General features: G+C 50.0%; 2 protein-coding genes and 1 non-coding gene across 11 annotated transcripts in view; 2 read left to right on the forward strand and 1 right to left on the reverse strand.

Moving 5' to 3' along the window:
* The window catches only part of Map2k5 (mitogen-activated protein kinase kinase 5), a 221215-nt gene extending 218319 nt beyond the window's left edge, over positions 1 to 2896 (forward strand). For 8 of the 9 annotated variants that reach the window (XM_052188077.1, XM_052188076.1, XM_052188080.1 and 5 more), the window contains one exon: positions 2480 to 2896. In XM_052188077.1, coding sequence (XP_052044037.1) covers positions 2480 to 2584 — 105 coding nt within the window. In that variant the 3' untranslated portion in view covers positions 2585 to 2896. The remainder of the gene's footprint in view (positions 1 to 2479) is intronic. The other variant, XR_007978789.1, reaches the window with a different exon arrangement.
* An 18575-nt stretch (positions 2897 to 21471) lies between these two features.
* Skor1 (SKI family transcriptional corepressor 1) lies at positions 21472 to 29838 on the forward strand. The gene is made up of 8 exons (XM_052189437.1): positions 21472 to 23775; positions 24756 to 24852; positions 25794 to 25904; positions 26338 to 26409; positions 27626 to 27700; positions 27925 to 27999; positions 28501 to 28566; positions 29092 to 29838. The coding sequence occupies exons 1-8, from the start codon at positions 21589 to 21591 to the stop codon at positions 29184 to 29186; spliced, it is 2778 nt and encodes a 925-aa protein (XP_052045397.1). The 5' UTR covers positions 21472 to 21588; the 3' UTR covers positions 29187 to 29838.
* Positions 29839 to 34610: 4772 nt separating this feature from the next.
* Positions 34611 to 34717, reverse strand: LOC127690443 (U6 spliceosomal RNA). The gene has a single exon (XR_007979131.1). It is a non-coding gene; the product is annotated as a U6 spliceosomal RNA (small nuclear RNA).
* Between the last annotated feature and the right edge of the window lie 36741 nt (positions 34718 to 71458).

Raw genomic sequence — 71458 nt, forward strand, 5'->3', positions numbered from 1 at the left:
ATGGCTTCGGCCCGAGCTCTGCAGCAGGGCTGCCGGCACGCTCTGCGCATGTCTCCTGCAGTTACCCCCTTGTCTGCCTCAGATACCTGCCTGAAAGCAGGCAGCAGAGACTGGGGACAAAACCTCTTTTCAGTCTCTTTCTTGTATGGTGATCTAAGCTCCAAGCAGTGGCACACAAGAGATGGAGTCAGCCCCCAGGCAAGGGTCAGGAAAGGGAAGGTGACCCAGGAGGTCAACAACCTGGTGATCCCTCTCCTTCCCAGCTATCCCAGGCGCCAGGCACTGCTGCCCCTCAGCCGCCATCAGCCCTTCCTGGACTGAGGAGAGATGCCTCCACTCCCCTCCCCAGTTCCACTCTGCCTGTTCTCAGACAGATGATAACCGTGATGGAGCATACGGCCCCAAAGTCACCCAGCAGTCTGTGAAAGTGACACTGCGTTACTCTGGGCTTGGGGGAGGGGCCATCCTCCTGAGCACAGCTTATGTCTTTGTTCTTCAGAAGGGCACAAGGTCACCTCTCCCAAGTCCGGCAAAAACATGCACAGGAATTCATGAAGAGGATTTTCTATCTAGGCAGCCATGTGAAAGCAGGCAGAGGCTGGGCAGGTACAAGCAGGAAAACATATGGAAGCCAAAATGGAGTGCCTCTTGTCTCAGCTCCCACCCGGGTCTGTCCTCACACAGCCGCCCAGCAGCCTGGCTTCCATAGCCCTTTGTTGGGGTCCTGCACTCATGTCTGGAACCCCAACAGATTGCCATGAGGAACAATAGGTACCCAGCTGGCTTTAGGTGTAGCCCTGGGCCCTCAACTGAGCACAAGCTCCATAATCAGCCAGGCTGGAGAGCCTGGGTAGTGTTCCTCCCTTCCCACCCTCAAGCTCCATCTGCTAAGTGCTGGGGTCAGGAGGGTGGCTCCACATCCCTCTTAGCCATGGGCATGTGGTGAGGCTATTGCTGGGCACTGGGGTGTTTAGAACACATTCCCAGAGCCTGGCTCTACGGGGAAAGTAGCTCAAAGCCCTGTGATCCAGCAGGGACAGAGAGTCTGAGAGAGGCTCAGAAAAGCAGGAGTGGGGAACAGGAAAGAAGGCAGATGGACAGGAGGAGAAGCAGGAGCCTGGTTTTCATGGAGGCTACAGAGTTTCTGCTGAAAGTCTTTGGTGGAGGGTGCTGCCTGGTGAATGGTCTCGTTCCCTGCTGTGGCTCTCACAGCCCCGTGCTTGTCCTCCCCTGGAAGCCCCAGACACCCTGAGATTGGAAATGCTGATCTTGGTGCTTCAGAGCAGAGGGGAGGCTGCTGTGGCCTTACTAGGTTAGAGCTGGAGATGGATCGTGTGGAACAGAACTGGCCCCTCTGAAGTCCGGCCCTCTGCCCTGAACTGCCTCACCCCTCAGCCCTCCTCTTGACAGCTACCTCCTCCCTCCCGGAGTCCCTGTCAGGAGTGTCTGTCCTTCATTTGCAGACGGACTTACTTACAGGGGAGCAGGAGACAAAGGAGGAAGCTAACAGGGATTGACAAGGCCTCTGACAAGACGATCCTTTGCTCGCTGGGCAGCAACTGAGCCGGAACCTGGCCACCCAGGGGCCAGGCCTTGGCCTTGTAGCTATGGCTTGAAAGTGAGCAGAGAGCCTCAGCTACCTAGGCTGGAAAATGGAGCTGAGCCTGCCTTTCTTTTAGCACAAGTTTGTGTGTGGTGGTGGTATGGGGGGAGGGGTGGTATGTTATGTGTGGTGTGGTATATGTTTGTGTGCCAGTGCATGTGGGATGTGTGTGTAGATCAGAGGACAACTTTCCAGAGTCAGTTCTCTACTAATAGCACGGGTGTCCCAGAGATCAGATGCAGATCCTCCAGCCTGTCTTCAAGCACTGTTACCTGCTGAAGCATGGCAAAGACCTTTGCCTGCCTTCTTACCATGTAGGGCTACTAAAAAAAAGAAATCAGGTCCCGGCTAGAACACATATTAGAATACAAACATATTAGAGACAAAGGAGCTGCCTAGCTGTCGTTTTGTTTGTTTGTCTGTTGTTAGGTTTTTTTTATCGGTTTTGTTTTGTTGGGTTGGATTTTATTTGTTTGCTTGTTGGTTTAGTTTGGTTTGGTTTTTGTTTTTTTGAGACAGGTTTCTCTTGTGTGTATCCCTGGCTGCCCTGGCTGTCCTCGAACTCACAGAGATCTGCCTACCTCTGCCTCTCGGATTAAAGGCATTCTCTACCACCACCTGGCGTCTGTCTGTCCATGTCTGTCTCTCGCTTCATGACAAGATCTTAAGTCACTTAGGCTGGCTATGTGTGATCTCGAACTTCTGGTCCTGCGACCTCTGCCTCTTAGGCTCTGGGCTCACAGCCATGGCCAGCACACCTGGCTTAGCTGGCGCTGAGGAACAAGCCCAGGGCTCTGATAGGCTAGGCAAGCGCTCTGCCTGCTAAGCTCCACCCTCAGCCTGAGGACCATGTCATACTGACTGCTTCTCCCACAGGGTCACCCATTCATCGTGCAGTTCAATGACGGAAACGCCACTGTGGTGTCCATGTGGGTGTGCCGAGCTCTAGAGGAGAGGCGGAGCCAGCAGGGGCCCCCGTGACACCCCAGTAGAACACTGACCACCAAGGACCAGTTATCAGGACACAACAAGCCACGACCCCCGTCTGCTGTACTGGCCCAGCCTCTGCTCTCACCTCGTGCCCTATCTAGGGAGCCCTCAAGAGGGCCAGCCTCTGCTAAGTGGGGGAGGGGACACTGACTATGGCAGGTGGAGATGGTGCAGGGTGGGGGTGGTGAGGTTATAAAAATATGGAACCTCCCTGGCCCCAGCCCCTTATCTTTGCCTACTGTTCATTGTCAAGGGTCAGACCCTACCCACAGCACTGATGCAAATAAAAGTATTATTGCTTTGGATTGTGTCTGTTTCAACAAGGCTGTAGTGCACATCACATCCACTTAGCAGGGACACTGGCAAGATCCTGTCATTTCCTGTAGCTCAGTGCTAAGGCCCGCGCCACAGCTCAGGTGTCAAGAGAAACAGGGCTCAAGGAAGGTGCCCATACTTCCATGGCTAGGTGTACTGAGGCCAGGTCCAGACCTCCAAACGTCAGGTCATGGTATAGTTCTCTCCTGGTCTGGAGCTGGCTACATACAGGCCCAGCATCAAAACAGCACTAACCTTGGCTGTGGCCTTGGGGGGCTGAGGAGGAAGCTAACTACCGAGAGTAACAAGCAAGAATTCAGAGGCCGACAGACCCTTCCCTCCATCCAGGCTCCAGCTCCTCTGCCACAAGCTGCCTCTCACTGCCCGTGACCACTCCTCTCTTGACTTAGGCCATTCCTGGCCACCTGAGGTAATCCTGCAGCTCCCTGGAGGAAGTGTTCCCCTCCCTCTTTTGCTGAGGATGGAGGAGAGCACTGAAAGTCCACTTTCCACCTGGTGGAAGAGACACCTCAACCTGCCCACATGCCAGCCTCCGCCGCCAGGTGAACAGGCCCTGTCCACACCACCATTTCACTGGTAGTCCTTCCCAGTGCCGACAGACAGATGGGAGGCTGCTGAGGGACCTTAGCTCGCCTGTCCCCTCCGCCTCTCTCCTCCTTTCCTTTTCCTCTACTTTCGGTAGTACCAGGAATAGAAACCAGAATAAAAAAGAAAGGCAGGTTGTGACAGCCTGTATTCCCAGACCTCAGGAGACAGGGTCCCCTGAGAAAGCTGCCTAGCTAGACTTGCCTAATGGGTAGAGTCCAGGATCAAGAGATCCTGCCTTGGAAAATCAAGAGAAGTCCTATCAGAAAGGATACCTGACGTCAGCCTGACCTCCAACTGCATGTGCACACGCATGCAGGTACCCCCACATGCGTGCAAACAAGCATACATATGTGCACACCACAGGTAATGCACAAGAATAAGGGAACATGGGAGGAAGACAAGCCATAGACCCACCAAGGCCTGTGTAACCGTGTGAGATTACCATGACTCCAATTCTGTTGCCTCCAGTTGTTTCTCCTGCAGCCACTCAGGGCCAAAGCAAGGAGCCACCAAGTGTTCACACCCCCCTCCCCCATTATATGGAGCTGGAGCTGGGAGGGTGCTACTTGTCCAGAGACTACATTTCCCAGAAGCCCCCAGTTGAATGGGGGCCATGGGATTAGGTCTCCTCATCAAAGTAAAGATGGCCAGGAAACTTCAGATCAAGATCCTACCCATCTCTATCCTCCTGATACCTCAGATTCTCCGTATGGGGGTACGCCTGCACTGAGTCGTTAAATGAGCTGGGACTAGAGATCTGTTTGGGCTTTCATGTTACTAGCAGTGTGGCGCCAGTTCCTGTCGACCTCTCCCCATTGTCTACATGACCCATTGCTCCTCACAGAGCTTCAGTCACATGGCTTCTCAGAAGACCCTACCGCCCACACCACAGACACATGCAGCCTCTCATTCCTGCTCCCAGGATGATGCAGGAAGAGATCCTGCCTTGGTAATAAAGTGGAGAGGGATCAAAGGATGGCACCCGCTGTCAACCTCTGTCCTCCATGTGCACATGTACGTGCTCCCAGGACCAAGGTTCCCCTAGCCTGTTCCAGTTCCCGCCATCTCATTTGTGACTGTGACAAACCCATTATTTATACCTTTCCCATCTTCCATCAGAAGGGAAGCATCACCACTACCACCACCACCCCCTGCTTTTCACAGACCAAGAAAAAAACCTTGGCTGAGGAGGCTCGTGATAAACATCCGTTAGCCAAAAGGCCACCATGGTGAAACCATCACTCACAACCGGTGCTCTGTCCAGTGCCTCATGGAAGGGACCTCTGTGAGACTGCATTGTCCCTCAGGGAGAAGCTGTATGGTTTAGTGACAGTGCCGGCCTGCAGCTGGCCCAGGCCTCAGCAGCATTTATCTCCTTGAGATGCCCTATTGCCTAGGGTCTGATACAGCCACGGAATTTTTGAGACCCAAGTCTTACGGACCATACACCCTAGACCAGTGCTCAGAGCAAGACCTGTGAGCAGGGCATGAGGCAGGCCTCCCTGACAAAGGGAACTTTTAACAAGGGCACCCTGACCCCAAAACCAGAGTTAGATACCAACCACCAACCGGAATAAAGCTCATCCTCGTTCTTTGAAGATGCATCAGCAACCATTTGACCCCCCAATCCCAGTTCAGCAGAGGTGTGGGGGAGGGGTGCCATCGATAACTAAAGATGACTTTGAACTTCTGGCACACCCACCTCCACACTGGGAATCCATCCAGAAGGTTGAGGATTATAAGGATGGACTGCCACACCCATTTTTCTATCGTGCTGGGAATCAAACCCAGGGCCCCAGGCATACCAGGCATGCAAACACTCTTGCAAAATGAACAGTCTTCCAACTCAGAAGGAGGGGAAAGGGTTGTCTACTAAGCCAGGTTGTTTTTTGTTTTTTTTTTTTTTTTAACTTACTATCAATTTGCTTAATTGCCTCCACAACTCCTAAGATAGATGCTGTTCTTCTGCCCATCTCACAGATGGAGAAGCAGAATCATGGAGGCAGAAAGACTTGCCCAAGGTCACCCAATAAGTAAGTAGAAAATTACTGTTTGGAACTGAGAGCCCCACTCTTAGCCCAAGTTCAAACCAAACTGCAGCACATGCACTCTGTACTCCAGCATAAAGCCCCCCGAACTCATGCAAAGACAGTGTACTCTTGGGGGTGGAGCCTCAGATCTACTCTTTGGCCACCTCACTAAGAACACTGTAGAGAGCCTTCCATTGCTTTGGGTAGAGCCCCTCCCCAGACCTGGAGACTAGCTGGAGACAGCTGGCTGTCCTGGGCCTCAGTTTCCTCCTGCTGTGAAGTGACTGGGCTTTTGAGTCTTGGCAGTCCTCTCAGGCCTCCTGAACAGCTTCTTGTGGCCTGAACCCTGGTCCCCTGTGAGCATTCCCAGCCATAGCAAGCACCTACCTACACCCACCAAGCCACAGGTACACATACCTGCACGCACCACACACACATATACACACACCTGCACATCCAAACATATGTACACATACCTTCATGCACCCCATACACACATACGCACACAGCTGCACATCCAAGCATATGTACACATGCCTGCATTCACCCCTATACATACACATATAGACACATACACATACACCTATACATCCATACATATGCACACATACCTACATGCACCCCATATGTACACACATACACACACCTGCACATCCATACATATGCACACATACCTACATGCACCCCATATGTACACACATACACACACTTGCACATCCATTCATATGCACACATACCTGCATGCACCCCATATGTACACACATACACACACCTGCATATCCATTCATATGCACATATACCTGCATGTACCCCATATGTACACACATACACACACCTGCACATCTATTCATATGTACACATACCTACATGCACCCCATATGTACACACATACACACACCTGCACATCCATTCATATGCACACATACCTGCATGCACCCCATATGTACACACATACACACACCTGCACATCCATACATATGCACACATACCTGCATGCACCTCATATGTACACACATACACACACCTGCACATCCATTCATATGTACACATACCTGCATGCACCCCATATGTACACACATACACACACCTGCACATCCATTCATATGCACACATACCTACATGTACCCCATATGTACACACATACATAAACCTGCACATCCATACATATGCACACATGCCTGCATGCACCCCATATGTACACACATACACACACCTGCACATCCATTCATATGCACACATACCTACATGCACCCCATATGTACACACATACACACACCTGCACATCCATTCATATGCACACATACCTACATGCACCATATGTACACACATACACACACCTGCACATCCATACATATGCACACATACCTACATGCACCCCATATGTACACACATACACACACCTGCACATCCATACATATGCACACATACCTACATGCACCCCATATGTACACACATACACACACCTGCACATCCATACATATGCACACATACCTGCATGCACCCCATATGTACACACATACACACACCTGCACATCCATACATATGCACACATACCTACATGCACCCCATATGTACACACATACACACACCTGTACATCCATTCATATGCACACATACCTGCATGCACCCCATATGTACACACATACACACACCTGCACATCCATTCATATGCACACATACCTACATGCACCCCATATGTACACACATACACACACCTGCACATCCATACATATGCACACATACCTACATGCACTCCATATGTACACACATACACACACCTGCACATCCATACATATGCACACATACCTACATGCACCATATGTACACACATACACACACCTGCACATCCATTCATATGCACACATACCTACATGCACCCCATATGTACACACATACACACACCTGCACATCCATACATATGCACACATAACTACATGCACCCCATATGTACACACATACACACACCTGCACATCCATTCATATGCACACACACCTGCATGTACCTCATATGTACACACATACACACACCTGCACATCCATACATATGCACACATACCTACATGCACCCCATATGTACACACATACATAAACCTGCACATCCATTCATATGCACACATACCTGCATGCACCCCATATGTACACACATACACACACCTGCACATCCATTCATATGCACACATACCTACATGCACCATATGTACACACATACACACACCTGCACATCCATACATATGCACACATACCTACATGCACCCCATATGTACACACATACACACACCTGCACATCCATACATATGCACACATACCTACATGCACCCCATATGTACACACATACACACACCTGCACATCCATACATATGCACACATACCTACATGCACCCCATATGTACACACATACACATACCTGCACATCCATACATATGCACACATACCTACATGCACCATATGTACACACATACACACACCTGCACATCCATTCATATGCACACATACCTACATGCACCCCATATGTACACACATACACACACCTGCACATCCATACATATGCACACATAACTACATGCACCCCATATGTACACACATACACACACCTGCACATCCATTCATATGCACACACACCTGCATGTACCTCATATGTACACACATACACACACCTGCACATCCATACATATGCACACATACCTACATGCACCCCATATGTACACACATACATAAACCTGCACATCCATTCATATGCACACATACCTGCATGCACCCCATATGTACACACATACACACACCTGCACATCCATACATATGCACACATACCTACATGCACCCCATATGTACACACATACACACACCTGCACATTCATACATATGCACACATACCTACATGCACCCCATATGTACACACATACACACACCTGCACATCCATTCATATGCACACATACCTACATGCACCCCATATGTACACACATACACACACCTGCACATCCATTCATATGCACACATACCTACATGCACCCCATATGTACACACATACACACACCTGCACATCCATTCATATGCACACATACCTGCATGCACCCCATATGTACACACATACACACACCTGCACATCCATACATATGCACACATACCTACATGCACCCCATATGTACACACATACACACACCTGCACATCCATTCATATGCACACATACCTACATGCACCCCATATGTACACACATACACACACCTGCACATCCATTCATATGCACACATACCTGCATGCACCCCATATGTACACACATACACACACCTGCACATCCATACATATGCACACATACCTACATGCACCCCATATGTACACACATACACACACCTGCACATCCATTCATATGCACACATACCTACATGCACCCCATATGTACACACATACACACACCTGCACATCCATTCATATGCACACATACCTGCATGCACCCATCCACTGTTTGGCACTGCATGCAGTTCAGCTCATGGTTTTACGGCTCCCAAGGCCTGGAGCCCAGAGTCCACGACCCTCTGCTTGGTGCAGCCACTATTATACAAGTTGGAGTGAGGAAGAAGGTCAGAGAAGGAGGCTGTGGAGAGGGAGAACAGAGGCCCTGTCCCAAGGTCCCAATAATGGGAACAGGAGCACTGTGAGCTCACAGCAGCTTACACGGGGTCCTGGTTTCATTCTTGGGGTCAAGTGGACCCCTGAGACTGGTCCTGGACCAAGTTCACATTGAGGGAATCAAAGGTTTTCATTTCATGCAGCTGGAAAGTTCCATCCAAGGTGAGGAGGGGGACCTGCCAGAGGGAGACAGAAGGCAGGGTCAGGGCTAGGTCCTGTGGCAACAGATGAAAGCTATGAGGATAGGAAAGGAGCCCTGAGAGGAAGGCGGCAGCACAGAGGCCTGGCAGGTAGAAACAGCCAACGTCTTAGGATGCAGGCACTAAGTGTGGTCCTTGTGGGTGGGGCCTGGTTACTAAAGTGTGGGATATGGGGCAGGCCAGTGAGCCTCCATGGCAACTGGCTTTATCAGCCTCTGCCTTGACAGATATTACATCTTTGCTACACTAGAGAAGCTTGCAAACTAGCAGGCTGGCAGGAAAAGGTGGGTACCGGCAGGGGATGAGGCCATTTGGGGAGGCCAGCCGAGGTCCCACAGATAACCTGGGTTATCACAAGAGGGCGTTGATAACGTGGGACGGAGAAACCAGCAGAGCCAAGCCTCATAATGACAAATTTTCTGCTGAACCACCACAAATATTCTCTGTGACTTTGGACACAGTCTGGAAAAGACTTTGTTTCCTCCCTTGGCGGGATCATTTGTCTTGTTTTGAAGGCCCGAGATTGCAAGGGGGAACTTACAGACTAAAGTTTGTCTTAATTGCAGCGGTGTCACCACCTCTCTGGCAGATAACAGCACAATGAACGAGTCGATGGGGCTGAGCCCTCCAGGTCCTTCTTCTAAAGTGAGACAAATGTCCCTGCTTTGAGCCCAACAGTCCATTGGCAGTCCTGTCATTTATTTATCTCCCTAACAGCTTGCATTAACTTTCAGGGGATAAAAAGTCTCCCGCCCTCCCGCACGCAGACTTAGTTAAAGGTAACCAGTCTCACCGTGCTGCTAGGCCCTCCTAGGAACCCATTCTTTCTCTCTTCCCCCCTCCCCGACTTTGTGGGACCTGGGGGATAATGGGAGCAATGGCCCACAAGTGGAAAAGAGAGGCGGGTGGCAGGTGAGAACGTTCTAAGAAAGAGGGGTGGGGGAGAGGCGCAGAGCAGAGGAGCATGCGCAGTAGAGGAGCATGAGCTGGAGCACGAGGGCCCGAGCTAGGATCCCAGCACCATACAAGTGTGGCTGTCGGCCTGCCAGCCCGCCCGCCCGCCCGCCCACACCATGGAGACATGAGGCAGACACGTGACCCTTACAACTGGCTGCTCAGCTAGAAAATGGCAAATCCTGGGTTCAGTGAGAAATCTACCTCCAGGGAATAAGGATATTCAATGTCCTCTGGTCTCTACATACACGCAAAGGAACATGTCACCTCTGTAGACCCATGCACACGCAAGCATTCCCAACACGTACGCTATACACACAAAGAAAAGTTCTGAGAAAGGACAGATCCCATCCAGTGTGGGTGGAGCATGGCAAACCCCCTCCACCCTGGTCTAATTTGGTCCTTTTGGCTCCCCTGAAAGGGCCTGGGACAGGACATACCCCTCCCACCCCACCCCCTCCACCCCACCCTCACCCCCACCCCTGCCTCCATGTTTCTACCACAAGACTAAGGCAATGTTCCCTGACTGTGCCAAGCCTTTGCTGCCTCGAGCTCCCTCAGCTAGCTACAACTTCCCTGACTTCCTCTTCTGATCCCCTCCCCCCCTCGGCTGTGGAGCAGTTCCTCTGGAGAGGCCTTAGCCACTGGCCTGGCCCAGCCCACCTCTGGGTAGAGGAGCCCTGCCCGGTTCCACTGAGCTGTGTGCCACCCTCTTCCCAGTGTTTGTGGGCAGAGGGCAGGCAGGTTGGAGCTCCCCGATAGCCAAATGGAGTCCTCTTCTGTCTCAAGGCCTCCTTGTTGGGAGTGACGGAACCGAGCTCTGAAGGGAATGGACTTGGAGTCCTACAGCCTTGGTTCCAATCCTGCTTCTCCATCAACTCCCTGTGTGGTCCTAGGCAGAATGCTTAACCTCTCTGAGCCTCAATTTCCCTGTTGAAAACATGAAGTCCTGATAGTCTTTGGAGATTGGAGATGCCATTGTCAAACCATCTCTGTCACACATTATGACATGCACAAACAGACTTCTAGAGAGCTAGTTTCCACACCTTCCTCCTTCCAGGTGACCCTGAGCATACAGACCCACACAACTCATCCATATGACAGCCCCTCATATTTCTCTTCTTCCCTAGAAAAGGGGAGGCAGCCCCAAATAGGCCTGCTTCCCTAGCAGATGCTCAGGAGCTGAGGTTGTCTGAACTTCTTTCTACTCTTTCCCTCACACCCAAACCTACTCTCCTCCCCCGTGCTGTGCTGTCTGCAGTGTGGCCTCTGTCTGCAGCCCAGCTCTCTGTTGCCATGCTATGTTAGTGTGACTGAGGAGAACACAAGCAGAGGCCTGAGGATGGTGACTTTCATTCTAGTCAAGGGGACTGGGCACGTCAGTCACCTCCTGTCTGAAGCCCATGCCCAGCTAGGGCTGCCCAGTTGCTCAACAGAAATCCCAGCAAGGCTGGTCTGTCTCTCTTGGGAAGGGAAAGTAGTCCTTTTCCAGGCCAGAAAAACCGGCAGGGCACCATGACAACCGAGAAAATAATCTTCTGTCCACAAGAATGAAAACGAATCTGGACCCCTGCCTCACATCACACACAAGAGCTAACTCAAGAGGAGTGGAAGGGAGACCTGGACAAAGGAAACTGAAGCTGAAAACCTCTTATCAGAAAATAGGAGATGGCTGGGCAGTGGTGGCGCACACCTGTAATCCCAGCACTCTGGGAATCAGAGGCAGGCGGATTTCTGAGTTTGAGGCCAGCCTGGTCTACAGAGTGAGTTCCAGGACAGCCAGGGATACACAGAGAAACCCTGTCTCGAAAAAACCAAAAAGAAAGAAAGAAAGAAAGAAAGAAAGAAAGAAAGAAAGAAAGAAAGAAAGAAAGAAAGAAAGAAAGAAAGAAAGAAAAGAAAAGAAAGAAAAGAAAAGAAAAGAAAAGAAAAGAAAAGAAAAGAAAAGAAAAGAAAAGAAAATAGGAGATGGATGCTGGGTGTGGGGGTGTGCACCTGTGAGCCTAGCTCTGAGAGGCCAAGGCAGGGGGAATCTCTGAGTTTGAGGCCAGCCTGGTCTACAAAGAGAGTTCCCATACAGTTGGAGCTAAGTCTTTTTTAAGATTTATTTTATTTTTAGGGGTGTGTGTGTGTGTGTGTGTGTGTGTGGTTTTGGATGCCCCGTGACCTGGAGTTACACATGGTCGTGAGCCGCATGTGGGTACTGGGATCTGAACTCAGATCTCTTCTCCACTGAGCCATCTCTCCAGCCCAGAGAGCCTCCTTCTATATGATGTCAAAAGTAAAAATAAAAACAATAAATTAAATTTGAACGAAATGTAAAATGCTTGTATTTCAAGGGATGACATTAGAAAAATACTGATGAGTCTCTAGTACCAAAAGGGAAAAGTCAGAAAAGGAACAAACTGTGTGGGAAACCCAATTTATAGTGAGAAGTGACTGCCACAGCTGACAAAGGACTGTGCTCCCACACCAAAACAGCCAAGGCAGGGGATGGAGCTCAGCAGGTAACAGTGCCTGCTGCCTAACCTGACAACTCAAGTTCAATAACCCAGAACCCAGAAGGTGAAGAGAGATGTAATCCCAAGATATCCTCTGACCATCATAGTACACTATAGTACACATACACACAGAGAGATAAACACAGACACAAGCACACACAGAGACACGTGCACACATACATACACACACACATAAGCACACACACACAGACACATGCACACATACATACACACACAGACACATGCACACATACACACACAAACAGACACATGCACGCATATATACATACATACACACACACAAGCACGTGCACACACACACACACACACACACATACACACACGTGCACATACCTTAAATAAATAGATGTAAAAGGCCTGCAATGTCACCTCCATGGAGAGATGGCTCTGCTCTGCCTGGGAATGCCTCAGGCAGGAACACTCACAGGATGACATCAGCAGCTCTCTCCAGGTCATTTCTACAGGATGTTGGACGCTGTTTTGCCACGTACTGGCTAGTTACTGTTTGTTCTTTTGCTTACTGCATACTTAATAAGCTTGCTAATTCAAAACCAAAAGTATGGCTGTCGTAGATCATTCTTCTGATCGAACAGACCCTGTCTAAAAATACAGAGAACCTTTTAAAGCTTCTTAAAAGACAATCCATAGAGTCACAAGACCCAGCAATTCCACACCTGGATATATGCTCAGGAGAAATAAAACACGAGCTACACACAAACGTGCACACTAGTGTCCATAGAAAGCCCCCAAATAAAAACAATCCCAATAACCACCAAAGTAAACAAAATGTGGTATCCATACAGTGGACTATTGTTTGGAAATAAAAAGGAATGGAGAGCCAATGAGTTATCTCAGTGAGTACGTGTGCTTGCCAGATCACATGGTCTGAGTTCAGTCCTGACTCTCAGGATGGAAAGAGAAAACTATCTCACAAGTTGTCCTCAGATTTCCATATGTGAACCATGGCGGACACAGATGCATGTAAACATAGACAGACAGACAGCTGGTTGACAGATAGGTAGACAGAGTAAAACAAGAATATAAAGACATAAAGGAATAGAATTCTGATACATACTATAATGTAGATAAACTTGAAACCACCATGCTAAGCAAAAGAAGCCAGTCATGGAAGGGCTCCACACTGTCTGATTCAATCTGCATGAAATGCCCACCTTAAACACATCTACAGATACAGGAAGAAGACTGGAGATTGTCTGGGTCTGAAGAGGGGCAGTCAAAGCCATCAGACTTCTCATTGTGGTGATGGAGATATCCCACCATGAGTGGCGGAGACAGTCACATGGCCCTGTGAACATGTGGAACCTTGGTGAACTATCATCATTTGATCATATATGGATGATATATGCTTTGCTTCCCTGAGGTCAGCAAACCCATGCCGAGCCAATGGCCAGACCGTCCTCCAACACGTGTGACATCTGGTGATCTGCCCAGCACCCCAAAAGATGGGCATAGAGTCCCTTGATGTGTTCCAGACAGGCAAACTGGACTCCAATATCCAGGCAGCCCTTCCAAAGTAAGCCTCAGGAAAGGGACTCAAATATGCTGACAAGCCACTTTTGAGGTATGCTTTTAAGGGTGAGGACTAGGAAAGGACACTAAATGTAGGAAGTACTTCCTAAATTTTGCATTCTAGGCACTTCCTTGGAGGCCCCATACCTGGCTATGTGTCACACATCCAGCGATTTACTTAGTTCTTGTGACCCTCCTGCAAGGCTTCATATCAGTACTCTACAGATTCAGAACTGAACAGTGCCTCACACCATGGCCAAGGCAGCTTATGGGAAGGCAGCTTATGGGATTGTAGGTATCAGCTACCACTCCCAGCCCAGAGTAGGCCTTGCTGACCCCAAAGTCTGTTCTTCCAGCAGCTTTGTAGGGAGAATAAATGGAGCTGCCCCTGGGAAGTATGTCCTCTGCAACCACCGGAAGCTCTGCAAGCCTTACTCCAGATGCCTTGTCTGAATCCACATGGAAGATGAGAATCCCAAGACTCCTAAACAGTACCTGGGAGGGCAGAACCGCAGTGTCCCATTGGCCATTACACCTAAGCCCTCACCATTAAATATTGTTCATTCATTCATTCATTTATTCATTCAACAAACATGTTGAGTACCTACTATGTTCCAGACCTGTTCCATAAGACCTGGTTACACATGGAATGATGCACTCCCCATGTGAGGAACAGAAAACACAGATACGTGGCCAAGAAATATTAGCCCACTCGAGGGCTGAAGATGAGAATCGAACAGCTAGCAGCAGCAGTCAGGATTACAGGAGCCCCTGCCAGTGGGAAGGGAGCCCCTGCCAGTGGGAAGCACGGAAAGACAATCACAGGGACAGGGGTGAAGAAGTCAAAGCTGCCTGTTTTCTGGGCCCCGTACTAACTTTTTCTGGTGTGCTGAGTGAACTTCTAAGTACAAAGAACGTAGCCTCCCAGCTCAGACAATCAGAGGAAAATTGGAGGAAGCTGGCGCAGCCCAGATGGGAATGCTCCCAGGGCGCCAGCTGGACTATGGGCCGGAACCCAACCCAGGGTCCTGAGAAAAGAGAGAGCCCCTTGGGGGAAAGCTCAGGCCGGCAGGCTGCTCCCCCACTCCTGCCCCAACACCAAGCCTCACAGCTTGCTGTCTGCTGGGTCAAAGGAGGCTCCAGGTTCCCTCCCTTGTCCCCCTAGTGTAAGTTGCATCTCTAAGTGCAAAGGGAACCTCAGGACCCTAAACCTCCAGACCCGAGCCTCCTGGCTCTGCCCCTCCCACCCCAAGCTTAAGCTCCCTATGACTTGAAAGCAGGTCACCTGTCCCCAGCCCCAGCTCAGCGCTCCACTGGAAAGTGCTCACAGAGGGTTGTCCGAGGTGAGGACCCAGAGCCTGAGAAGAGATGGGAGCTGCCCAGTGGCCTCAATGACACCAAGAATGAGGTGACTTCCTCCTTTGCCCAGACTCTACTCTCTGGTAGGGGCCCAGTAGGCCCTGCCCAGCTGCCTTCTCTCTCAGGGGCCAAGACTGCCGAAGCTAGGCTAGGCTCTATCCGGCCATTGGACTAATATCCAGATATTAAGTAAACAATAAATTAGCAAAACTACAAGAAAATTCTACAGCCCTTTGCATTTGGCAATCATTGAGTGTTAATTAGAAATTCATTACAATTAAAACCCTGCCTAAACAGGGCCTGCGCGCCTTAATTACATCTGATTTTTAATTCAGAATACGTGTTTACACAGAAAGCGCTACGTACCCCATGATTATCCCCAATCCTCTTTATACTGTACTAATTATGTAAATTAAACCTAATTAACTGACGAAAACTGCCGTTAATTCAACTGGTAAAAGATATGTGCTTGAGAAGGAGGCGCGTCAGCCCAGCCCGGCCCAAGCCAGAATCGGAATGGGCGCTAGAGGCCGGTCCGTGTGGACCCGGCGCCCGGAAATAGGGGGCAGCGCAGGACTGATGAGGGCTGCAGAGAGAACAACCTGGAGCGGACTAAGAAGACAAAACCCTAATATAAGGACTGGAGAGAGAGAGAGGCCGCGGGCACAGCTTCCACCCCCTACTCTCTGGGCAGGGCGGCAGGACCCAGGGCCACCACCGAGTAATAGGGGTAGCGTCCAGCACATCTGAACCTGGATTCCAGTGCCAGCTCTGCCCACCCATCGGCCTCCTGAACTTGAGGAGGCGAACTGGTCTCATTAGGCACCTTTCCTCCACACCCAGCTTGAAGCTGCACCTTCCTTCCTGTCCCTTCATCTAGCCAGACCCCCTCTGTAGAGCGCCACACAGGGTCGATCTAGCTCTGCCTGCCCATCTTACTGACTGAGAAACCTGGGTGTGTGAGCTTTCAGTGCCTGACTCTTTCCTTCCTGGGAAATGGGAATATGTGCCCGTATTGCGGCTGCCGTAAGAACAGGGTGGCAGATCCTAAAATGGGGTTGGCTGTAGTGTTCCTGTGGAACTCAGCCCGAGCTCGGAGACCCAGACAAGTGCCCCCAGAAACCAGCCCCCAGCCGCAGCGATCCCCTAGCCTCTCCAAGGGCTGGAACTGTCAGCATGAAGACTGGACCGGGCCGGGGAGCTGTCCCTATCTTGGTGCTGAACAGGGAGCAGAGGCGACAGTGGCTGTCCGCTGGTGCAGTTGCCTGTCTAGGACCTTTTTATACAAGAGGTCCCCAGGGACTCTGCCTCCAGGCTGCCGGACTGACTAGATGCCTGTCTTGGAGGTGTTATTAACCCTGAAAGTACAATAGAGGCAAACCAGGGAGGTCCCTTCGGGGGGGAGGGAGACTTTTCCTCCTCCCACCACCCTGGGGGCGCCGGGCTACTCAATCGTTGTCACCACCATACCGAATTCTGAGGTTGCTTTTTAAAAAAATCATTAGGATTCTAGGAATAATTACCGAGTGGGATTGTAATTATGGGGTGGGGGAGCCTGGGCCGAGGGAGGGGAGGGGAGCGGGGGTGGGGTGAGCGTGGGCATGCTGGGGATAGCCTCTTGAACTGGGACCAAAAGGAGCTGCTTTTCCTCAAAAAGAAGGGGAGAGGATGAGAGCGCAGAGTTGGACTGGGACAGGGGTAGCACTTAGGAGAGATGCCGGAAGAGAGGGTCTGAGGAGGCTCCAGGCTGAAGAGAGGAAGAGGCGAATTGGGAGAGAGCAAGAGACAGTGACAGAGAGAGACAGAGGGGAGAGGCAAGACACCCCCATCTAGAAGAAACGGAGCCTTCAAACTTGCTTGGGAGACGTTGCCAGGGTTTCGGGGAACAGGTTGGGAACCTGCCTAGGCCTGGTACCGCCTTTCTCCGAGGGAAAAGCCCGAGCCACCTAATTGTACTCCAGGGTCCTTCCGTGAGGTCTCCTCGAGCCAGAGAGAAAAGAACAGGAGAGGATCGTGAGAGAAGCAGAGTTAACCCACAGGAGTTGAAACACAGGAGAGAAAAGGGCCCATAACCCAGAGCCCGAAGGAAAACAAGAGGGCGGGGGGGGCGGGGGGCGACCCCGAGCCGCTACCCGCAGAAGATTTATGGCGCCACTCAGGTTCCAAGGACAGGCTGCACTCGCCTCTGCTGCCGTCGCCAGTAGCCGCTGTGGCCGCTGCGCCCCCTGCCCGGGCGGCCCACCGCGCCCCGGGCCATCCCTGCCACTATTAACTTCTGTTTGATTAGGGTAATTGTTCAAACTTGGGTTGGACAGTATGATTAATTACAGTTTAATTAACGTGTCCATTAAGGACACTTTAATGCCACGGGGGCAGGAAGAGGGGGTGGAAATGGCCAGGGGCGCCCGAAAACGGGCGAGGCGAGGGGTGTGCTACTAGTAACACATGGATTAAGATGAAAGGACCTGACGGAAAGGAGAGAGAGAGAGAGAGAGAGAGAGAATATGCTTTAGAGTAAAAAGAAAGTACCAAGGGATGGTGTCCATGACATCCAAAAACACTGGAGAACAGAGACATCGACCAAGTAGTTGACCCCACACATCCTCTAATTATGACTTGGCTTTTGATGATACGAGACACTGGGGCTGGAGCACAAACCCAGGTCCCCAGCAGTCCCTTGCCCAGTGAAGAAAGCTGGAGGGGGACTTTCGCAATAATGCATTCCAGCCTGCTCCCCGAGTCTGGAGCGGCGGGGAGCAGCGCCTGCCCCTTCCGGGTTGCGCTCCCCAGCACTCAGTACTCCAGCCCAGTCCCGACGGCCCGCTTGGGTCTCCAGGGCAAACTCTTAGTTCCACTGTCCCTGCAGCGGGAGCGCGGTGTGACCCTTTCTCCCTTCTCCCCGTTTTGAGTTACCCTCAACTCCATCGCCCAGCCCGGCCTCGGGGCCCTCAGTGGCAGTGGCTAGCTTTGGACCCTAGCGCTTGGTCCTCGGGGGTGGGGGGACTTTCTGATCCCCCCATCCCTTCCGCCCACTCGGCCTGCCCGGCTCGCGCGGGGCCGCAGGTGCGAGCCGCGGGCCGCAGGTGGGCGGCCGCTTACCTGGGGCGCACAGGCCCTGGGGCTGCGGAGAGGCGGCGGGCGCGGCGCGTGGCCCGCGGGCGGGCGCACCCGGGGAGGGCGCGAGGGACATCGAGGGGTGGTGGGTGTGGCGCCCCGGCTCGCAGCTGTCGGGCGCTCCCGCCCAGCGCCGGCCTCGCCACTCCCGCCTGTGACCGCGGCCGTGCCCGCCGCCGCGCCATGAGCTCTAGGCTTCGGCATCTTCTTCGGGCCAGTCCCCGGCCTCGGGGGCATCGGTGCCGGACACCCGGCTCCGTTCCGGGGACCCTGGCGCCCCGCGCCTGTTGAGAGCGGGAGGGGGCGCGGGTGGCAGCGCGGGGAGCGGGGTTGCGCGGCTGTGCGCGCGCGCGGGGAGGGGCCGCGCCGTCACCCGGAGAGCCCGGCGGATCCCCGACTCCCGCCCGCCGCTCCGCCCGCCGCGCACCTCCGCTCGCCGCTTGCCCGGCTCCAGTCGCCGCACGGTGAGTACCCGCGATCGCCAGCCCGAAGCCCCCGCGCCGGCCGCCGCGGCGCTTCTTTCGTTGACTTCTCCTTTAGACTCTGTGGCTGTTGTTTTCTATCCTAATAAACGACTCCACAGCCTCGTTGCCACTGCTGCCCGCCTCCCGCCTCCTTACCCTCGCTAGGCTCGCCCCTCGAGCCCCAGGAGCCGACCAGGGGTCCCCATGCCTCCCTGACCGCTGCTCCTTGTTGCTGAGTGCGGCCCTTCGTTGGTGCTTTCTTGTTTGGCCCTCGAAATGCTGTTTCCTTCCTAGGGTTCCCCACTTCTCCGGGCTCCAAGGCCAGAAGCCCTTTGGGAAAACCCCTTGGGGACTCAGAACCCCCAGCTTCAGGTGGACGCTCCTGGCTCAGGGTGTCCTCTTCACTGTATGCGGGCCCGGTACATTTGCCCAGAAACCCCAGAAGCCATCGTCATTTCCCACAGCTGCGCGCCCCCTTAGCCGCCTCCGCAGCCTGTCTGAGAGCCGTCCCTAGGACGCCTGGCTCGCCTTGTTGACCCCCAGCCAGGGAGTTAGGACAGTGGTTTGCTTGCCTCCTAAAATGTTACCGGGGACTTCAGTGTCAAGGGAAGACCAACTTGCTTCAGTTTGACCGGAAGAGATGAAACAGATAATAAATAGGTTGATTCTTGAACAAGATACAAGATAGATGGGAGAAAGAGCGGTGAGCTGGCAGCGGCCGACAGCTCAGGGACAGATAAGATCGACAAATAAGCTTCTAAGCAAGCAGAGGGAGGGAAAGTGACCTGCAGACCAAAGACGCCAGGTTCTTAGCTGAAGGCTTTGGAATTCGGACCCGCTGTTAGATTGAAGCTACCCCCTCTGAAATGGATTTGCCTTTCCAGCCAAGTTCGGGGGAGGGAATCGTAGGCACTGGGTTGGGCGGCAAGAGCACCTGCCTCCCTGCACTGGGTTGGAGCCCAGGGTGTCTGAAGACACGTGGGGTGACTGGGCGACCTAGAAGGCCCTAAACATCAATTCCTGGGTCCCCCACTAGGCGAGACTGTGGACACAGCTCTGCCTTCTCCAGAGATCAAAGCGAGGGACCAGCAGCAACTTTTTATACCTGGAGTTTTACAGTGGCTTCCAAGAGCGGCCAAGATTCCTTCTAACCCATATGAGCTGATATTGGGGCATGAAAGACACTCAAAGAGGAGTCACCCCCCCCAAAAGGAGCACCCCAGAGCAACGGGGAGCCTGTGCTGTGGCCTGAGTAAGAAAAGCGTGTGTGAAAGGGGAAAGAAAGCTCGGGAACATGTTTTCAAAGCTAAGAAGAAACGTCTGTGAGAACCTCTCTGTCCCAAGCGCTGACCCAGAGGGGAGCCAGCTTTAGTCTGGAATGCAGCTAAAAATGCAGAAAACGTGGTTAGAAACTGCGTGATCCCGGCCTAACTGGTGGCTGGCAAGAAAGCGGTTTGTAAACCGAGCTGGACACTTTCTGCTCAAGGAACACCGGGTGCAAGGCGTCAGAAGAGAAGTACAGGTTTGTGCAAACCGGCACTGTTGTCCCTGGAAGCCGGTTATCACGAAGATAGGTGCAGTGGGGGCCACCCGAGGTTGTGGTGCACCGGACAAGCTTTGGAAAGGGTAGGGTTCAGCACCGCGAACAGCGGCGGCCCCCTCCTCCTCCTCCCCCTCCCCTTCAACCTCCATCCCTCCCCCTTCCCTCTACCTCCACCCCTACATCCTGCAGTTTGGTGATGGGCAGTGAGTGCCCCTCCTTCGCCTCCCCACCTCTCCCTTCACTGCCCCCGCCCGCATGCGTGCATGCGCGACTGAGCAGAGGGGCCGCTGGTCCCTGAAGTCCGGGCTTCAGGACCCTGGCGGGCAGGGCGAGCTGTGTGGTAGCTGAAGGCACGCAAACCTGAGTGCAGACTGGAAAGCCTGGATTTGGCTATGGCATTGCTGTGTGGCCTTGGGCAAGTCACTCTCCGTCTCTGGGTCCCACTTCCTTTCCAATCTGAAAACAGGATTGGCTTCCTGGCAGCCGGGGCTTTCCTGAGGTTTCGATTTTCCCTTTTCCTCCCTTAGCCCCCCGGGTGCTTTTGTTTCAGCTCAGAAGCCGGTCTGAATAACAAAAGGGGCCAGTCCAGGGGACGAATGAGCTTGAGCTCCCACTGCCAAGTGTCCCCCTCGCACCCCACACGCGCGCTCGCTGGGCGGGCCTGAACCTAGGTAGCGGCGCTAAAAATGGCTCATCTGCTCTCTGCTCTCTCTGTTTCGCAGGAGCGGCGGCATGGAGGCTCTCACCACTCAGCTGGGGCCGGGACGCGAGGGCAGCTCCTCTCCTAACTCCAAGCAAGAGTTGCAGCCCTACTCGGGATCCAGCGCCCTTAAACCCAACCAGGTGGGCGAGACGTCGCTGTACGGGGTGCCCATCGTGTCGCTGGTCATTGACGGCCAGGAGCGCCTGTGCCTAGCCCAGATCTCCAACACCCTGCTTAAAAACTACAGCTACAATGAGATCCACAACCGCCGCGTGGCCCTGGGCATCACGTGCGTGCAGTGCACGCCGGTGCAGCTGGAGATCCTGCGTCGGGCCGGGGCCATGCCCATCTCCTCTCGCCGTTGCGGTATGATCACAAAACGAGAGGCCGAACGCCTGTGCAAGTCATTCCTGGGCGAGCACAAGCCACCCAAACTGCCCGAGAACTTCGCCTTTGACGTGGTGCACGAGTGTGCGTGGGGCTCTCGGGGCAGCTTCATTCCTGCCCGATACAACAGCTCTCGCGCCAAGTGCATCAAGTGCGGCTACTGCAGTATGTATTTCTCACCCAACAAGTTCATCTTCCATTCGCACCGCACACCCGACGCCAAGTACACTCAGCCCGACGCTGCCAACTTTAACTCGTGGCGTCGGCACCTCAAACTTAGTGACAAGTCGGCCACCGACGAACTGAGCCACGCTTGGGAGGACGTCAAGGCTATGTTTAATGGCGGAACCCGCAAGAGGACCTTCTCCCTGCAAGGGGGCGGCGGAGGCGGCGCTAATAGCGGATCTGGTGGTGCAGGGAAGGGCGGCGCTGGTGGCGGTGGCGGTCCGGGCTGCGGTTCAGAGATGGCTCCAGGGCCACCGCCTCACAAAAGTCTGCGCTGCGGTGAAGACGAGGCGGCTGGGCCTCCCGGGCCACCTCCACCGCACCCGCAGCGCGCACTTGGCCTGGCAGCGGCAGCTAGTGGCCCTGCAGGACCTGGAGGGCCTGGGGGCAGCGCGGGGGTTCGCAGCTACCCAGTGATTCCAGTGCCCAGCAAAGGTTTTGGCCTCTTGCAAAAGCTGCCCCCGCCTCTTTTCCCGCATCCTTACGGTTTCCCCACAGCCTTCGGCCTATGTCCCAAAAAGGACGACCCAGTGTTGGTCGCCGGAGAACCCAAGGGAGGCCCAGGCACCGGGAGCGGTGGGGGCGCTGGCACCGCCGCGGGTGCTGGTGGCCCAGGAGCTGGCCACTTGCCCCCAGGAGCAGGGCCGGGCCCTGGTGGCGGCGCGATGTTCTGGGGACATCAACCTTCCGGCGCAGCCAAGGACGCAGCGGCGGTAGCTGCGGCGGCTGCCGCCGCCACTGTGTACCCGACGTTTCCCATGTTCTGGCCAGCAGCCGGGAGCCTCCCGGTGCCTCCTTACCCGGCCGCGCAGAGCCAAGCCAAGGCCGTAGCGGCCGCGGTGGCTGCGGCAGCGGCGGCGGCGGCGGCGGCGGCTGGCGGGGGCGGTCCGGAGTCTTTGGACGGTGCGGAGCCAGCTAAGGAGGGCAGCCTGGGTACGGAGGAGCGCTGCCCCAGCGCTCTGTCCCGTGGGCCCCTGGACGAGGATGGTGCGGACGAGGCTCTGCCACCGTCCCTGGCTCCCCTGCCCCCTCCGCCACCGCCACCTGCACGAAAAAGCTCCTACGTGTCAGCCTTCCGACCCGTAGTCAAGGACGCGGAGAGCATCGCTAAGCTCTACGGCAGCGCGCGCGAGGCCTATGGCTCCGGACCTGGTCGTGGGCCAGTGCCGGGCACCGGGGCCGGAGGGGGCTACGTGAGCCCGGACTTTCTGAGCGAGGGCAGCTCCAGCTATCATTCTGCCTCGCCCGACGTGGACACCGCGGACGAACCGGAGGTGGACGTAGAGTCCAACCGCTTCCCCGACGAGGAGGGAGCCCAGGACGACACCGAGCCCAGCGCACCTAGCACGGGAGGTGGTCCAGACGGTGACCAGCCTGCTGGGCCCCCATCTGTCACATCCTCGGGCGCAGACGGGCCCACAGACTCTGTGGATGGCGATAGCCCTCGCCCTCGCCGCCGCCTTGGGCCACCGCCCGCTATCAGATCCGCATTCGGGGACCTGGTGGCGGATGACGTGGTGCGGAGAACTGAGCGGAGCCCACCAAGCGGCGGCTATGAACTGCGAGAGCCTTGCGGGCCCTTGGGAGGCCCCGCGGCGGCCAAGGTGAGCCCGGTGCACCTCGCCGGTGACGCCTCCTCCCTGACTCCATTCTGCTCTGTACACAGCCGCTCCGGGCCAGGTGCGGGAACTGGGATTCGGTTCTGATCTGGCAGAGGGGCAGCAGGTCTCAGCTGCTCTTTGCAGCCCCAACCGGGGCGCTCTGTGGCACTGGGCTCACTGGGACCCAGGGCTAAGGGATTCGGAAAATCCGGGGGACAGGCCTGAGAAACAGCGAGTGCGTTTTTTTTTTTTTTTTTTTTTTGATTTGTTGATGGGAAGTGAGGAGAGTTGCAGAGACCATTAGGCACCCAGAAAGAGAGACAAAGGGTCTGAAGGAAGAAAGAGGTAGAAAGAAAGGGACTTCAGAACCAAAGAAAGACGCCCTGGAAGCCAGGCCCAACGTGTGCCTGCACGCCTAAGAATGACACCCAAGGAACACTATAGGAGGGAGAGAAGAGGGCAGTCTCTTGCCAAGAAGAATCCCTAGACTTTCCTACTAGCAGTTTTCTGAGTCTTTTCCAACTCTGGCCTCAGGAACTACTTAGTTCTGGGCTGGAAAACCTAAGCTTTCGGGCTCTCTGGTTGTCACTGAAGCGGCTGGAGGGCGAGTTTGTAGCTAGACCGAAAGGTTGGGCTGTTTTTGAAAGTAGATGCGCATACTTTACTCTAGCTTTATTAAAACAGAAACCATTGAGCGCGCAAGAAAGGCATCCTTTATGCTGGCAACGGCACAGGGAGGGAAGGTAGCTCAGAGCACAGAGCTCAGGGGTGGCTTGGGACAGCCGCTGGCCCGAGAGTGGCTTTGTGTTTTAAGCAATTTGTTTCAGAGTACCAAAGATTATCCCAAATCCACTATGGTACGTCATCGCTGCGTTCATGTCTCCAGGGCCCACCAACCCCTGCCACACTCTGGGCCTTCCTGTTGGCCGCTGGGCAAAGCTGCCCCCCCTCCCCTAATCGCCTGTCATTTTCGGCCGTCGCAGGTGTACGCGCCTGACAGGGACGAACACGGGAAGAGTGCGGCGGCAGCGGCGGCGCTGGGGCCCGCGGCTTCGTACCTCTGCGCCCCAGAGACCCACGGTAATGCCTCCCGAGGCCTCTGGCCCTTTTAATGCAGGGAGCGCAGACAGAACCCAGGGCCAAGGCAGGCCTTTTGAGGAAGGGAGGGAAGGAGAGAGGCAGAAAGAAAAGGAGTGCGAGAGAAGGGGAAAGAAAAACAATAGAAGAAAAAGGAAACTAAGTGTAAACTCCCCAAATCTCAGCGTTTGGCTACTTAAAAATCATCACAACCCATCCCTTCACCCACATAGCACACACTCCAGTATACCTCATCAGAGATCTAAACCTTTCCAAAAAATGCCTGCCTGGTATCTCTTTCCCATCATTTCGTTTATCCATTAGCCTTAGGCTGGTGGCCTTAGGTGGTGGCCCGGCCTGATCTGGGCCCAGGGTGAAGGCTGCAAGGTACCCCAGGAACTGGGCGCAAAGGTACCCCAGGAACTGGGGCCCCAATCAAGAATCAGCCCTGCATTTGCATTTGGGATCCTGTTATTAGCTGGGAAAGAGCGGAGGTGAAGGGTGGGCAACAGAAGTCTAAGCAGACCTGTACAGCGGGGTGTGGAACTGTGCCCTACAACACCAATGCTCGGAAGGTTGGCACTTGGGTAGCGATCTCCGCTGGAGTGGTGCGGACAAACCCGGCGGCCACGCGCTCTCCCGGTGCCCCAGTATCTGCGCATGCAATGTAGGTCGCTTGTCCCTGGTGGGCTCAGCTGCTTGTCTTGATCTTTTCCTGGGGGCCAGAGGCTGGGGCGGGGGCGTGTAGCCCGGAATAGAGCAGACTTTGTGCAGGGGAGGGGTACCCGGCCCAAAGCCTCGGGGCGCGCGCCTGGGCGCACAGCCGGGAACCAGAGGCGGCCACGATGTTTTTAATTAGGGCTTGGGTGCCCCAACCGAGGCCGCTCTGCAGTATCCGGGTCACGGTTTCTTTGCCTCTCCTTGAAACTCAGTCTGCCTTTTAGAGCCAGATAAGGAAGACAATCACTCGACGACAGCCGAGGACTTGGAAACCAGAAAATCCTTTTCAGACCAAAGGAGTGTCTCCCAGCCAAGCCCTGCAAATACAGATCGAGGTGAGCCCCGGCAGTCCTGGCTCTCACCGGTGGCCTTGAGCTGAGATCCAGCTCATCCGGGTCACCACAGGCTCGGAGGAAGGTTTTTATCGTGAGCAAACGATGCCAAAGAGCAGATAGTTAACGTTGTGGGGGAGGGGCAGGCCGGGTTTGAGGACTTGTTTCCTCTTTGACTTTGAGGGCCTTCTGAGTACGGGAGGTGGGTACTAAAAGGAAAGGGGAGGGGAGGAACCACCTCATTTACCTAGAATAGATCGAAGGCGCTTCCTGAACTCACCTGCCTTCTCCCAAAATTCCTGGCTTGGAAAGTGGAGAAGCCTCAGGGCGGGCAGAAGTCCTTCATTTGGCAGAATTCCCGGGAGCTCACCTTCCCCTCCCCTCTGAAGGCTCTCCCGAGGACAGAATCCCCCTCTTACCTGCCCTTGTGTCCTAGGTGAGGATGGACTCACTTTGGATGTCACAGGAACTCAACTAGTGGAAAAAGACATCGAAAACCTGGCCAGAGGTGAGGTTAAATACAAAAAATGGAGCCCTGAGGTTCCTGAAGTAAAGACGATCTTAAGAGAGGGGCTGCAGTCTGGTAGTGGCTCTCTTCACCCAGTGGGGGGGGGGGATCACCCTCTGGACGCCTGGCACAGGGCTGCCTGTGAGAGCACCCAGTGAGTTTATTGCAAGTTTGGGTTCCCAACACCTGAGTCTGTCTTGAAGGAGCCAGTGAGAAAGAATTGGTCTTGATTCTCAGGACTTGTAACCGGCAATTTGGGTCTCTTAAAACTAAGGGAAAATAGGACTTTGTCTGAAGAACAAGATGGCAGACAGTCACTTGTTTCAGGAAGCGTCAATGCCGACTTTTCCCTAGGGATTGGACTGTTCACACAATAACGTAGTAAGGCTGGAGCTCCCTTGCAGGCTAGGACACCCTCTTCTGTTGCTGCTCAGTCTGTGGGGGTGTAGGGTAGCTTAAGGGTACAGTGGTTTTGAACCCCTCTCTGGCTCACCACCTTGCATTCCTGTGTTGCCTTTTTCCTGGAAGGACCTAGACACTGCTGAGCTCCTATGGGGGGGGGGCGCTTGTCCTTCCTTTCCCCACAAAACAGGTTTCTAGGGGCACTGAACTTAGCTTCCCCACCCCGCAGCAGCCAACGGGAGGTCTTAGAACCAGGGAGGCTGGGGTAGGAGCAGTCATCTCTGCTCTTCCTGGTCTCAGACCCAGTCACAAGCTGATGCCACAACTTCAGAACTTCAGTGCTTGAGGGTCTCAGTGCTTCCTGAAATTGTAGACAAACTTTCTCTGTGTGTCTTTTGTCTTTTTTATTTTTTATTTTTTCTGGAAAGGCAGTTCATGGTTTTATCAGATTCTCCCTGAATTGCCTTTAGAGTAGAGATTAGAAGTCTCCTTTGTAATGGGGAATGGCAGTTGAGGGCCATCCTCTGAGGCTGAGGAGTTACTAGCAACTTAAAACCCGATGTCAGGCCCCAGTTATTCCAGGGAGCCAGGGGTCCAGAATAGTTTCCACCTTCTTGAATGCTGAATAACCTGGCGCCACTCCCTAGACCCCCATCTTCCATCCAAATCTTGGAGCTCAAATGAGAAAGAAGAGCCAGAGCAGGGGAGGCCTCTGCTCAGCTGTCAGGACTGTTGGCCAGGTCAGAACCTTGGCCCCATGGGTACCCTGGATTGCCTCAGTCTCCCCCTTTACCTCTCTCCCAAACCTTCACAGAAGAATTGCAGAAATTGCTTCTGGAGCAAATGGAGCTTCGGAAGAAGCTAGAGCGGGAATTCCAGAGTCTCAAAGGTACTTCCTTCCCCGCCCCTCAACAGCTTCCCAACCCTGCTCCAGGAACTGGGTGCGGGGCGGGCAGCAACCGCGGGGGGGGGGGGGAACTCCAGGTCCCTGCGTTTCCAGCTAGGTGAAGGGCTGGCTGGGGGTGGGAGCAGGGGTGAGGATGGGAGGGGGCGGAAAGTGGAGCCGGGAGAAGAGGCTGTGCTTAACAGCTCTCACTTAATCAATTTGCACAGATAATTTTCAGGATCAAATGAAGAGGGAATTGGCTTATCGGGAAGAAATGGTGCAACAGCTGCAAATTGTCAGAGGTAAGACGGGAGGCAGGTGAGCGCATGCACGGCCGTAACTGCCTCTCGTCTGGCAGGAGCCGCAATGTTGGCTCAGTCATTTGGATTTAAATTGAAGGTAATTTAACAATTATTTTTTTTTATTTAATATCCTTTGTATAGTCTGATTAGCCTCAGAATGGCAAGCGAGCCCAGCAAACGGCTTGCAGGCATCATTACGTGGAGTGATTGAACTTCTTAGCGCTGCAATTTCCACGGTTTCTAAATTAAAAATCGAGGCGTAAAATTACCTGGGAAGTAATGCCCAAGTTCGCTTTAATTTTGGTTGGATCCGGCTGCCTTTAAGCGCCGTCCCGGGCCATCCCTCCCCCCAGCCCCCCAGCCCGCAGTTTGAAGTGTAGGCGTCCCCTCCTCAGCTTCCGAGGTGGTTTCTGTAGGCGAGAGGCCGTGCCCAGGCTGTGACCTCAGCCATCTGGCTAGAGGGTGGTCTGCGTTTCCTCACAGAGCTTCCGTGTCTTCCAGATACCTTGTGTAACGAACTAGACCAGGAGAGGAAGGCCCGCTATGCCATCCAGCAGAAATTAAAAGGTGTGAACCCAGAAACAGGAGAGAGAGAGAGAGAGAGAGAGAGAGAGAGAGAGAGAGAGAGAGAGAGAGAGAGAGAGAGAGAATGATTGTACTATTGGGCGGGTGGATGGATGAGTGGGTAGGTGGGTGGATGGATGGAGATGTTTGGAAGAGAGGCAGCCTAGGCCCACGTGAATCAGAAGGGAACTGGGGTGAACTGGGGTGAAATTTTACAACAGCGATGTAGGAAGAAATAACCCATTGAGCTCCGAGCATCCGAAAATTTGCTTTCTAGCCTAACCCTGGCTTGGAACAATTAGACCTCTTTGTGCCTCGGTTTCCCCGTCTGTAAAATGGGGCTAATCGAGCTAAGAAATAGTTCTGACTGGCCAGAGTCTCACTCTTGCCCTCCTACCTCCCTTCTGCTCTATTGAGAATTACTGTGCCCAAAGGGCTGAATGGGACCTGGGCGGGCAGGGGGGAGGGACTGGTGGAGCTCAAGGGACAGGGAGGCGGCCAACATGGTGGGTGTGACTCTCTCTCCAGAAGCTCACGACGCCCTGCACCACTTCTCCTGCAAGATGCTGACACCCAGACACTGCACAGGCAACTGCTCCTTCAAGCCTCCGCTGTTGCCCTAGCGCCGGCTTGGCCGCGCCCACGCGCCCTCAAGCCATGCTGCTCCTTTCTGTAAATACCCGCTGCAGTGGCGGCCCCGAGCGAGGAACAAGCCATTAGGACCCGACCGTTGTAAATACAGCCGCCCGCCCGCCGGTCCCCAGCCGGGCTCCGCTGGGTTTCCCACTGTAAATACTGCCTCGCCCTTCCTTTGAACTCTAGGGCATCAGACCTCAAGGGGTAAACTGGACCCACCGGGGAAAGAAAGGGGAGAGGGGAGACCTCTTCCACGACCCTTCCCAATCGGCCCGAGTAGGGCCTGGGACCCGGAATGTGAATATAATGTAGCGTCTTCCCTGGCTACTTCGCCGCGCGCTCCCCGTCCTGTCCACTTCTGAAACTCTTGTTCCTAACGACAACGTGGCTATGTGCAATGGAGAAAAACTGGACTGTGAGTCTCTTGGTTCAGTATTAGGTTCACTTTATTTATACTGTAAATTATTTTACTTTCCCCGGGCCCTTTTCCAGTCCTTGTTTTACATTCATTCCTCTTTGGATTTGCTTTGTGATTTTTGTTGTTGTTGATGTTGTTGTTGTTGTGTAACGTAACAGCACTTTAAAAGGGCCACAACTGACTCACGAGATGGCGACCATCTTGAGCCTATATGGGGAGACCTGTATTCGTGACTTTTGTTTTTAATAAAACAAAAAACAAAAAACACCCTGTCACTCCATGAGGCTGCGGAGTTGGGAGAGCACCCCGGTGCTGGAGGAGGAAGGGGGGGGAGGGCAGAAGGTACTGCCACTCAAAGACAGGGCTTGGGATGCCAGTGAGGACCAGTGGTCGATGTTAGAGCAGTGGTGCTCTCTCAGGAGACCTCATAGCTTTCCGGGACTACTCTACAGAACCACCTGAAACACACTCTATTTCCCCCACAGGCATCAGGGCCAGGACCTCTTTTGGGCTTTAACTGGGGAGGGGGGTTACTGCCTCGTCCCTTGGACAGTGGTCTTCCTTCCCGCGATTCGATTGTACAACCAGAAAGTGAATTTTTTTTTTTTATCCCTTACATTTCCTATGTGTGAAGTCACTTGCAGAGATTTGGGGTGCACTCAGCAAGAGAACCTCTTCAGGCTGCCAGGAATCCACAGTTTGATCAAAAGTGCTCTGCTTGCAGGAGAGGGCATCATAGACCGGGAATGCTGGCGGGGAGAAGTGAGGAGTGAAGAACTAGAAAGGAGCTGATCTAGAAAAGAAGCAGAGTTTGAGGTCCCGCCCAGACAGATGCCCTGTGGTGCATCCTCACGGAGCCTGTCTCTATCCGGAAGGAGGAAGCTCTGTCCTCATTTAGATACTCTATCCCTCCAGGTCCCAGGGGATTTTTGGATCTGGAGACCCCGAGGAAGCCTGCTGGCCCAAGGTGCAAAGGCCAGGACACTCCCCGGGCTGTGGCCCGGAAGTGCGAAGCCTCACCTAGGGGCCATTAGCCTTAGTTTCTACAAGGCTCCTGCTGGTGGCTGTGCGGACAACCGTCCCCAAGGAGTGTGGAGGACGGCACTGAAAAAGGTCGTTCTCTTAGGAATCTTTCAGCCCAGACAGGCTTTCATGCCCTCCTCTGGCTAGCGAAGGTCCTGCGATATGCCCTTTAGTTTTTCCAGGGCCCCACTTTCCAATCTCCATTAAATGACGTTCGTCTGTCTATGCCCTGAGGCTCAGGGAAACACTCCAAGAAGAAAGCCCATCTGCAGGCTGCTGCCAGGACCAGTGCCTCCAAGCCCTCGCTCTCAGACTAGTACCCCAGGCTCGCTCCAAGCACTCTCTAGGGGACCTTGGAAGCGAAGTCGGCTCCAGCAGTTCTCTCGAGAGAGTTTCAGGCCGGTTGTTTCCCTGGAGGCCTTCTGTGATGCAGGCGAGCTGGGACAGTCTGGGCGATCGGGAAGAGAAGCAGGTGCTGAGCCCCTTGCGCGAGTGAGACCCAAGACTCGTTCCTGGGCTGTGGCTGCGACCCTTCAAGCCTCGGATATTGAGAGGACAAGATTGGTGTGGAAGTAAGGGTGGTGAGGGCAGACTGTGGTGCTCCCTCTTGCTATCCTCTTTCTGGGATCCCCAGGGGCTTGGAATCGTTTATGTAGGGGTGAGGTGAAAAGGGCGGGTTACCCCCCTCACTTCTGGGCTGCACCGACCTGACCTCGAAAGTGAGACCCACTTAGGAAGTGACTTGCGTTCCCAGGGCGCCCCAGAGACAGGACACCTGCAGCTTGCTTTAGCATCTTCCACAGTCTAAATGCATCGTTGTCAGAAGCCACACAATCCTTTTCTGCAAAATGGGCAAGACAGTTGCCACCTAAGCCGGAAGGTCCGTGGCTACCCACCAGCTGAGACTGGCGAACCTTCAATTCTCACCTTTTCCTCCAAACTCCCCCAAAGTGGGGAAAAAAGTGTACAGGGAATGGGGCTGGCCAGAGGAGAGCCTTGGACGGTAGAGAGCCTCAGAGGGTTGGAGGTGTTGGTGGATCCGACCTAGAAAGTTCCATCACGCAAGAAATAAAACAAACTACAAAACACAGAAACCCTCCTGGGCTCCGCATCACTTCGAAATGGCTTGTTCCCCCCAAAATGTTAATAACCAAACGATTGGTATGGATGTAATTATCAATAATTATACGAATTATTGCTGATTGCGGGGCTCGTAGCTACTTTAATTAGCTTACCAGATTCTAATTAAGTTAAATGAAACATTAATAGAGAAAATATGCTTTAAAAAACACCCAGGATTTTTAATGTCTATTTCTCGCCACAATGTTGCCACCTTGCGACGAACTTTAAGCATTACAGCCAGTGTGAGAGGCCCAGACACCTTAGCTCTAGCAAAGTGTGTTAGCAGAATTAAGGAGGACTGTGGACACAGGATGTCTCACAGGAGGTTTTCTCAGGGGCTTTGGTTTGGCCACCCTGTTTCCCTATGTCCCCTGCAAGACTCTGGCTCTGGAATACAGGTCTGGAGGTAGGGAGCTATGTAAACATGCCCCTTCTACCTCCCCACAGCTTTCTCCAGATCAACTCCATCCCTTTAGGGAGTTATGTGGGACAGATTGCCGCTCTCCACCAGTACGACAAACCCTTCGTGAGAGACTGAGAAATATTTTATGCCCTTGTGATACCAGTAAATTGTGTCCCACCTCTGGCTCCTCTGCCAATGGGTTCCTCATCTCCTTGGCACAGCTAACTTCTGTGTTCTTCAGGGCTCTAGTTCCTGAGCCTAGCAGGGCACTTACTGTCTTGTTATCTTTGGCTGTACCAGCCGACTTCCCAGGGGACCACAAGTAACTCCACAACTAAGGTCACATCTTATTTTTCCTCCAACGGTACACTGTCCCCACGTGGAATGTCCATGTGAAAGGATAGTTCATCTAGGTGCTGGAAACGTCTGAGGGAAGGAATCCCCAGGTGCTTCAGGACAACAGCCACTGAGATGCAATTACGCTCATTTACATAAGGTTAATTAAGCTCGAGCTGGCTGTTCACAAAGAAGATCCTTCATCAACAGAATTAGTGTTGGGGTAGGGTGTCAAGTAATTTATCGTCAACTTAGGAAAGAAAAACCTTCCTTCTGCCCCAACTGTGTCTCAAAAACACCCCCTCCACATTTTGCACGTCCATTGTCCACACATTCCCCGTTCCCCTTTGCAGATAAGTAACTCCCACCGAGAATCCAGATCTCACCAGTAGAAGCAAAACTGCTCTTCATGAACCCTCCATGCTTCCGGTCATGGCCATTCTAAACAGCCTCGCCTGCTCCTCCCCACCCAGAGGCCACTGAGGTGTGCTAAGAGCATAAACTCTGTAACCAGGTTCTCTGCCTCTCCTTGTGTGGTAGGGGACCCATCGTTGGAACTCTGTTTCTGCTTAAAACACGACTCCATACAGGGATAAGGCAGTGCAGGCAAAGCTGGAGGGCGTCTGGGTGAATGCGAGCTGGCTCGTCTGTGTGGGACAGAAAAGGACACGCCCCCTCCAGTCTGCGCACATCCACTCCTCTAGGGCCCAGCAAAGGAGACAAAGCAGTGCCCTTTCCAGCCTGGCCTTCTGAACCTTCTGAAGACGCTTGAAAGCAGCCATAAATACCCAGGTTGGAAAGAAATCATAAGGTGCCAACGTCGGTTGACTACAAGCAGCCAAAGGGGCAAGAGAGCAGAGCCAGAAAAGACAGACAGGGCTGTTGTTGTTGTTGTTTGTTGTTTGTTGTTTGTTTGTTTTTTCCCCTAAGGACTGCATACCCCAACAGAATGCCGGGTCTTGCCCTTAAAAATGAGGGATTTCCTTTAATCCGCTGAGCTCCGATACCACTCCATTCCAACATAAGCAAGGAGGAAGCGCCACACTAAATCCGTAGGGACTTTGATTGACAGCACGCTGGGAGATAATTTAAAACTGTTGACCCAAATGGGACATCTGATTTCAATTGTTGATACTATTCTATACCAGTCCGTGCGTAGAGTCCGTGCTGAGAGCTGAGATGCAAGGAGTCCCACGGATCTTGATTCTGCACTGTGATCAGGAAAGGGTCATGTCACCTCCACAGACTAAAACAGAAACAGGGACTGAGTGGTACGCTGTTTTACAGCCAGCAGCGACGTGTGGAGTCCATCCAGTCCGCACGGGACTTCGGGGCTGACCACAAGTGTCGCTGGGGCAAGCCCAGGAGCCACGGGCAGGCGTCCCAGGGGCTGCAGAGCCCACGCGCAGGCTCAGGAACTAGGGAAATACATATTCCATTTTTCTGGAGGAATAAATTGGTATGTCAGAAAGCACTGAGTAAATCAGCACAGGAAATGTGAACTTGAGGAAAGCGGTCCCTTCTTCTTCATCTTGATGGTTAGGATATATGAATTATTTATTTACTAGTTATTTGACAATAACCAGTAAATAATGTGCAACCAGGAAATTCTGCTTCCACAGCCAGTGTCTTTTCAAAGGTATCAGACCGAGTTTCAGAGGCTTGCTAGTCTCGCTCAGGTCATTGCCCTACGTCATTGCTGCTTGGGACCCGAAGTGAACTGAACTGCTTTAGCAAAGCCGTTCCTTAGGGCTAAGGGGAAGAAATAGGTTGCTGAGGAGAGGAGCTGGAGCCAGGTGTGGTGGCGCACGCCTGTAGAACCAGCAATGGGGAAGCGGAGGCAGGAAGATCTTAAGGTTGAGGTTATCCTAGACTGCATAGCGAATTCGAGGTCATGGTGGAATCTATGAGACCTATCTCAAAAATTAAAATAAATCACAAACTGCAACGGAAACCCATGGATGAGGTGCATTGCAATGCGATAGGTCTGCCGACGTCACACTTCACATTCCTTCCTTGAGTGCTGTGGTTTGATTGAGTTAAGCAAAAGGTAGAACGGAAAGCGTTGGGGCTGTTGTGGACTTCATGAATTCTTTTTAGAAAAGCAGGAAAAATATGGAACGCTTCACGAATTTGCGTGTCATCCTTGCGCAGGGGCCATGCTAATCTTCTCTGTATCGTTCCAATTTTAGTATATGTGCTGCCGAAGCGAGCACGAATCATGGTTTTTCTCAAGAAGCATATAAGGACAAAATTATAAAACATTTTACGATTATGGTGAGAAATTTCCGCATTATTTTCAAATTCAATAATTCTGTTAACTAGTACCTTATGGGTTTAATGTTGTATGTTCAAACTTTTTCGTTTAGACTCAGAGAAAATTGAGTTATATTCGAAAACTCTTTTCTACAATGCATATGCAAATGAAGGGATGATGGGAAACAGACCTCTTTGGGACTGGGCTGTGCACCACGTGATGCGCGTTGCGCACGCGCCCGACCGCGCCAGGGTGGGGCAGAGGTTGCGAGCGGCTCACGCAGCGGGTCCGGCTTCTGAGACTCTCCACCCACGAATCGGCCGCCACCGAGGCCTGCACTGGGTGTATGGGGTGGGTTTGGGGTGTGGGGGCCATCTTGGCCTCAGTTTCCCCCGGCTTGTTGGAAATAGCGCCCTACCGTTGCCGGCAGCGGTTGTGGGGTAAGGCCACTCTGCTCCTGCGTTTACGAAGTGCCAGGCACTTTAAAGGGTCCGGTTCCCCGCACCTCGCAGTTTGGGAAACTGAGGCTTTGCCAGGTTAAAGCAAGTGGGCCTGCGCGCCGTGAAAGGTGAGATGTGAGTGCAGCCCTGGCTCAGAAGCTGGTCCTTTCTCCTGCGCAGTAGGACTCTGAGGAAAGAGCAGCCTTCCTCACCTTTGCGGGTTAGACTTTACCCCCAAACTCTCTGTCTCTCGTCCTTTGCTCTGACAAGCCCAGAGCGCCGACGCGTCGCCCCCAACTCTTAGACAGTGAGCGGGGAGTTCCGGGGACACACACACACAACGAAGAGACTCTGCAGGAGGATCACTGAGCGACCTTTGAACAGTGACTTGACACACAGGCGGCCGGACACACACACACACACACACACACACACACACACGGGGAAGAGACTATGCAGAAGGGTCACTGAGCGACCTTTGAACAGTAACTTGATACACAGGCATCCCTGAGAGGACAGGGACAGAGACTCCCAGGCAAAAGCCACTCAAGTCAGTTCCAGTCACGGAGTATCACGAGAGAGGCCACGAGCGAGGCACCCGCGTCCTGTGCGGTTAGATGGGACCCGTGCACAGCCTAGGCAGGGAAGCGCCAGGCCTGGGAGCTGAGCCCCCACCTCCCCACCCCAGCCCATCCCACCCCACCTCTTACCTGTTTTCAATAAGATGGAAATCAGGCGCTGGCTGCCCCGCTTCTCACGTGACCTCCCTCTAAATACGCTGTAAGCAACTGCAAAACTCAGAATGCTAATAATGGCCTTTATTGAGTGAAAAGAGCTAATTTGGGCAATGATGTTTCCCTCGGATTTACAAAAGGGAATTGCAAATAACCAAACGGTAATAGCATTGATGGGAGATGATGCTAAACTTCAATCAGCATCCACGTTTGTTTTTCTCGGATTTAGGAGAGTCTTTTCGACATGGTGACTGCTCACACGTGTCACCGTGACAGGTGCAGCCGGTGGGTTCATAACTGCCTTATTGTGCAAGCCGGCAGGAGTCAGACCTGGTTCTTGTTCACAGTTCCTGACTATTGGAAGCCGGAGGTGGTCTGTTCGGTTCTGTTACTGTTGTTTTTTTTTTTCCTTATCCAGCGGTTGTGAAGCAGAGGAATTAGGGTTCTAGTTCCGCTCTTTTTGGCTCTGGTCCTGTGTTAGCTTGTAAGAAGCAGTCTGCAGAGGACAGTTAACTGCTAACATCTTGTTCAGCCTTGATGTGCTGCGGTTGTATAACTTAAAGATTTTCCTGAGAGAATATAATTAGCAAGATGTAAAAATTCCAAGGTGGTTCAGTGCGTAACCAGGCTATGTCTGATGACCTGAGTTTGATTCCTGGAACCCACATGGTGGAGAGAGAGAGAACTGACTCATTCGTAACTTGTCCTCAGACCTCTGACCAAGTGTGCCTGCCGTTGCACACACCCAACCACGCACATATGCAAAATGAAAGGCAGTAAAATCTTGAATCCTAATATTATTTTCGTATTCTGTTTACAAAGGTGCAAGCACACTGGGTATCTCTGAGGTGTGCCTGCTGCAAAAGGATCTGTAGCAGCTATTGTAGATCTAGTTCTCCTGCCTGCCCCGAGGACCGTGCTTCCCTCTGCCCCCAAGGCCACACATGGAGGTGGATGCCTCCACAGTGATTTGTGCCTAGAGCAGAGGCGGGGCCAAGTAGAGGGTGATTAGGTCACAGGGCACCACTCGTGAAGATTTATTTATTTATTCCTTTTATTTATATGAGTACACAGTAGCTGTCTTCAGACACACCAGAAGAGGACATCAGATCCCATTACAGATGGTTGTGAGCCACCATGTGGTTGCTGGGAATTGAACTCAGGACCTCTGGAAGAGCAGTCAGCACTCTAACCGCTGAGCCATCTCTCCAGCCCTCACCATGTGATTTTTCATTACAGCTCCTGGAGGCCTGCAAAAGGAGGCCACATGCATAGTGATGTAACCAAATACCCTCTGCAAAGACCAAGCAGCTGGGGCTGTCCAGTCTCAGACTTTAGCCCTCCGAAATTGTAAGCTGTGAAAACCTCTTTTTCTGTACAGATTCCCGACCTTGGGTGTTTTGTTATAGTATCAGAGAACAAAGGCAATGGGTGGATGGAAGAGATAAAATGCATAGGGTATGAAGCTGGAGGAGAGGTCACATGATGGAACCCCTTAAGGGGAGAGAGAACCAAGTGGATCATGACTTCACAGAAAGTTCCAGTCCCCCAGGACTTAGGCACTAAAGCAGCGTGGGTGCGATTGAGGAATGGCTTCAGCCAGCCATCTTGGAGCTACAGTGGCGACAGAGCTCCTGCAACCTTCAGAATCCTTGGCTTCTCTCCACAATACAGACCTGAGGTGACCTGAGTGTCTTGGGCTGAAGAACCCCAAGAGACAAGGTTTAGTTGCTTGATCCTGTTGAGAGTGGAGTTTCCCACCACCTGAGTAAGAGAATGCAGGCCAGATTTGATGATGATGGTGGTGGTGGTGGTGGTGATGGTGATGATGATGATGATTTATATTGAGACAGGGTCTTTCTACATAGTTCTCTCTGTTCTGGAACTCACTTTGTAGACCAGGCTGGCCTCCCATTCACAGAGATCCTCCTACCTCTGCTTCCTGAGGGCTGGGATAAAGTCATGCACCACCAAATCTAACATTCTTATTAACTTTTAATTAGTGTGTAGATCATCCTCTGTTACACAAGACACTGTCTCAAAAGTCAGGAAGAAGTGGTGTGGTGGAGCACAATTGAGATTTCCCAGCAGGGAGTGTGCTTGCCCCCGAGACTGCCAGCCCAGGTTTGTGCCCTGGAAACCACATGGCAGAAGAGAAGTGGCCCACAGAATTGCCCTCTGACCTCCACATGTGTGTGACAGCACATGCGAAAGCCCCCATAAAATATGCACAATGATAGGAAATGTTAAAAGAGAAGAGAGAGAGAGAGAGAGAGAGAGAGAGAGAGAGAGAGAGAGAAAGGAGCCCGAGTCTAAGGGCGGAGCCTCTTCTGCCTGAGTCAGCATGCCTGTGTGGTTTGCAAGGGCTTGAAGAAACAGGTGGTGCTCCTCCAAACAGGCGCCCTGGCCTGTGACATCACTCACCTACCGGGCCATGCTGACAGTGGCTGTGGTACACTGGGGAAAGCCACAGCCTTTGGATCCCAGCAGTCCCAGCTGACTCTGGGTCACCCAGAAGCAAGCCATTTCCACTAGGATGGAAGACATCTTTCCTGCCCTTGCTGTCCAAGTCTGGGGACATGGGGAACAGAACAGATAGGTGAGGGCACTGGAGCTCCAGAGAGGTCTGAGCCCTCCCCAGGGAGCAGTAATGGCTGTCACTCCCCTTACCTGGTGACTGAGGCACTTGCCCCCATCAGGAAAGACTCGAAAAACCAGAAAATGAGAGTGCCAAGATGAACCATCACACTGTGTTAATATTTTCACACCACTTAACTCTCATTAAAATGTACTTTGCTGAATTTAATATGTGATTTCAAATGACACAACATATTAAGTGCTTAATATACTAGAAATTATGAAACTATTATAGTCAATGCCATATGAAATAATTAGAGTGAATTAAACTTTAGCAGCCGAGTGAAGGAAAGGCTTCAACTTGCGATGTTTGCAAGTCACTTAAGCCGGCGATGCAACCCCAAATAAATGTCCAGAAATTAGGCTCTTTAAATAACAACTGGACTCCATGTGTGCTTACGGCACAGGTCTTCTGGACTTCGGTGACATGGAACATGACTGCACTGGGCAGGGGGTGAGAGGCCCTGGGATCCCCTCCCAGGGAAGAGCCGTGGGCTTTGCCCGACTTTGCCCCAGTGGCCTGACTCAAGTGGCACAAGATGTCAAGATGAATAGGTTGTCTTTATGTCAGACCAGTATACTGCTGAGCTAAAAATAGAAACAAGCCTTCTCAACTGGCGGCCTGCACGCTGTGCCAGCTGCACTCCATGCAGTTGATCATTTAACCTTACAGCACACCTGGGCTATACATTGCCATTTTCTGCTGAAGAAACTCACTCTGAATGAGAGTCATCAAGGTCTTTGATCAGATCCATTGTTAACCCACATCTCCTTTGTCTGCCTGCAAACTCTACAGACTTCTCATTGTGCCTGAGCACCAGCGTATGAATGCGTGCTCGCGTGTTTGTGTGCATGTTTGTGTGTGTGTGTGTGATATACATATGTGTGTGGAGGCCAAAGAAGGATGTCCTCTGATGCCCTTAATTTCCTGTGTGGGTGTGTGCAGGTGCTCTGCATAGGTGTATGCAGGTGCTCTGCATAGGTGTATGCAGGTGCTGTGTGGGTGTGTGCAGGTGCTGTGTGGGTGTGTGCAGGTGCTCTGTGTGGGTGTGTGCAGGTGCTCTGTGTGGGTGTATGCAGATGCTGTGTGGGTGTGTGCAGGTGCTCTGTGTGGGTGTGTGCAGGTGCTCTCAGAAGCAAGCAGTGGCCTTGCATCTCCTGGGGCTGGAGTTATTGTGAGTTGCCCAACTTGGGCACTGGGAGCTGAGCGCTGGGAACTGAGTGCTGGTCCTCTGGAAGAGCAGTACTTGCTCCTAACTGCTGAGCCATCTCTGCACTTCATTCAAGGCAGAGTCTCACTGCACTGATCCGGCTAGACGGCCGCCCAGCAAACCCAGGCGTGCTCCTGTTTGCACCTCCTTCACTCTGGGATTACGGGCACACTCTGCCATGCCTGAGCGTTTACGTGGACACTGGAGATCCAACAGCAGGCTCTCTGCCCACTGAGCTGTCTCCCAGCCTTCAACATCCCTGAATTTTTAGTCTTCTCCTCCTCCCACTCCTCTTCTTCATCCTCTTCCTCATCTTCCCCCTCCTTCTGTTTCTGTTTCTTACTTCTGAGACAGGGTTTCTCAGTGTAGCCCTGGCTTTCCTGGGCTCTTTGTAGAGTTTAGAGTTCCCAGAGATCCCCCTGCCTCTGCCTCCTGAGTGCTGGGATCAAAAGGCTTGCACTGCCAGCCATGCCAGCTTATTTATTTATTTTAAAGATTTGTTATTATTATTGTTATTTATTTTTAGAATGATATGTATGTGTTTGTGTCTACGTGCAAGTGTGTAGATGGGTATGCAGGAGCCCATGGAAACCAGAGGCATCATCCAGTCCCCCCGGAGCTGGAATTACAGGCAGTTGTGAGCTGCCTGATGTCTGTGCTGTAACTCGGGTCCTCTGCAAGAGCAGCAAGTGCTCTGCATGGCTCAGCCGTCTCTCCAGCCACCACCTTTATTTTGTAACTTTATTCAAGTCTCTCACTGAACCTGGGGCCCATTCATTGGCTTAGCTGGCTGGCTAATGAGGTTCACCTGTCTCTACCTGCACAGGGCTTGTAAGTGTAACCCATCATTTCCAGTTCTGGAGACCCAAACTCAGGCCCTCATTCTTGTACAACAGTAACTTGATTGACTGAGCCACACCTCCAGCACCACACATGTTTGATCCATGTGAGTCTGTTCTCTCATTCTTGTTTGAACTGTTTGCCATTGTAGGTCAGACCGTGACACGGTCTGACCTACTGGACAGTAGAACACAAATATGTACATGTCATAAGGTTAGAACTGTGTTCCACATTCATGGAGAAAAGACTGAAAAGGACATATAAGTGGGCTTTGATATTTTTCTGCCAAATTAAAACACAGTTAGGTGGTTCTGCTATGTTGTCCATAGGCTCCTGACTGTCTTACAATGTGAAGTGCTTCCAACTTAAAAAGTCCTGATAGTCAGAGATGGTTCAGCAGTTGAGAATGCTTCTTGCCTTTGCAGAGAACATCATGGTTGTTCACAGTTATCCAAAACTGCAGTTCCAAGGGATTTAATACCCTCTTCCTTCTGGCCTCCAAGGACATTTTGCATGCATGTGGTTCGAATATATATATGCAAAGAAACCACTCTTACAAAATAAAACTTTAAATGCATCAACTTTAATACTTCAAAAGTTCAGACCTGGGGCTGGGGGGACAGGGCAGTGAATAAATGCTTGCTACACAGCCTTGACAATCTGAGTTGGCAAGCCAGTGGCAGAAATGAGAGATTCTGCCCCCAAAACAAGGTAGAAGGTAAGAACCAGATCCCCCACATCTTCTGATCTCCATATACATGCATGTGCGCGCGCGCGCGCACACACACACACACACACACACACACACACACACGCAGTCACACACACCAAATAAACAACCAAATAAACAACCTTTTGAAAGTCTCTTATAAAGCTCAGTGTATATAATGGCACAGAGTAGGCATTCTTCTTCCTAAAGGAAAGAATTAGTGTTCATGAATGGGACCAGAGCAAGACCAAACTCCAACCAACAGACACCAAATCCTGCAGCCTCATGTTGGCCTCAGACTTGGAAAGAGAGCTGAGGCAGACTTTGTCTCCAGAGCAGATTTTTGAACATGAACATATCTGGCACAGAGGCAGAAAAGGGACCACTGGGGAGAGGCTGGGGCCAGCCTGAGGGGGTTGGGGGACAGTAAAGTTTAGCTATTGGGGTGAATATAAGCAAAGGACAGTGACAAACGGGCACGGAAGCATCGTAATGTACCTTATTATTTTATATGCTAATGGAAAAAGTCAGTGATTAAATCAAGCCTGGGCAAGGGGCTCTGCCTAGGCTGCCTCTGCTCCTTGGGCCACCCAGACCCCTCCCCAGCTGGCACCTCGTGCAGCTGAAGCTAGGGGTGTGAACAGGTAGATGTGCTGGGGGTGTGTGGGGGGGGAGGAAGCTGCTGCTAGTCCCCCAGGTTCAACCTCCTCATCCACCTTGAGGGGTTTCCCCTGACACTTTTTTAAAAAGATTTACTTATTATATGTGAGTACACTGTAGCTGTCTTCAGACACACCAGAAGAGGATGTCAGATCTCATTATGGATAGTTATGAGCCACCATGTGGTTGCTGGGATTTGAACTCAGGACCTTTGAAAGAGCAGCCAGTGCTCTTAACCGCTAATCCATCTCTCCACCTGACACTTTTTAAAAGATTAAATTTTTGTTTGTTTGTTTGTTTGTTTTGGAAAAGATTTTTTGAAAGATTATTAAAGATATAATAGCTGGATAACTGGGGGAGGGCATCAGGGGGACGTCCCTCTCTGAATAATCTTTATCTGCCCCCACCTCCAGCAATCTAGCTATGCCTCTATGCAACCTCGTGCAATCCCAGCCTAGACTCAGCATGTCAGTCTGGCTCCTGCCTTGACTTCGGTGTCTGAGCCTAGGAATCTCCCTTCTGCCTAATAATGGGGCCCAGTATCCCTTTAACGGTTAAAAAAAAAGTAGGTGTGTGTGTATGCGCGCGCGCGCGTGTGCACGTGCCTGTGTGTATGTGTAGGTATGGGTGTATGTTTATGTGTATACCCACGGACGGCGGGCACACAATGCGCATCCCTTGGGGCTGGAGTGGTGAGCTGGATTCTGGGAATTGAACTCCAGTTCGTTTGGAAGAGCAGTAAGTGCTCTTAACCCCTGAGCCATCTCCCCAGCTCCTCCTTCTTCCTCTCACAAATGACAATATCGCATTGCTGTTTACAGTGCTGGCAAACACAGCCTGGGCAGACAGCACTCTCACTGCTAAATTTGGGTTCCGGGAGAAACCTAAGGAATCGACCACATTGATGGCATGTTCCGAGAAAGGGCCAGGTCCACGCTTCCTTCCTTCCTGTTCCTATGGTGCTCTCCCGTGACTCTGTACACGCCTAATACTCCCACCCTCTTCCCTTTTGTTTTAAACCTTCCTCATTAACAACTGTTCTCCTTATTGCAATAGCCTGAGTCAAATCTTAAGCCTGGGACGCTTATTCCTCATAGTTTCTAGAGGTCCTTGTAAATGTCAGGTGAATGGGAATTTGCCTGGAGTCCCAGGTTCCTCACTTGTGTCTGGCTTCCCCTTCTAGCAGTTGCAGTTCTGGTCTGAGAAGGTGGACGAGAGGGAAGGTGGGGCCCAGCGAGCAGCTGTACCTTTCGCACGCTGCCACCAGAGGGCGACGGCTCCGCGCAGGAGGCCACTCACAAGGCTGGCGTTGGCCGCCTGCAAGTGAGCTAACCCTGGGTGCGACGCCCTGGAGGGGCCTCCTGTTGCTCTGCACGCCAGCCCTGCTCTCCAGAGGCCCTAGAGTGGGTGGGAACAGCCTTCCAAGGCCAACCTCTTGCCTCTGCTGTTAGCACTGGTCGGTGACAACTCCCCTTCTCTGGCCTCTCCTATCTAGGTGGAACAGACTTTGATTGGGGGGGGGGGGCGCTAGGGGGAACCCAGAAGCTTTGGAACCACTAGCTTCATATGAGTTGATTAGCTAGCAAAAAGATGGGGACCAGGGATCATGAAGGAAAGATATTAGCCTTTGACGGCCTGAATGGTGAATCAGAACTGAAACTGGGGTTTTCTCGGCCCAACTCCCAGCTCTTGGGCTGGCACCCTCAGGATCAGAGGTGGTTTCCTCCCGGGTAGTGGGAGGACAAAACAAACAAACAACCACTACAAGAGAAAGGGGCCTCCCTGGACAGTCAGCCCCACCCCAAGTGCACTTTCTTAAAGAACTCCAGCTGGGGAGTTTATTGACTTGGGAGGAGGGTGGTATTTGCTTGAAAGTGCCTCTCTCCCCAGACACATTTAAACGTTAAGCAGAGAGCTTCAGCTCTGGCGATTGGATTAACCTTGTGGGAAAGGTTTCATTTTCTGTGTGTAGTTCAAATTCTTCAACACTAACATCTGTAATACCAGAAAGCAATCATTCACTCCAGCTGGCAAAAACGATACAAAAAATGCAAAACAAATAACAAAACAGGAAAGGAACAAATGAAAATCTAAAAACCACACTCATAAATAAAACCTCAAGTAACAGTAACTTAAAGCCAAAAGACAAAGACAAGCACCGAGGCACATGCCTATAATCCCAGCACTCTGGAGGCAGATGTGGGTGGATCTCTGAGTTTGAGGACAGCCAGGGCAACACAGAGAAACAACAGACAGACAGACAGACAGACAGACAGACAACTAACAAAAATCTCTCCAAACCCAAATGAAACCAAAAAAATCACCCCCTTCAAGAATTGGGAACCATGACCTGGAGAGGTGGCTCTGTAGTTAAGAGCACTGGCTGCTCTTGCAGAGGCCCGGGATTGGATCCCCAGCACCCACAGGGCAACTCACAACATCAGCTCCAGGGGCTCCTATGTATGTCCTCTTCTGGCCTCACCAAGCAGCTGCATGCACGTGATTCAAGAGCAAAACACTCATCCACACACATTTAAAAAAATAAATGTTTTAATGCTTTTAAGAAAGAATTGGAAGCCGGGCAGTGGTGGCCCATGCCTATAATCCCAGCATTTGGGAGGCAGAGGCAGGTGGATCTCTGTGAGTTTGAAGCCAACTTGGTCTACAGAGTGAATTCCAGGACAGCCAGGGCTACACAGAGCAGCTCTGTCTCAACCCTACCCCCACAAAAAAGAAAAAGAAAAAAGAAAAAGAAAAGGAAAGGAAGAAAAGAAGGAAAAAGAAAAGAAAGAATGGGAAACTAGGGAAGAAGACAAAGAAAATATTACCACATGACTCCTCACCCCACAGACATTAGAGCTGTTCTTTCTCTACAAAATGAGGATAATGGTGTGAACAGGACAGGAATGTCCTGAGGACTCAGAGAACGTATGTAACAGCAATAGCAGACATTCCAGGAGTGTTAGCTAATTTTATATGGAAAGAACCCAGGCCCAAACTGTACAGATTGGCCACTTATGCAACTTTCCAGTCAACCATTCTTCCAAAATGGTATTTTTACTGATTGCACGATATTTCATTCCATTTTAGTACAATTTATTTAAGTTAGCCCTGCTGTGGAGCCTTTAAATTGTTTCCAGTTTTTGCTGTTAAAATAACAGTGAGATTACCATCTTTAAACATCTACCCTTGTCAGCATTTCTGATTATTTCCTTAGGCAGATTTTTTTTAGAGGTAGGATTACTGGGACAAAGGGTGCAAATATTTTTCAGGCTTTTGAGTCAGGTTACAGAATTGCTTCCCAGAGAGATCTTGCCAATTCCCCCTCCCACCTGCAGTGTGAGAGAGTGCCCGCCACACAGCACACAAAGAAGGAGGGGAGGGGTGAGGTCTGAGGATGCCGATGGACTGGGAGGGAACTCTTCCCACAGTGTGCATTTTAGGATGGGGGGGGGGGGCTGTGTGAAGAATAAAGGAGACTGCAAGGGGTTTGGGAATGTGCCGAGGTTCTTGTTTGTTTTGGTAGTTTTTAAGAATTTTTATGTATGTGTATGTGTGCATGTGCGTCTGTGTGCGTTTCTGTGCACTACTTGCCTGCAGGAGCTGTGCAGCCCAGGAGAGGGCGTCTGGTCCCTTGGAACCAGAGTTACAGGCAATTAATTGTAAGATATCCTGTGGATGCTGGGGACTGAACTTAGGTCCTCAGCATGATCAATACATGCTCATAACCAGCAAGACATCTCTCCAGCCCCAAGGTACAAGAAAGAACTTTCTTTCTCTGGCTTTGTGTGCATGTGTATGTGTGTTCATGTATGTGTATGTGTGTGGTTGTTGTTTTTTGAGATAGGGTCTCACGATGCCACTCCGGCTGGCCTGGAAGCCCCAGAGACCCACCTGCCTCTAGAGGGCTGGGGTTAAATGCATACACCGCCACACCTGGTAGGAATATGAAGGTTTTAACTGGTGACTTGGCACAAGCTAGAATCATATAGAAAAGGAGTCTCAATGAAGAATTGTCTCGATCAGCTTAGCCTATGGGCATGTCTGCAGAGTGGTAGTTCTCAACCTTGGGTGGCAACCCCTTGGCAAACCTCTGTCTCCAAAAATATTTACATTACAATTCATTACAGTAGCAAAATTACAGTGGTGATGTGTCAATAAAAATAATTTTCTAGTTGGAGGGGTCACCACACCATGAGGAACTATATAAAAGGACTTCAGCATTAGGAAGGTTGAGAACCATTGCTGTAGGGACTGAGTTTGACTGCCTTCCATGACTGGGAAGTTCTAGCCTGAGAGAGGGAGCCGGGATGTCCCCCTCCATCCCCCATTCTGGGCTCTGGGACATTTAGGAATAGAGGAGGCTAGTGGTCACTGTGCACTGAGCACCTTCATTCATTATGCGTCCACTCTAGTGAGGATGTGGTGTGAACAGAGGCTGGAGTCCCTGTATTACTTCCTGTGGGGCCACACCCTGGGCTTGTGAGCTGAAGCAAGTTCCCTCTAAGCAGCTTTTTGCCAGGGTATTTATCACAACAACAGAACTGAACTAGGCACTCATTTGCTTTGGGCTTTAAAGAGGGAGATCCCATATTCTGGGGCTGCTGGAAAGAGCTATGCTTAGGTGTGGATTTAAAGTCAGTATAAATAGTAGGCGGTACTCAAGAGGCTGGTCCCTCTGAGAGGACCAGTCCACAGTCCACTGAGGCTGACAACATTCAGACTTGGAGTTTGCAGTCTGCAAGGCGAAAGCCATGCTTTCTCTTCAGTATGCAAGTACCTAAGGCATATGGACGTCATCCAACTCTTTCAAAACATGTGGTAAGCAGGCAGAAATACCAGGGTGGGACAGTTCATTGTAGTGACAACGCTGTGTACTTCTACAGACAGACCACACTTGCAGGGGACCAGTGTTTCCTAGTTTATATAAGTTGTTCTGGACGGTTACTATAAGAGCTGCCAGATCTTTACTGAAGCCAACACATTCAGAAATCATTCAGGCAAAGCAATGCTCGAAGGCACGGCATTCATTCACTCTGAAAGAAGACTCAGAAACCCCAAATAAGGTATCAGTTGTGTTTTAAAAATACATACTCGCCACTCAGGTTTATCCCAGGAACATACTGCCCCCCACACTGGAAGGTTGTGTGATTACCTCAAATGACAAGAACCAGCAGCTAATAAAGTTATGACTTAAAAGCACCTTGGTGAACTTGGCAAGGTGTCCTGACTCAAAGGTCACAGAGCAAAACCATGAGGCAACTGTGATACATAATACAGAAAATGTAGATTCTCCCCAAGTGCTAGAACAAAATGAGGAATCCAGCTCCTCCAGCTAATGTAGGTAATGGAAGCTTTAGACAAAGATGTGAGGGGAGACAGATGAGCTACAGGAGGAGAAACAGATTATCATGATGGGAAGATAACTTTTTTAAAGATGTATTTTATGTATATGAATATTTGGCCTGAAGGTACATCTGTACACACGCTGTGTGCCTGGTACTAAACGTCAGAAGAGGACAACAGATCTCCTAGAACAAAAGTTACTGATGGTTGTGAGCTACCCTGTGTGTGCTGAGAATTAGATCCAAGACCTCTGTAAGAGCAGCCAGTACTCTTAACTGCTGAATCACCTTTCCAGCCCAAGAAAACTTTCTTTTTAAAGATTTATCTATTTATTTTATGTATATGAGTACATATTGCTGTCTTCAGACACTACAGACATACCAGAAGAGGGTGTCAGATCTCATTACGGATGGTTGTGAGCCACCATGTGGTTGCTGGGAATTGAACTTGGGACCTTTGGAAGAGTAGTCAGTGCTCTTAACTGCTGAACCATCTTTCCAGCCAAAAGAAACTTTTTTTTAAAAACCATTTTTATTTGTGTGTGTGTGTGTGTGTGTGTGCGTGACACATGTATGAAGGTCAGGGGACAACTTGTGAGAGATCAGACAATAGGAATTTTCAACACTGAAAAAGAAGTAAACAAACAACAACAAAAAATAAGTCCCCCAGATCAAACTGAACAATAGACTGGACTACTGAAGAGCTCCGAGAGCCATGGATGCTGGGGCATGGATGGTAGCAATGAGAGGGGAGGGAAAAGGAACAGGAACAGGAAAGGAGCCAGAAAAGGGAAAGAAACAGGGTCAGGGACAGGAACAGGAACAAGAGACTATTTGAGGGCCTGCAAGAGGGTTTGGTGGGGAAAGTGCTTACCACAAAGTCCTGATGACGGAGTCTGGCATTCAGAACCCATATAAAAGAATAAGGAAGTCAGTCCCTGGAGGCAGGCTGTGGGAGTTTAAAAGGCACTAGCCCTTCTCTAGTCGCTCTCTGCGCCTGCGCCTGTGCTTGCCGATGTGTGCCCTCGGTCTCTGTTCCAGCCACGTGCCAACTGCGCCAGCTCTGCCATCATGGACTCTTAACTCTCCGGAACCATGAACCCAGCTAAACTCTTCTTTAGGTTGCCTCGGTCATGATGTTTTATCACAGCAACAGAAACATAACTAGACAGCTACAGTGGAGCAGTAACACAGATGCCGATGCAAGAGTCTCCAGTTACTCCCAGCACAACAAAAAGCAGGAAGGAGGAAAATGGAAGGAGGGAAGGAGAGAAGCAGGGAGGGAGGCAGCTGAGAAAAAGGGCAGACTAGCTAGACATGACAGTCCACGGCCAGACCAGACACAGTCTCAGCAGCTCAAACAAAGACAGGAGGCTCGCAAAGTTGAGGCCAAGACTGGGCTACACAGAAAGACCCAGCCTCGAGACCCAAAGTAACAATGAACAAAAGGAAAGTTAAAGGAAATAATAATAAATATGGCTAGCATTAATTCAACTGTTCTAACAATTATGAGAAATGTCAGCCGGTTTAAATGAAAGTGAAACGAGACCTATTTATACGTCATCTCTCTGACACTTTATTTGCTTTTTTAACAGTGATTTAGTTTTTATTCATAATCATAAACTTAACTCTGCCATCCAGCTAGACTGGGAGGGGACTGAGGAAAATATGGACCCCCAAGAACTTCAGTGAGAGCAGAGATTATAGAGTATTGCAAACAGATGGGTGGGGCTCTCTCCTGGGCTACAGAAGTAGTGATCAGGTAGGTACGATGCCTGCAAGTCCAAAGCATTAGAGTTGTCCACAGTCGGGAAGGGTGATCTTCTCACAGGCCTGCCACCCCTAGACGCCCAGACATTCCACGGCTTCCACAATGCGATGTCTTCTCTCCCCTTCCACAATATGTGCATGTCTTCTCTTCCCTTCCCAGAGACCACAGGCTTACCATCCAGCCACTCAGTCTTGGCAGTGCAGATAAAAAACAAACACAACAAAACAAAAAAACTGGAAACTGTGTTTAGTCCAGCATTTGCCAAGGACAAGATGCCAGGACCTGTGTGCTTCAGAATGAAATTCTCATCCTCAAATTTCTCTCTGTAGATGGGACCTGCCACCCTTGCCATTACAGCGGGTGAAGTCACCACCCTAGCACAGGAATAAACCTGTAAAGGGAGGAACCCTTATAACCAAATACCTTCTCCCCAGTGCTCAGAGTATGGGTTCTCTGCTGCCTTTAGAACTTTGTCTGCAAACAGCTCGAAGGAGCCTCAGCCCAAGGACTTGCCATAGGTAGAGATGTTAAAGTACACGGTGCAGCTGACAGTGGCTACAGCAAGCGGGACAGCAGCGTTGGCGAAGCCGACACCCAATCGCTCCATGTGTGGACAAGTAGAGCCCGGGCACTCAAACACTGATGGCAAGAAAGTGGGTGGGAGCTGGCTGTGTTAATGTTAGACAGAGCAGGTTTCAGGACAAGAACTGTTATCAAAGACACAATGGGTGTTATGTGGTAATCAGAGGGTGAACTCTTCAGGGAGACACAAAAACACTTCCTGTATATGTCACAGAAATAGAGGTCAGAACACAGGAGGCATAAGCTGAAGGAGCCTCAAAGACATGCAATGGCCCAGTATTGCGGCTGGGTGCACTGGCTTCCTTCTATCTGACAGGCTAGAGAGATGACTCAGTGGTTTAGAGCACAGACCTGAGTCCTGGGTCCCGGCACCCACGTAGCTATCTGTAACACCAGTTCTAAGAGATCTAACACCGTCACCTGGCCTCTGAAGGCACCAGACATGTAAACATGTATGAAGGCAAAACACGATGTACTGGCTGGTTTTGTGTGTCAATTTGACACAAGCTGGAGTTATCACAGAGAAAGTAGCCTTCTCCCTTGAGGAAATGCCTCCATGAGATCCAGCTGTGAGCATTTTCTCAATTAGTGATCAAGGAGGGGAGGGCTCCTTGTGGGTGCCATCCCTGGGCTGGTAGTCTTCGGTTCTATAAGAAAGTAAGATGAGCAAGCCAGGGGAAAGCAAGCCAGTAAGAAACATCCCTCCATGGCCTCTGCATCAGCTCCTGCTTCCTGACCTGCTTGAGTTCCACTCCTGACTTCCTTGGTGATAAACAGCTGTGTGGAAGTTTAAGCTAAATACACCCTTTCCCCCAACTTGCTTCTTGGCCATGATGTTTTGTACAGGAATAGAAACCCTGAGTAAAACACACAAAGTACACATGATTTTTTTTTTTTAAATTTAAAACAAAACAAAAAACCAACAGATCCAACAGCCAGCAAATCAGTAAGGACATAGCTGAACTCAACACCATCATCAATCAAGGAGACATCTGTAGAAAACTCTATCCAGCAACCATGTAATAGACATTTTGCTTAAGCAAAATGGACTGTTTGCCCACATAGACTACAATTGGGGCTATAAAACACATCTAATGCATTTCAAAGCGTTCAAATCAGAGTGTCTGCTTTCTGAATTTGATGGAGTTCCACAGAAAGACAGCCAGGAAATTCAGAGATACTTGAAGTTAAACAGCAGACTTTGAAATAAAGCCCGAATTAAAACAAGAAATCTCAAGTGTAATTAGAAAATATTTGCAACTGAGAGAAAATAAAAACAAAACGTATGAAGATTTGTGAGCTGTTCGGGGAACCGTGCTTACAGGGAGATTTACAACGTCAAATGCGGGCGTTTGGAAAGAAGAAAGCTTAAACCAATAATTCAAGCTTTTCTCTTAGGAAGGGAGTAGGGGAACAGACTGGACGGGATGGAAAGGGATGGATGGGCTCCGCAAAGTGGGGGTGGGGGGGCAAACATGGGGGTGGGGATGACACAGGGGTGGGGGGGGGAGCTGGGCAAACTAAATGCAAGAACCTGATGAGAAGATGACTCCCAGGTAAAGGTGCTTGCCTTGCCTGAGGCCAGGTGATCTGAATTCAATCCCTAGGACCCATATAAAGGTAGGAGAGAGATGACTCCACCAAGTCCTCTGACCTCCCCAGGTATTCTGTGGTGTTGTGAATGACAGGTGTCCCTCTCAAGCTCAGGCATCCGAATACCTGGTCCCACAGTGATGGTGCTGTTTGGTCAGGCTTTGGGGCTGCAGCCTTGCTGGGGAGGCTTAGGGGATGCTGGGAGTGATGTGTCACTTCAGGTAAGTTGCCCTCTGACATGTAACTTTAAAAAGAAATCATTTAAGGGTAAGGAGAAGAAGAAAATGCAAATAACCCAGGTGCCAGAGTCATTGTAATCCCCATGACTATTGCAGTACTGCCATTATGAGGAGGAGGGCACAGCCGATAGCTGGGCGGGGTAAATGAACTGTGGGCCCTGTGAGACCTGGGGTGATCAGAAGCTGTCACTTCTGCTTCTCCAGGAAGCAGATGTCCTTCACCAACCAAAATGACCTTTCCAGGGAGCTCAGGTACACCATGTTTGTCATTTTCCTCCTTGCTGTGACAAAAATATACCTGAGAAAAGCAATGTAAGTAGGAAAGGTTTATTGTGTCACGGGCACGGCCCGCCATGGTAGGGGAGTCAAGGTGTCTGGAGCTCGAGGCGATGGTCACGTGGCATCCACAGCCAGGAAGCAGAGAGATGGGTGTTGGTACTCAGCCCTTTCTCCTTTTTATTTAGTCCAGCAGGACCCCAGTCCACGGGACGGTGCTGCCCACATTTAAGCTGGGGCTCTCCATCTCAGGTAACCTAAAATAGATGACCTCTTGCAGGCACGCCCACGGGTAGGCGCCCAGGCGATTCTACATCAGGGCAAGTGGACAATCAATGTTTACCATCACAGGACCTTAATGATCTCAGGGCTTTCAGCTAAACAATGAATTAATGTCAAGTATGGCAGCTTAAAAGGCACAACGCTAGATTCTAGATCAAGGTCCCTTCTGACCAAATGGAACAAAACAAGCCCCTCCAACCCGGATTTTATTAATGTACAGCTTATACCATTCATTTTTTTACAAGTAGTATTTGAAATTCAGCACTTGAATCTGCGCTCAGATTTACTGCGACCGGCTCTGACAAGGGCCTGGGAGAGAAACTTCATCGTTAGACTGCAGGAAAATACATGTCTACACCCTCGGATTTATAAAACAAGCGCTGGAGTTACTTTTGTATTGCCTAGCAAAGCATCAGGACCAAGGGAACTTAAAAAGAAAGCATTTAATCTCGGGCTCGCAGTTTGAGAGGGTAAGTCCACGACAGCCACGGTGGGGAGCACGGCAGCAGGCAGGCAGGCAGGCAGGCAGGCAGGCGTGGCGCTGGAGCCATAGCAGAGCTCACATCTAATTTGCAAGTATAAGGCAGAAAGAGAGCTAACTTGGGTAGAATGGCTTTTTTAAAAACTCAAAGCCCATCCCTAGTGACACACCTCCTCTAACAAGGCCAAACCTAATCCTTCCCAAATAGTTCTACCAACTGTGAACAGCATTTAAATGTACGAAAATATACGTGCATTCGCATTTAAACCACCACGGGTGTTTTTTGCTTGTTCCCGTTGTGTGAGTCATTTCAGGGCTGCTGCAGAGACAGCTCACCAGTTAAGTGCTTGCTTCCTTGCTTCACTTCCCGAAGACCAGAGTTGTTCTCCCAGCTCCCACCTTGGGCAACTCATACCTACCTGTTACTGCTCCAGCTCCACGGAATCTGACGCCCTCTTCTGGCCTCCACCAACACCCACTTGTATGTACGCATGCATATTTGTATAAATAATAAAATAAATCTTAAATTTTTAAAGAGATATTTTACTTTGTGTGTATGAGTATTTTGTCTGTACACATGCCTAGTGTCTGTAGACGACAGAAAATAACACTGAATCCTCTGGAACTGGACTTACAGTCGTGAGCCACCAAGTGAGTTCTGGGAATCAAATCCTGGTCCTTTACAAGAGCAGCACGTGCTCTTAACTAGTGAGTCATCTCTCCCAGGCCTGATAAAATAAATCTTTTTTTTTTTAAAGCTATTTTAACACTTTTCCATGGTTGGATTATATAAATGTAAACAATTCAATATTAAAGCTATGGGAGACTATAAATGCAAACTAAGTCCCTTGTTCGTCCCTGTCCTCAAACCATTTATGATTTCTCCTAGGAAGCAGCTGTGGCTAGTTTCCTGTGTATTCTAGGGATATTCTACACATTACACATGCACACACAGACACAGACACACACACACAGACACACACACACACACACACACACACATGGTGGCAAGTTCTCCTGGCTTAGCCAAGCAGGCTCTCCATGCTAAGAGGTCTGAAGGTGTGGTCAAGGTGAGAGCAGCCACAGCCATGATGCTCTTCCTGCTGTGACTCTGCCCAGCTGGCTCATTATGCCTGTTGGTCACAGTGGCCTGCCCCACTGTCACCCTCATACTTGAAGTTTAGAAACGAATTTCAGAAAGCAGAAAGGTAAAGGGCAAGGATGGCTGGGCTGAGACACAAGGGCTATCAGGTGTCTCCTGTTTACATCTAGTGACCACAATGGCGTCATGTGGCCAGTTGGAGAGAGCTGGGGAAGTGGTGTATTTTATCTGGACTCATTGCTACTCCAAACAAAATTTTCTAGTAAAGAATAACAGTAAATAAGTGCACACTCCATCTACCCATTTTATTTCTTGAAGCGCACACCTCCAATGCCAGTTAGATTCATTTATTTCCTTTTACATTTAATCAAATAAGAACATGGTGCCTATTTTTGTGGTGCGGATTTATTTGTTTGTTTGTTTATTGTGACAGGGTTTCTCTGTGTAGCCCTGGCTGGTGTGGAACTCACTCCGTAGACCAGGCTGGCCTTGAACTCAGAGGTCTGCTTGCCTCTGCCTCCCAAGTGATGGAATTAAAGGCATATACCACCACCCAGCTTATTTCCAATTTTCTAAGAGCATGTTGTTGTTTAATGATTTATTTATTTCATTTATATGAGTACACTGTAGCTGTCTTCAGACACACCAGAAGAGGGCATTGGATCCCATTACAGATGGTTGTGAGCTACCATGTGGTTGCTGGGAATTGAACTCAGAACCTCTGGAAGGGCAAGCAGCCAGAGCTCTTAACTACTGAGCCATCTCTCTAGCCCCCATGTTGTTGTTTTTTAAGCTGGACATAAAGCCACCCAGAATAAAACAGCTTTTCCAAGCCTGCTTTCGGTTAGGTATGAGGCCATGTGGCTGAGCTCTGGCCTGAGGGTCCTGGGGTGCAGAGGAAAGGAAGGTGTTCTCTGTGTCTGTAAAGCACACTGTGTGCCTCCCTCTCTCTCCCGTCTTCTTCCTTTAGTTGTTCAAAGTCAAATAGATTCAGTTCTCATCCAGGGCAGTCTACATCAATGGGACTCGGTATGTGAGCCACTTTGTTTCTGAACTTAAGTAAAACACAGAATCTCAGCTTTGATGACCCTTTTTCCACAAATGACACCGCTGGTCTTTTTTTTTTTTTTTTTTTTTTTTTTTTTTTTTTTTTTTTTTTTTTTTTTTTTGTAGTTAAGAGGAGTTGCCTTTTTTCTCACTTCCATGGACAGGAGCACACACACACACACACACACACACACAAATACACAGGGAGAGGAGAGAGGGAGATTAAAAAGTAAATCTTAAAAAAGTGTGTGTGTGGCGGTGGGGGGGCTTGGAAAAGGTGTGAGTGGCCCAGGTAAGCAGGAAGAGTCATCAGATACTCACAAACCGCTCACTGTGAGTCTATGTGGTCCCTTTTTACCCAGTGCAGGACCAGTTTCATCAAGACATCAGCAGACGTCACACTTACAGGAAGAAGGTGGGCAGTCACTCAAGGCTTCCCAGTCTTGTGACAGCACACAAGTGTCCCATGACGTCAAAGCCCCATTTGTTTACAACGTAAGGTAGCTGACCTATGGCTAACGTCTGCCTTCTGCTGCAGTCTGTGTGTGCAGACTCACATGTCTGTGTGTATTCCTATGTGCATGTGTGTGTGTGTATACATGTTTGTGCATGCGTGTACATGAGCAAGAAGGAGTTCCACAGGCACAGTGCAGAAGGAGGTGGATGAACTCCAGGAGAGAGACTCCACAGCTGGTGAATTGTCATCTGCTGCTCATTACGCCCTCACAGCTTGACCGTTCTTTGTATTACCAAAGTTAGCTCCTGTCCTTCAAGGCTAGCCTGCTCCACCGTCACTAGAGGAGGCCATGCTCCTAGGAAATACGATCAAAGGAAGCAACAGTCTGGGGACACAGCCAGGTGAAGAAGCTTGCATGTCTTAACATGCAGGATCCTGGGTTTACACGTACTTGCATGCACTCATATTTTGAGAATGTCAGGCCTGAGATGGGGGTAACCACCATTCCTTAGTAAGCAGTGTTAGGGACCATCCCCCCCGGAAGCGCTGTGCCCACAGCACTGCCCTCTCCGCCTGTCTTTACTTACTCATCTGGATTTCTTTTCTTCCCTTTTCCTTGTTTCTTTCTATCTTTTTCTTTTCCTTTGAGATCCTTTTGAGTATCTCTGGTTGGCCTGGAAAATCACAGTGATTGGCTTGCATCTACTTCCAAGTGCTGAGAAGCCTGACTTTATTTACTTTTGATTTTTTTTTAACTTTTTATTTTCAATATTCTTTGTTTACATTCAAAATGATTTTCCCTTTCCCGGTTCCCCCCTCCCCATAAGTTCCCTAAGCCCTCTTTCCTCCGCCCATTCTCCTATCACCCCCATCCTACTTCTCTGTCCTGGTGCTCCCCTACAATGCTGGAACAAGTATTTTCAGGACCAGGAACCTCTCCTTCCTCCTTCTTGGGAGTCATTTACTTTTGATTTTTATAAAAATGTATATATGTTCCATTCTGATGGTGTGTGCCTTTAATGCCAGCTCTCAGGATGCATAATCAGGCGGACCTCTCTGAGTTTCAGGCCACCCTGCCGTACAGACAAGTCCTAGGCCAGCCAGTCTACACAGTGAGGCTTTCTCAAAAATAAATATAGAAAGGAAGGAAGAAGGGAAGGAAGGAAAAAGCTATTAGTGTGTGTGGAGGTCCGAGGACATGCAGGAATCGATTCCCTCCTCCCATTACGAATTCCTGGGATGGAACTCGGGTCATAAGGGTTATGCCTGCTAAGCTGTCCACATACAAACTTTTCATATTTTTGAGAGAAGTTCTCAGTTTATAGTTCAGGCTGTTTATAGATTTAACTGTGTAGTCCAGGCTACACTCCAACATATATAACTCCTGCCTCAGCATCCTGAATGCTGAGATTACAGGCATGCACCACCACACCCAGCCTGAAATGTCTGAATAAGTACATTTATCTGAATAAACATTTGAAGGTCCTCCAGAAGCCAGCGGTAGAAAGACAGCATTTGCATTTTAAGAGCTGGAAAGCCTCCAGCTCTGTCTGGATGGCCGGGCCACTGGGGAGCTATACCATTCCACAAGTGACTTACCTGTTCTCAGCTTCTCTGTCCTCATCTTTAAAGTGAAAATAATAGTACACATTTTATTACTGGGAGGAGGCTGGACCAGCCTTGTAGTGACCAGAGCATCTGTGAGGTGGTGTGGGCAGCCAGGGAGAATGATCCAACTAATAGTATAATTACCTTATTATGTTAAGAGCACCTACTTCAAAGGGATATTGGGAGGAAGATACACGCAGAGAACTTCACAGCAGAGCCCATAGTGCGTGCACTGTCAGCATTATTCAGGTCCCTATTTTGTAGATGAGGAACTCAAACCCCTGATGCAGAGCGTGAAACTAGTGGGTGGCAGGGCTGGCCCTGGAGTCCAGGCGGGTCCAGTATCCTCCAGCTGCCCAGCTGGGATACAGACAACCCCCGCCCCCGCCAGAAGGCACCCTGGGAACGGAAAGCTGGCCGCCCTCCAAGTCCTAGGGCGCCCTGGAGCAGAGTCCTGCTGCCCCTCCCCCACTCGGGAACAAAGTGCACTTCTGCAGTTGGGGGAACATTCCAGCAAACCGAAAGCACTGCGGTGATGACCCAGTGGCTGCTTCCCGCAAAGGGGTGAGAACATCGTGGGCCCTAGACCAGGCTTCGGGGACCGCCCGCGCCGGCCCGGGTGTGCGCACCCGCAGTTGCACACAAGGAATCCTCTGCCGGGTTAGCGATGCTTGGCCAGGACAGGCGCCCCGCCAAGCGCACAGCTCGCTCCTGCTCTCCCTGCCGCCCCTAGCTCTTCCTGTTCTGGAAAATAAGGACAAGGAGAACTTGCAGAGTGAGCTCCTGTGATCCTACTGTAGACGACAGCCTTTCATTTTGGTTGTACCGCCCCTCCCGCCCCCAATACTTTGCCTACTATTTGCACACATGGCCACGTGGATTAACAATGGGGTCCCACCATTGTATAGTTGATATTTAATCCATTTTTCAGAGCAGTTTTATGTTAGCAGAAACTTGTAGGGTTCTCTTTCTGGCCTCTTTCCCAACATTCCCAGCTCCTCTGGCTTGACCCTTTGCGTTTCTAACCCCTGATCCACAGAATCCCGGCATTTCTGGTCACTACTCGGTTGGAGGACCTACCTGTACTGGAAAGGCATTGGCTTTTGTCAAATGCAACGTCATGCAACCATCACTGCAGACTCCTGCTCCCCTTTCAGCCTGTGCTGGTTAACTGTCAACTTGATAAGCTCTAGAGTTTCCTCGAGAAGGGCCTCTGGGGGGCTTATCTTGACTTCTTTAATGGAGGTGGGAAGACTCATCCACTGTGGGCTGAACCTTTCCGGGTCTAGAATCCTGGACCCAGTGCGTGGAGAGCTGGAACTAGGGAGCAGATGAGTCAGTTGACTTCTCCACCTTGAGCTGTGGGCTAAAACGCACCCTTTCCCTCTCAAATTGCTTTCGTCAGGGAGAAAAAGAGGCAAGACAGAACCCCAAAGCGTCACTGTGGTCTTCTGGGTTTGTTCATGTTTTCTCATAGCTGAGAGCTCATTTATTGTTTAAATCTGCCAGATTATATCCCATAGTATTGTTGAACCCTTGAACCTCAATCTACTAATTTACCTTTCGAATTGTCTACAACTCTTGAAAAGTATGGTATTTTTGTTAATTTTGATTTTTTTTTTTTTTACTAAATGTATGTGCTGTCTATGTGCTGTCTAGTTTTTATGTCAACTTGACACATGCTAGAGTAGTTTTGGTAGGGGGAACCTCAATAGAGAGAATAGCCCCACAGGCTGACTAATACACTAGCCTATGGTGCGTTTTCTTGATTGATGGTTTGTATGAGTGGACCCAGCCATTGCGGATGGTACCACCTGTGGGCTCCTGGATGTGGTAAGAAAGCCACAAGCCAGTGATTAGTGCCCCTCCATGGCCTCTGTATCAGCTCCTGCCTCCATGGTTCTGCACCGTTTCAAGTTCCTGCCCTGACTTCTCTGTGATGGACTGGTGTGAACATGTAAGCTGAAATAAATTCTTTCCTCCCAAGTTATTTTGGTCATGGTGTTTCATCACAGAAATAGGAATCCTAAGATTAATTAATTAATTAATTAATTAATATTTCAGTGAGGGAGAGGTGTACCGTTACTGCATGTGTAGAGGTCAGAGAACGACTTACAGGAGGAGTTTTTGCCTTCTACCATGTGGGTCCTGGGGATAGAACCCTTAGGCTTAGTGGCAAGTGTCTTTCCCTGCTGAACCATCCTGCTGTCCATTTTGACAATCATGAATGAAACTCTTTACTGTTTTGTGAAAGGGTCTCAGGAGGCTAAGGCTGGTGTTGAACTCCCTATGAAGTTAAGGATGAGTTTGAACTTCTGATCTCTTGCTTCCACCACCTAAGGACTGGAGTTTCTGGAGTTTGCCACCATGCCTGGTTTATGTGGTGCTGGGGACTAAGAGAGGGCTTCACGTATGCTAGAGAAAAGTTCTACTAACAGAGCCCCTTCCCCAGCCACAACCGTGAATGAAATGTCTACAAACATTGTATGTGGATTTATGCTAACGTGTACCAACTTGTTCCTTTTGATCATGCTCTGAATGCTGGCAGCCGCCTCCAGACCCATGCCATCATGCTAACTACTTCATAAGACACTGTCATGCTTTATTGTCAAATGCTTAAACAGCATAGACTCAAACATTTAGATGCTTGGCGCACAGTTGGTGGAACTCTTTGGAAAGGATTAGAAGGTGTGGCCTGGAGCTGAGACACTAAGAGCTCTTCCTGAGGACCTGAGTTCAATTCCCAGTGCCCGTTCAATCTGGTTGTTTACAACTGTCTGCAACCCCAGCTCCAGGGGGTAGTATCACATCTATGACCTCTGTGAACCCATGTATCCAAAGAACATGCTACTCCCAACACACACACACACACACACACACACACACACACGTAATTAAAATAATAAAAGCAAATCTTTAAAAAAAATAAAAGGAGGTGTGGCCTTGGTGGAGATGTTATCAAGAGGTGGATTTTGAGTTTGAAAAAGCTTTTGCTAGGCCCAGTTATCTGCCCTTTGTTTGTTTGTTTGTTCTTGTTTGTGTTTGTTTGTTTGTTTGTTTGGTTGGTTTGGTTTGGTTTTTTGAGACAGGGTTTCTCTGTGTAGCCTTGGCTATCCTGGAACTCACTCTGTAGACCAGGCTGTCCTGGAACTCACTCTGTAGACCAGGCTGGCCTCGAACTCAGAAATCTGCCTGCCTCTGCCTCTGCCTCCCACGTGCTGGGATTAAAGGCACGAGCCACCACTGCCTGGCAAATGCTTTCTTTTTTAAGTTACCTTGGTCATGGTGTCTCTTTACAGCAATAGAACAGTGACTAAGATACTTTAATTGCTGTCTTTTTATTCTGACCTTAAAAACCAGCTGGTTGGTCTACACTTGATACTATCTTCAACCGGCTAAGGCCTTTGAAGGCCTACTGTGTGTTCTAAAGTAGGCTGTGGAGCTTTACCAATGACTAGGTGCAAACTGATATGGAGCTCTGTGGGGTCTGCCCTTCCTTTTGTTTCCTGTATTGGGCTGTGTGGGCCTCAGAAGCATCTCAGGGTCTGGTTCTAAGAACCACACGATCTCTCTGTACAAGTATTCCCAGCTCGAAACTCAAAGCAAGGTGGGTCTCAACCAATGAGTCAGAAGAACCCCGAGAAGCCAAGGGACCCAGCGACTGCTTGCTGCTGGGCAAATGCAGGAAAGCGGCATTAGAATTCATCCAGGAAGCTCGTATGCATCAGGCACAGCCTTAAGCACTGGAGAGAAAAGGACACAAGGCAAATTAATGAGGATCAGATGATCCAGCCAGAGAGACGGAAAACAGACACAGTGAGAAGATGCTTATGGGAGGCTCCGGCCCAAGCTGCAAATGGGCGTCAGCGATGGGTGACACGCTGGGATGGAGAGCCGGGTGGGCTGCTGCTACTCAAGCTGGGCCAGCCTAGAAGGAAGTGACTTTGAACCCTGAAGAATTTTGGCATGAGGACCAGACATGGTAGGAGCTATACAGAATATTCTAGTATCTAGAACAAGCAAAAGCTTGTAAGGACAGATTCTTGCTATATTCCAAATGCTCCCAGGAGGGAGTGCAGGAGGCCACAGGAAGTCACAGAGAGTAGTTCAAGTGACGTCGCAGTAAGGCATGGTGGCACATGCCTGTAATCGCAGTGCTAGGGAGACAGGCAAGAGGAAAAGCCACAGTTCTAGGCCAGGACCACACAGGGAGACCCTGTTTCAAAACAACAACAAAATAATAATAAATACAATAAAAAGGTGACCTGGGCAGTTGTGGTGCACACCTTTAATCCCAGCACTCGCGAGGCAGCGGCAGGAAGATTTCTGATTTCAAGGCCAGCCTGGTCTACAGAGTGAGTTCCAGGACAGCCAGGGCAATACAGAGAAACCCTATCTCAAAAAACAAACAAACAAACAAAAAAACCAAAACAACAACAAAACAATAAAAAAAGGTGACGTTCCAAAGTAGATACATCTTGTTTCCAGGAACTAATTTCAAAGACCTTTCTCTGGAAAGGTAGGGAGGTCTGGGAAGCAAGGTCAACGGCACCTGCTCTGGGGTGCACCTGTTCTAGGCCAGGCTGGACACAGGCTGCTCATACCGTGTGACATTCAGTCCTTCCACAATTACATTACAGATGATGATGAGATCAGGCTTGGGTTTCATTCAAGCACAAAGGGTTTTAGGAGAGGAAGGTGTGACAGTTCATTTCCATGTCAACTTACCCTAATCCAGAATCACCTAGGAAGACAGTCTCAGTGAGGGATTGGTTGATGTGGGGAGGCCCAGCCCACTGATGGTGCTACCATGCCTGGATTTGGGTCTTGGACTGTGTTAAGAGTGGAGGAGGTGGGCGTGCATCCATCTCTCTCTGCTCTCCACTGCAGAGATGACTAGCTGCCTCACGTCCCTGCCTTGACTTCCCCAACAGTGAAGGGTTGTGACACGAACTGTAAGCCAAACAAACCCTCTTCTCCCCTAGGCTGCTCTCTGTCAAGGTATTCATCACAGCCACAAAATAAACCAAGGACTGTAGTACCCAACTGGACCAATACTGTAAAAAATGTCCTGCTGGGGCCAGGGGTGTTGCCTAATGGTGGAACACTTGCCAAGCATGAACCTGGTCCTGGATTTGGTTCCAATACTGAAAGCAAGAGAGGAAAAATGAAGATTTGGCAGGAATGATGCCAGTGAGCACAGGGATCACTGGGTGGCCTTGAATCTTATAGCAGAAATGATACTGGGAACTAATAATGCTAGGTACAGAGAGGAAGGAAATAAAGATATGTCCATTTTACTTACTTTTTTGGTGGGGGATGAATTGGGGTTCCAAGCAACAGAGTTTCCATGGCAAAGAAAATGCAGACTGAACAGCTCTAGACTGGCCAGGATGAATGACATCAGAGGGCTTTGGGACACAGGCTTGTTCCTGGTTCCTAACCCTGGGATGGGTTAGAACCAGAGGACCATTGCTTCAGTGTAGGAAGATTAGATCAGAAGGTGGTTCAAAGTATGAACTTTGGGTACAAGGAAAGATAAGCATCTTGGCCATCAGTTTACCCAGTAATTACTGGGTGTCATGTAAGTCCAGAATCTAAGAAAACTCAGCTAGAGCAACACCAGCAGTGCTTCAGGGAGCAGTCAGTGCAAAGGACCAGTAGGTGTCTCAGCGCACTCTGCTGAAGGGCTCCATGGGTCCAGGGAACCTGTGGACACTGGGCCGCTGCAGCAATACAGAGACAGGCTGAGTTTAGACCATACACAGAGAGACACATAGACACAGACACATAGACACACACAGAGACACACAGACAGACACACAGACACACACACACAGAGGAACAAAACACCAGTAATTGCTGATCTGTCTGCTAACAAAAGAGACAGAGACTAGGATGGTGTGGGGTAGACTCCTGGGACAAGCCTTAAATGGCTGGCAAGTGAGTCTGAGTCTGGGATTGTGAAAACCACAAATGGGCTCTGAAAGGAACAGGCACTTCCCTGATCCGGCCTTTGCATGTCTGGTAGAAGATACAGATGCTCAGAGTATGAGAAAAGAATGGGGGGCCAGGGGGACTATATTAATATTGTCTTTCCAAATCTTATTTATTCAGACTAAGGAATGCACTTCCAACACATAAGGGCCAACAGTGGGCAAGAGATGCCACCTCGCAGTTATGGCCTAACAAAGAGTTTTGGTTTGCTTTGGTTTGGATTTTTCAAGACAGAGTTCCTCTGTGTAGCCCTGGCTATCCTGGAACTCACTCTGTAGATCAAGCTGGCTTTGAACTCAGAGATACACCTGCCTCTTCCTCTCAAGTGCTGGGATTAAAAACATGCACAGCCACCATCCAGCTCGTTTTGCTTTTTAGTGTGTGTGTGTGTGTGTGTGTGTGTGTGTGTGTGTGTGTGTATGTCTTTTCTGTTGCTGTCATAAAACACCATGACTAAGAAAGAATTTATATTGACTTATGGTTCCAAAGGGATGAGAATCCATTCTGGCAGCAGCCATGGCAGTAGAAGCAGATGCCAAGAGCTCACATCTTGAACAGCAAGCATGAAACAAGGAGAATGAACTGGAAATGGCACCAGGCTTTTACTCTCGAAGCCCGTTCCCAGTGACATATTTCCTCCAGGAAAGCTGCAATACCTAAGCCTCTCCAAAGAACACCACCAACCTGCAAGGAAATCTTCAAATGCCCAAGACTGTTGTGGACCATTTCTCATTCATACTACCTGTGTGTGCATTTGTGTGTGTGTGTGTGTGTGTGTGTGTGTGTGTGTGTGTGTGTGTGTGTACAGTTGTGGGGTGTCATTCTCCATTGGTCCAAAGATGGCTGAGAGTACAACACAGTCCTGACACCGGTATGCAGGTGCCTGTGGAGGCCAGAAGAAGGTATTGGATCCCTGGAGATAAAGTTAAACACAGTTGTGAGCTGTACAACACAGGTGTTAGGAAACATAATATTGTCCTCTGCAAGAGCAACAACTGCTCTTAACTGCTGAGCCATTTCTATAATCCCTTATTTTAGTATTTTTGAGGAACAGGATTTACTAAGTAGACCAGGCTAGCCTTGATCTTAAGTCCCTCCTGCTCAGACTCCTGAGCCGTGGGGTTCCATGCCCAGAGAACTGGAATGAACAACCAAAACACTGCTTGTTTAAAACAACAGGCAAGCAGCCACACATGCTGCTCCCATGTCTTTTGATGTGCGCCCACACTATGCATGGGGCATACCAAGCCAGTATCTCTACTGAGCAGATTCCTCTGATGTTTGGGGAACACAAGATGTAGGAGTTAGAGAAGATACTTGGGTAGCTGTGCAGTTCTTTCCAATGAGGGTGGGAACAACCTATTGACTAGAAAAAGCATTGAGCTGAGGATGACTATTTTTTTCTTTCTCTCCCATATCCTCTCCATTTCTTTCTTCTTGATGTGGTGGCCCCGGGGACAGGGATTCAACAAGCTCTGCCTAGATAATTCATGGCTATAATTTTTAGACGTCTATATCAGAAATCCCAAGTGTCTGGAATTACCAACAGTTGCTAGCCACCTGATGTGGGTGCTAAGATCGAACCTGGGTCCTCTGCATGAGCAGCATACACTCAGAACCACCAAGCCATCCCTCTATCTGGGATCACAGCAACAGATTGCATTTTCTCATGTCAGGCATTTGTTAAGGTTGAGTTAAGAGACTGATTGGTTGGAAGCTGGAGCTCACTCACAGCCTCACTCTTCTGACTTCCGGTGGGATTATCATCAGTGGGCTTCACCGAGCTCCAGTCTACCAGTCAGATGCTTTCTGTAGTCTGTCTAGATTTTTGTAATTGCCCTGAGAGGAAGGTTCAGTCCGGATCATCCAGTCTACCCTTAATAGAGCACAAACCCCTCTTCTCAAAGATTTCTTTTTCATGGTGGTTAAATATGCATAAAATTTGCCTGTTAAAACCATTTCATGGGCCAGGGAGGTGGCTCAATGGGCAAAGGAACTTTCTGCCAACCCCGAGGGTCTGAGTTCACTTCCCAGCACTCAATGGTAGAGGGAAAGAACCAACAAGTTGTCCTCTGACCTCCACACGTGAGTCACATGCCCAAGCTCATCCTGACCCAGAGGTAAATAAATAAATGTAGAAAGAAAGAAAGAAAACCATAAAGCTATTTTATAGTGTAGCTTTCTGTGGTGTGTAGGGCTTTCTGTGTTTGTTTGAAAATCCCCACTAACTAGATCCAGAACATTTCCACCCACCCAAAGGAAAACCTCAGGTCCACTAAGCTCTTCCCTGTCCCTCCCCACTCCGCCCAGGCAACCGCTAGCCTGCCCTCTCTATGAACCTGCCTCTCTAGCTAGCTCATAAAGCTGGAATCTGCATTAAGTGGTCTTTGAGTCTGTATTCTTTCACTTATCATGCATTCAAGGACATAGTTCATTTATTTATTCACTCATTTATTTTTGTTTGTAGGTAGGTAGGTGTGTATGTCTGCTTATCAGCATATGCATCATGTTTGTGCAATGTCTGCAGAGGCCAGAAGAAAGCATCTAATTCCATAGAGATGGAGTTACAGAAAATTGTAAGCCAACTGATACTGGGTGCTGGGAACTGAAATTAGGTTCTCTGAAAGAGCAGCAAGCCCTTCTTATACACTCTGTCATCTCTCTAGCCCCGTGTGTTTTTCTTGTTTTCTTTTTTTTTCTTTTTGGTTTTCCAAGACAGGGTTTCTCTGTGTAGCTCTGGATGTCCTGGAACAACTCACTCTATAGACCAGGCTGGCCTCGAACTCAGAAATCCAGTTGTCTCTGCCTCCCAAGTGCTGGGATTAAAGGCGTGCACCACCACTGCCCAGTCCCATGTGTTTTTCTAAAAGTAAATAAATGTAAGACACACACAGACACACAGACACACACACACACACACCACGACCCCCCACCATTGCAATCCCAGTACTTAGGAAGCTTGTCTGAAATACATTGTGAAATCCTATCTCCCCCTTCCAAAAATAACAACAAAATAACAACAACAAATCCTTGCTGAAGTACACACAGTATTTCAGGAAGGGCTCAAGGCTGCAGCAGCCATTGCTTCTGCCGTCTGAACCTGCTGCCCTATAGCAGGCACACAGAGTAAAGATCACAGTAACAAGTTGCTGGCATTTGACAGTCCATTACACCCGAGTCCTCTACTAGAGCAGGCTGTGCTCTTAACTGCTGAGCCATCTCTCCAGCCTGCGGTATGAGAGTTCAGTGCTTACATACAGTGTGTACCAATGGAATCAGGATAATTACTGTTTCTCTCTCCTCATCATTACTTTGTGTTTGGAGCCTTTGAACTCTCTTCTAGTTATTCATAAAATACAGCACAGGTTATGGTAAATTACAGTCACCCCATGAGCCTGTTACTATTCATAGGTTCTTGTTCACTTTGTGTTTAAATCTGTCTGCAGTGTGTTGGCTCCTCCATTAATTTCAACCTCCCTGCCTTCTTTGCTTTCTGTCTCTTGATAATAACATAACCGGCTTTCATTTTCTTTTACAAAGTGTGTTTATATCAGCTTTACTCGTGCTCAGAACAAGTTTAGTGCTCTTCCAGTTTGCTCTCTGTTGTTGTGATAAACACTGTGGCCAAAAGCACCTTGTGGGAGGAAGGGGTTTATTTGGCTTAGGCTATAGTTCCTCACAGACAGCAGCAGGGGCTGAACTGAAGCAGAGAGCACAGAAGAATCTGCTGCTGCTTTGTTGTTCCTGCTCCCTCGGCTACTTTTTCACCCTGATCCCAGGTTTACCTGCCCAGGGATGGCCTCACTCACAGTGGGCTGAGCTCCCTCCCCAACATCAATTGACGATTAAGAAAATGCCTCATAGATATGCCCATGAGCCAATCAGATGGAGGTCACTTCTCAGTTGAGGTTCCCTCTTTTCTCCAGTGTGTCAGGTTGGCAGCTGAAGCTACACATGACAAATGTACTTCTGTCTTTTTTGGTGTTCCCCCATGTATATCTATTTGTGTATTCATTTGTTTGTGTGTGTTCATGCACATACATGGGCACACATGCACTCACATACCATACATGTGTGTGGAAGTCAGAGGACAACTTGCGGGAGTTGGTTCTCACCTTCTACCAAGCATCCTGGGGACTGAACTCAAGTGGTAGGGTCTGACAGCAAGCCCCCCTACCTGATGCACTATCTTGTTGGCCCCCTGTTTTTTGTTTTTTGGGTTTTTTTCCCTGTATTTTTCTTTTTTTCCTACAATTTGGAAGCTATTCAGACTATTTTGTGTTCTGCTAGTGGTTATCTTTTTAATTTTAAGTACTGCATTTAGCCAATATGTCTTAGTTTATCATCTGAGAAAATAAACAATATTACTTACTCCTTAGATAAATAGAAATCTGATAATCCAAGCTGCTTCACAGGCACTATTAAAATACAGGCAATGCCTCAAAAAGTTAAAAAAAAAAAAAAAAAAGAATGGTCCCGTCATCTAGCAATTTCACCCTGGGAGTGTAAAATTGGATGAAAACAGAAACTTGAACAAATGTTTGCACATCTATGTTCACAGTAACCTTATTAATAGCAGCCCAAGGTGGAAGGAGTCCAAGCATCCTTCAACAGACAGATCAGCCTGATCAGGTCTATTCATAGAATGAAGTATTACTCAATTTTGAAAAAGAAGGAAATGCCAAACCAGGATACAACATGGGTGAGCCTTGAGGATGTCAAGGAGAGTGAAATAGGTCAGCCAGGACAAGATGAGGACCGTGCGAGTCCACTGTGTGTGTCTACAACTGAGCAGCTCGAGTACTCAGACCTCAACATACAGAAACTATACTGTTGGTTCTCAACACCACAGAACTGAACACTTAGAATGGATAAAATAGTAACTGTGGGCTGTCGACATGACACAGAGGGTGTATTAGTCAGGGGCCTCTGGAGTCACAGAACTTATGGAATGTCTCTCTATATTAAGGGAATTTATTGGAATGGCTTACAGTCTGCAGTCCAGCTAACAGAACAGTGTGCAGCTGTGGATGGGAAGTCCAAGAGCCTACTAGTTGCTCAGTCCCAAGAGATTAGGTGTTTGAGCAGATCTTCTGGATAAGCTGGAATCCTGAAGAAGTAGGCTCCAACAGATGTGCTGGCAAGTAAAGTGCAAGCAGGCAGAGAAGAAGGAAGCCTTCCTTCTTCCGTTGTCCTTATGTAAGCCTTCAGCAAAAGGTGTGGCCTAGATTAAAGGTGTGTCCACCACACCTGGACCTAAGCTCTTCTTTACTTGGAACTTGCTCTGTCCCAGGCTGGCCTTGAACGCAGAGATCTGCTGGCCTCTGTTTCCTCAGATTAAAGGCATGCACTACTTTATCTGGGCCTAAACTTTTCATGGCCACTATACCTCAAGATCTGGTGTCCTCTGACCTCCACAGTCACACCACGGCAAGCTAGTGCCACCTACACACATACATAAAATACTAGCAGTAAAATTGTAAAAGTTATGTTATATGTATTCTCTCTCTCTCTCTCTCTCTCTCTCTCTCACACACACACACACACACACACACACACACCCCATGAAGCCAGCATAGTGGCACACACCTTTACTCCCAGAACCCAGGAAGCAGAGAAGAGCAGAGATCTCTGAGTTTGAGATCAGCCTGGTCTACATAATGAGTTCCAGGACAGCCAGGAATATGTAATGAGATCCTGTCTCATTAGTCTTCCTTTGCCTCCGTTTCCTTTCCTCTCCTGTTTTACTTGCATGCGTGTGCACACTTGAGGCGCGCGCGCGTGTGTGTGTGTGTGTGTGTGCATGTATATACTCTTGCTCACACAAACACCAGAGGCTATTGCTGGTGTTATCTGCCTCAACTGTTCTCCACTTTTTTTTTGTTTCATTTTAAAACAATAAAATCTTTCTTTAATTAATTTATTCCCTCATATATTCCAGTTAGGTTCTGCTCCCTCCCTAAAAGTAAAGTCTCGAAAGCTTTGTACATGTGTACAATGCATTCTGACCGTATTTCCTCCCACTCCTTTTCTCCTCCGACCCCTGACCTTCCCACACATATCTCCCTCCCCTGTCCTGTCTCCTTCTCTTCCTTCTTCCCTGTTTTAATAGCTCGAGGAGTCCAGCAGCTGCCTGTATCTACATGGGTGTGGGGCCATCCGTTAGAACACAGGTGATCTCCCAGGGACCATACATTGGAAGAAAAAAAAAGGATTTCCTTCCTTCCTCCGGCAGCCATCAAACAGAACAGTCCTTGGTTCCTGCCGTGTGTGTGTGTGTGTGTGTGTGTGTGTGTGTGTGTGCTGCTGCTGCTGAGCCCCTCCCCAGTCCATGCTAGGACTCTCCATGTGCAGACAACCTCGGATGCAGTGGATTCATGAACTCCAAAGACGGGGTCTCATGGCATTTCGTCCCGCCCCTTATTTGATGCTCCCTAAACTTTCAGGGGGGAGTCATGGGAGGGCGGGCGTTTATAAAGATCTCTGAAGAACTGACAATCATTTATGCTGAACACTCTGACCAGTCGTGAGCCTCTGCCTTAACCACTGCCCACTGCCAGAAGAAGCTTCTCTGACCAGCACAAATCTGTGAGTACAAACACAAGCATTCAAAGGGCATGTGACCCTTTAGCAAAAACAATTGGGCTTAGTATCTTCCCAGCCGAGGGCATTTTTGATCAACCACCTGCTCTTTTTAGACAGGTTCTCTGAGTGAACCTGGAACTCACCTGTTGTGCGTAGCTTTTGCTACCCTGCCTAAACTCTGGGAACGGGCCATGGTAACCCCCCCTGCCCTGAGACTATTGGATCCTTGGATGACCCACACAGATCCATGTAGTTGTTCGATTTCTACGGGCCACACTGGCACGGCTGTTGCACCCCACTTCTCTCCGGCCTGGAGAAGCGGTCCCTTATTCATCTCTGAGCTCTGCACCTCTCTACCTGCCCTCAACTTTAGTTGTTCAGTTACATCTAGTCCCAGCTCAACACCCCAACCGCCTTCCTGAAGAAGTAACCTGTGGCTATCTCCACCCTTTTTGGCTTTTCTCTCTTTGAAGCTTGGCCATGGCGATCTCCCTGTCTCTGTCTCTCCTGCCTCTTGTCAGTGGGGACCCAGAAGTCTCACCTCTTCCTTCCACCCTACAAGTGGCCCATGGTTTCTTTACTGGGGAACAGGACAGAGCCACCCCAACACTCACCAATTTGGCTAGGTTGATTGACCAGCAAGCCACCCATCTCTGACTCTCAGGTACTGGGACCACAGGAGTGTGTCACTGTATCTGGCTTTTATGTGGGTGCTGGGCCTGGAGATGCATGTCCTCAGGCTTACATAGCAAGCTGTGTCCCTATAATAACCTATTTTCAACTACAGTTGACAAACATCTTCCTAGTCTTTTCAATAATAGTCATAAGTTGCATTGTGTTCTGGTAAATGCAGTCACTATGGCTAACTGTGTTTAAATGGATGTGGTGCTTCCCCCCAGCCTGTTTATAACTCAGTGTTTTCTGGTCTTAGTTCCCCTTTTCTCTTTTTTGAGACAGAGTCTCATATGCAACTCAGGCTAGCCTTCAACCTGCGATCTTCCTATCTCTGCTTCCAAGTGCCATTTCTCTTTTTAAAATTATTTTAGCTATTGTTTGTTAAGGATTTACTTTTATTTATGAATGTGTCGGTGTATACCGTGTATGTGTGGGTGCCCACAGAACCCAGAAGAAGGAATCAACAAAAAGGAATGCTAAGGAGCCTTCTTCCCTCAGTCTTTAGAGGTGGATCTTCCTGCCTGGGCTCAGGGACAGCTCTTTCCTGCAGCAGACTCGGGGCCAGCTCCCTCCCTTCTCCCCTTCTCTCCTGCTTACACCTCCTCAATAGTGCCTTTAATAAACTCTCCTCAATTATCCAGCTTAGAGTGGCTTCTGTTTCCAGCTGGGACTATTTCAGCTGGAAGACAGCCTGCCCCACCCCCATCCTCCATCCCTCCCTCTTTCTTCCCCCTTCCTCCTTTCTCTTTTCAGAGCTGGCGGCAGGGTAGGTTCTCCTATCGCACTCCTCATCTGCTCTGTGGCTGGCCTTGTCCCTGGGTGGTCAGGAACAGAATATTCCTTCTTTCGGAGCCGCTGGAGTCCTGGCTGCTTTTCAGAGTGGGCTGCCCATCCCCCAACCTCTCATGCGCTCCACCCCGGCCAGCAGCCCACACTGCTCCCTCTGGTCCTCCTACGCTTTCTTCCTTATAGAAGACCAGTTTCATTTCCCAGTCTGACATCTCGAGTCGGTGGATGAGAACGAATCTGTTCCATCAGTGTCTAGAAGGAGTATTTACCCGTGCAGGCCAACACATTAGGAGCTGGGTTTTATTGCTTTCTCAATCTGTGTGTGCAGATTTTATTGTGTTAGTAGTTAAAAATGTAATAAACAAGGATGAAGAAGAAGGAAAAAACCAAAAAAAAAAAAAAAAAAAAAAAACCAAACCTCAAGTCACTTGATTAACAACGAAAATTTCCTTAACAGACCCTTGTAAGTCGCGTTGCTGGGTAATATTTGGTCCAACGGACCTGGAACGGTTTATAAAGAGTGAGGAGTTTAGTTCATGTTAAAGAAACATGATGATTCTTCATCTGGCTCTGGGGGAGACCAAAGCCACGGAGGGAAGTAGAAAGAAAGAGAGGGGATTGAACATTTTTGCAAACAAAT

Source organism: Apodemus sylvaticus, chromosome 7, assembly GCF_947179515.1.
Source record: "Apodemus sylvaticus chromosome 7, mApoSyl1.1, whole genome shotgun sequence".
NCBI classification, from domain to species: Eukaryota; Metazoa; Chordata; class Mammalia; order Rodentia; family Muridae; genus Apodemus; species Apodemus sylvaticus.

Bases quoted from the DNA above. Each gene is read 5' to 3' on its own strand.
- Skor1 (XM_052189437.1), top strand. From the start codon at position 21,589: ATGGAGGCTCTCACCACTCAGCTGGGGCCGGGACGCGAGGGCAGCTCC. The intron at 24,853-25,793 runs GTAATGCCTCCC...TCTGCCTTTTAG, and splicing joins CTGCGCCCCAGAGACCCACG to AGCCAGATAAGGAAGACAAT. The intron at 27,701-27,924 runs GTACTTCCTTCC...CAATTTGCACAG, and splicing joins GGAATTCCAGAGTCTCAAAG to ATAATTTTCAGGATCAAATG.